We start from the raw sequence: 72,089 nt of genomic DNA on the forward strand, positions 1-72,089 counted from the left end.
TGAGAGAGAGATTAATAGAACTACATACTGGTGTAGGAGGTTTTTCTGTTCATGTGTTGCTTTCATTGGTTAATGAATAAAGAAACTGCTTTGGGCCTGACAGGGAAGAACTTAGGAAGGCAGAGAAGACAGAACTGAATGTTGGGAAGAAGGGCAGAGTGAAAAAAGCCATGGATCTTCTGCCTGAGATGGACGCCGGTTAGAATCTCCAGTAAGCCACTGGCATGTGGTGATACACAGATTAATGGAGATGGGTTAAACTAATATGGAAGAGTTAGCCAAAAAGAAGTTAGAGCTAATGGCCAAGCAGTGTTTTAATTAATAAAGTTTCTGTATGGTTATTTTGGGTGTAAGCTATCCGGGCGGCTGGGACAAACAAGGGCCCCCCTCCACTTGTAACAACATACAAATACAAATATGTGTGCACACAAACGTTGGTGAAATCTGAATGAGATCAGAGAGGTTTAACAACTGTAATGACCACATTTTGGAATGTCCTATACATTTGGAATGTATATGTCATATACATAAAACAGTATCAGGTGAAATTGGGTGATGTTCATAAAGGAATTTTACACAGTACTTTTGCAACTTCCTCTGAGTCTTTATTTCAAAGTATAAAGTATATATTAAAAGTAAAAATTGACAACATGATTTTTAAACACTTTGGAAGCTGTTAAGAGTTCTTAAACTTTAGTAGACTGTTGAGAGTTCTTTGGCACTGTAATGGCAATGTAATAATCAAGAACCACTGCTTTCCTTCATCTCTGTTCTTCCCAACCCCGACTCATCCCAGAATCAGTCCAGAAGGCTCTGAGGAATAAGTGAGGGGAGAGCCAAGATTGTTCAGTCAGTTCACACTCGGGCAGGGTCCTGGCTTCTAGTGCTGTCTTGAAAGTGGTGAGGATTTCTTCAGGCAGTGCAAGCAACCAGACACATCAGCTGCTATTGCATTCTGCCCTTGTGGAAGGAGAGGTTTGGCCTTTTACACTGGCTCCTCTTTCTTATTATTTCCATTTTATTTACTTTCATTTCTTTGAGAAGATGTGGAGGGTGGGAAAAGAGAAGAAGGAAAAAGAGAAATAATACCCTATATCTGCCTCTTACCAGAACTTCATACCCATGTCAGAATTGTCATGTTGTAACCCACAGGCCAGTTTATATTGATGGTCTTGAAATAATACATTTAATTAAATGGTATAGTTTTGTCTTTATTCCTAGTGGAGAAGATTTGGCAGCTGATGACTCCTGAGGGACAGGGTAGATTGCCTGTGACTAACCCTACATGCATGTGCATGAGGGCAGCACTGATGGGCTCAGGGGTTATTGATTATTAATATCAGGTTTTTGGATTTTAAGAACATGAAATTGGGAAAAAGACATGGTGGGAGGCACTAGGGTAGCTGGAGGGAGAGGATGCTGGATGAACATGATTAACATTATAAAATGTAACTGTCCTTTAGACTGAACATTGTACAAGAATGACCAGTTGTGGCTTCTGCTATCAAATGTCTTATATTTAGGAGATGGTAGTAGCAAAAATTCTATAACATCAATAGAAAGTAAGGGGTTCTGTGAATAGCATGCTTGTTGAACAAGCATAAGTACCTATGTTTACATCCCAAGATATCACATGAAAAGTCTGATGTGGCAACACATACCTGTAATCCCAGAGCTGGGAGGCAGAGACAGGATTGGGGAGCTGACTGGCCAGTCAACCAGAGAGCTTCTGTAATACAAATTCTGATTATTCTAAATAATAAAACTTGGAGTCAGCTATCAGGAGTGAAAGCTGAAGGATTAGAGAAGCAGATCAGCCAACCACTAGAGAGTTCTTACCTCTACCAATGCTCAGACTAAAGGGGTGATTCTGTCTCTACCAATTATCAGACTACATGCTCAAACTGAATTCTCAGACTGCATGCTATCTCCTGTCTCCTTCCACCTAATATTCCTCTCTCCACCAAGCCATATCACTCCTGTCTTTACCTCCCTAGTACTGGGATTAAAGGCATGTGGTCCCAAGTGCTGGGATCACCTTTGTGTGAGCTCTATTTCTCTTTTAGACAGATTCAGTCTCATGTAGTGGTATGGGAGGTCCCTCTGTCCTTGTCTGGCCTCCGTAAACAATATAGCCCAGGGTAGCTTTGAATGCACAGAAATCTGTCTGCCTCTGTCTTCCAAGTTCTGGGATTAAAGGTGTGTGCCACCACTGCCTGGTCTCTATGGCTAGCTAGTGGCTTAGTTCTCTACTCTGATCTTCTGGCAAGCTTCATTTGTAAGATTACAAATAAAATATCATTACATTTCCCCTTCTTGTGTAAAATAAAAAAAAAAGAAGGCTGAAACTAATAAAAGAAAAACTATATACAATAAGTACAATTAATACATCTAGTTCATTTGCATTTGACAAGTTCAGAAAAATACTCTGTTATCTATCCTACCTTGGTAAGTACAAAATCTTGTACCTAGTTCATTTTCTATCATAACTTGCACTACCATTCAACAATATCTTTTGATATCTCTCAAATTTACATACTTTACACATCTTAGTGAGTTTCTTTTATGAGTCTGGCAAACAAGGGAAATTATAACTATAACTGTCCAGTCTTCAACTCCCTCAGAGACCCAAGAAGGAAATAATATTAACTAAATAATCAAGATATGCAAGTAAGAGACTTCCAAAAAAATGTGAGAAATGACCTAAACAACTGGCTGCCTGGACAGTCACCCAAAATTCCTCTGCAATATTGGTGAATCCATATTCAACAGGCCTAGAATATTCAACAGACTTTTCTATGAAGTCGGTCCTGTTTTTTCTGGGCAAGGTTTGGTGGTCATTCCCTTTTGGGTCTTGCTTATTCAATTTGGACAGTATACTGTCAGCAATCAAGGCAAGAGCACTTTCTTGCCCAAAGATTTATTTTTGACCCCATGTGGAGATTCTTTGATGCCCATTATCTACTCTGAAATAGATCGATGCTGCCAGGAGCAGACATGTCTCAGTGTTATAAGAAAAGAAATTATGTTATTAAAATAGCTTACATGCCATATTCTATAGATCTCTGAAGTGTTTGAAGATGACTAGCCTACCTAAAATATATTTCTGTTTGGCATTGAAAATGTACCTAATATTATGACAAGTTTGATTATAATGACTAACTACTAACTTACATTCCTTTATTTTCTAGAAATTTATATTACATTGTTAAATGAGCTGTATAGGTACAATACCTTGAACAAGATTAGAACTGTATGTATAGTTTGGTCTAACAAAATTAATTTCAATTTTTTATCAATATAAAAAGATCCTTATCAATGTAAAATATTTAAAGCAAATAATTGCTTTTTCAATTAAGAGTAGATTTTTAAAAATCTATGCTTATATCTTATCATATTAATATACACCTTGTTTCTTTTCAAAACAAGAGCCCTGAATCTAATCTCTGTTTTTCAGGTTTTTTTCTTGACTATTACCAACAACAACTTGTAACCAGCCCCCTTACACAATGACAGATATCCATAACCCAATGAGAGACCAAAAACTACCCACCCCACTTCCTGGGAATGTGAGCATCATGTGCTTAAATTTACTTCCTGCTGTCTGGGAATGATGCTATCATTGAGGAATCTTGAAAGGAAAAATTAGCATTAATTGTCAAGTCCTGGGAGAGGTAGCTGTATCATTTGTTGTCCAGTCTCTGCATAATGGGAAAGTGTAGGGCTTGTCTCAAGTCCTGGCTAGAGTAATCTGTGAGGCTGAACCATCTTAGCTAGCTATCTTGAAACTGTCCTGAGCAGTTTGTAATCCAAAACCAATCTTTAGGTAATATTTATCAGCTTAATGTTATAATCATAGTCCTGGAGAAATCATCATTGTGGGGCCCCATCCTTTTTTTTAGAGACTTCAAAGACCTCTGTTAGGCATGGTCATAGTTCACTATAGAAAACTGATAGAGACTCAAACCTGAAATCATGTACAGGAAGGTAGATGAAAGCTTTTTCTAGAATTAGTTCGTACTCCATATGACCATTAATATCTTGACAAAAGTTTTATATGTATATATATATGTATATATCTTATAAATTTTGAGATTATACCTTAAGAAAAGCTTTAAAGAGTCAAAATAAAACCAAAGGATTATGAGATTAGTGGCAATAAAATGGTCCCTTACCTTTGGTTTTTCTTCTACCCAATATCATGTGACTCTGCTGAAATGAGACAGAGATTCAGATTTTGTTTTAACAAGCATGCTTGGGTGTAGAGTAGAAGAAAGCCACACTCCAACTCCAAAGACAGCTTTAATCTTTAATGGGACTGGGACTACAAAAAGACCATTTGCATTATATGTCTGTAGGGAACAGCAGAAACCAAACATTTGGGAAAACTTTTTAAATCTTATCCTATTGGAAATCTGATATATCAATAGGTCAATTTAATTTTTCTTGGAACTTTTGTTTCTGATGTTTTTTTTTCTTCAGATATCTTTTGTTATCTCTTCTATATCTGTTCTATCATCCAGAGCAGTATGGTTTCTTACAATAGGCATCAAGTTCTTCAATTGCTTGGGAAAAGAGTTTCCTCCATGATTATAGGAAATTACTGAACAAAATTTGGCATGGGGGACTTCAAGAGACCACTGATGGCAAAAGGTTACCTTGACAGTCACTTGTTGATCTACATTCATTAGTTCAGTCTCTGCCTTTGACACACCTTCTATATAATCCAGAAGGGAGGGGCATTCTGTTTGGATTATGCTTAGAATAAATATTACTTCTAGGAACACCCTGTTCACAGTCCCTTTTCAATTGACCTTTTCCACTACAATTGAAACACTTGACATTTCAATTTTTCTTCAAATCTCTGGAAATCACCTCTCCTATCCAAGCATCATCATGGTCATGACATTCAATATGGATTTTATCTCGAATCCATTCATCCAAGGGTGACTTTAAAGGCTAGTTATTCTTTTGCATTGAGAATAAGCATTTTTAAATGTCAGAGATTCAATTATTATTTGTTAACTTCTGAATTTGGTATCATTCAATTTACTGTTGAAGTCATTCTTTGTAGGAATCCAGTTAAGGTTTCTTTCAGGCACTGCATGACTTTAGTAAATGACTCGATCATCTTTCCCATTTCTTCAACTTTGTTCCAAGCATTCTAAGTTGCCATATGGTATAAAACCAGGGTGTGGTCATTATAGTGATTGCTTTTCTATATAAGCATGATCTCCTTCTCCAGTAAGTTGATTTTGGAAGATTTCCATATCAGTAGTTCTACATCATTGGTCAATGGTCTTAGCCTCTTTCCACCAGGTCCTCCATTGTAATTGTAGACTACATTCCAAGTCTGCTGTAACCAAGTCTCTCCAGTCTTAAGGGATAATCCTGTTACAAGGTGACTGTAAATTTAACATCGGCTTCACAAATAGTGAGTACATGTCATATGAGACTATCAATCCCTTGAATATCCTTAAATCCAATATTTGCACAGAGGTCCATTCGGCTCTTACAGTGTCAACTAGCCTTCGAAAACGCAAATGCTGCATGCAAAGCTGCATTAAGGGGAAAAATGAGGGACATTGATGTTTCTGGTATGATTAAAGTGTGTAATGATGTAGATACTTTTGGCCATCAGCTATCAAAGTCAATCAGCCTGGCCATTGGCGCAGTATTTCAGGGACAAAGGGGACACTCTCGCCCCCAATGGAAGACATGTTTCATCTGTGGTCAATTGGGACATTTTGCAAGGGAATGCCCCTCTCGACAAATGGTTGGGAATAATCGAAATGGTCCTGGGAATAGAAGGGGTGATCCCCCGAGACCCTGCCCCCGATGCAAGCGAGGTGTACATTGGGCAAGTGAGTGCAAATCCAAGGCTGATGTATTGGGCAACCCCCTAATCCCTGCCTCCACTACTGCGGTTCAGGGAAACGGGAAAGGGGCCCCGATTGGGAGCCCTTACTCACCAACTTTGTACCAGCCAGCTCAAACCCTGATACCCAATATAAGGGAGATGACCCAACGTCAAAACCCCTTTTCCGGGCCACCCCAGGGAGTGCAGGATTGGATTTGTGTCCCTCCTCCACCCGGATTATAACCCCCGAGGATGGAACCACAATTATAGAGACGGGTCTATTTGGCCCCCCCTCCTCCTGGCATGTTTTATCTCATTATAGGGCGAGCTTCATGCTCTCTAAAGGGGCTTTCTGTTATCCCCTCTGTAGTTGATGCTGATTATGAAGGAGAAATTAAATTACTTGCCACTGCTACCGAGGGCCCCCTAACTCTGAGAGCTGGACATCGCATAGCACAAGCCCTGCCATTGCCTATGATAGGACAATTCCCCTGCCAAGGAAACGAGCGTGGTGCCTCGAGCCCCGGCTCTTCTGATATATATTGGGTGCAACAGCTTTCTGATACTCGACCTATGATGACATTATGGTTAGATAATAAACAATTTCAAGGCCTTTTGGATACGGGTGCGGATGCCACTGTTCTATCATCTAGATATTGGCCTAAGGCCTGGCCTGTGGATTCCACCGCCACCCACTTACAAGGTATAGGACAAACCCAGAGTACTCTGCAAAGCGCCAAGTTGTTAACCTGGAAGGATAAAGATGGCAATTCAGGCACCATTCAGCCTTTTATAGTCCCAGGCCTCCCGGTTAACCTCTGGGGAAAGGACATCTTAAAACAAATGGGAGTTATTATGCTTAGCCCTAATGAAGTTGTCACTAAACAGATGCTTAATATGGAATTCCTTCCTGGTAAAGGATTAGGGAAGGAAGAACAGGGGCCTACAGGCCCTATCGCTGTTAAACAACGCCCAGATCGCTTAGGCTTCGGTGCGGACCTTTTTTCATAAAGACCACTGATCCTCCTGCACTCCAGGCTGATAGGATATCTTGGAGAACTAATGACCCAGTTTGGATTGATCAGTGGTCTATGCCTCAGGAAAAGGTTCAGGCTGCCCTGCAGTTAGTGCAGGAACAACTAGAGCAGGGACATCTTGAGCCTTCCACATCCCCATGGAACACCCCCATTTTTGTTATTAGAAAGAAAAATGGAGACTGGAGACTGTTACAGAACTTAAGGGAGGTTAATAAGACCATAATGCCCATGGGAGCTTTACAACCAGGCCTGCCGTCACCGGTTGCTATTCCCAAAGGATTTCATAAAATTGTTATTGATATCAAAAATTGCTTTTTTTCTATCCCTTTGCATCCCGCTGATTGTAAACAATTTGCGTTCTCTATTCCAATTATCAATCATGCTGGCCCAAATCCACGATTTCAATGGCGAGTCCTGCCCCAGGGCATGGCTAACTCGCCCACCCCGTGTCAGCGTTTTGTAGCTCAATCTGTGAACCCCATAAGATTGCTATATCCTACTGCTTATATTCTTCATTATACAGATGATGTATTGATAGCTGCTGATAAGATTGAGGTAGTAAATCAAATAGCTCAGGATTTAGTTCTAGCCTTACAAGATAGAGGTTTTATTATACCTCCAGAGAAAATTCAAACTTGTTATCCCTTTTTATTTCTGGGATTTCAATTGGACCCAACCTTGATTCATACACAAAAGATTCATATTAAAAGAACCAAATTAAGTTGTTTAAATGATTTTCAAAAACTCTTAGGCGATATTAATTGGCTACGCCCTTATCTCCAACTCACAACAGGAGATTTAAAACCATTGTTTAACATATTACAAGGGGACCCCTATCCCAGCTCTCCCAGGAGTCTCACACCAGAGGCAGAAGCTTCACTCGTAAAAGTAGAGGAAGCTATATCTCAGCAAGGCATAGGATACTTTGTTCCTGCAAAAATTCTCTATTTGTTGGTATTTAACACTGACTATATGCCTTCAGGACTTCTGTGGCAAGAGGAGCAACCACTTTTATGGGTTCACGCACCTGCTACCTCATCCAAAGTTTTACCCCCCTATCTCTTTTTGGTAAACCAAATCCTGTTTTCAGGAATTAAGACTGCAGTTCGCTGTTTTGGCCGCAACCCTGACATTATCGTCACCCCATATTCGGGACAATAAATTGCCTGGCTACAGCAGAGGCTCGATGAATGCGCTGTGTTACTTGCTGGATTCCACGGAAAGCTTGACACTCAACATGCCAGGGAACAAGCTTATCCAATTTCTTAATATCGCATCTTTTACATTTTTAAAGAACACATGCCTGCGGCCCATCCCAAATGCCTTGCTTGGTTTTATAGATGGTTCGAAAAATGGGAAAGCCTCATATGTTATTAATGATAAGGCCTACTCTATTGATACCCCATATAGATCTGCCCAGATGGTAGAATTGTATGCAGCATTCACCATATTCCAATTGATCTGCCACCAGGAATTTAATTTGTTCTCTGATAGCCAATATGTTGTTAGGGCCCTTCAGGTCCTCGAAATGGTCCCTACCATTCAGCCTTCAACACCTACATTTCAATTATTTTCCAAAATCTAAAGATTAATTAGAGACTGCTCATATTTATTTTTTGTGGGCCATATTCGAGCACATTCGGGTTTGCCTGGACCTTTAACACGGGGAAATGAATTGGCAGACAAGAGCACTCATTTAGTAGCCTCGGTATCTGTACAGGATCCTGTGAAGGAGACCCAGGCTGCCCACTTGCTTCATCATCTTAATGCCTCAACCTTGCGTCTTAGATTTGGTGTAACTAGAGAACAAGCCAGACAAATTGTTAAAAACTGCAAGAATTGTGTGACCCTTTTGCCTGAACCCCATTGGGGAGTCAATCCTCGGGGCCTGATCCCAGGGGAACTATGGCAAATGGATGTTACTCATATCCCTTCCTTTGGTAAACTTAACTATATTCATGTTACTATTGATACTTATAGTGGCTTCCGGTATGCGTCTGCTCAGATGGGGGAAGCCACTAAACAGGTTATTGCCCATTTGTTTCTTACATTTTCTGTAATGGGACAACCCAAAATACTTAAAACTGACAATGGACCTGGATATACTAGCCAGAAATTTAAACAATTTTGTGCCCAGTTAAATATAAAACATTGTACTGGTATTCCCTACAATCCACAAGGCCAGGGCATTGTTGAACGTGCCAATCAGACACTTAAGCATACCATCTTTAAATTAATGGCACAAGAGACACTTTACCCCATAAAAGGTAATGCTAAGATAATCTTGGCCCATGCTCTCTTTGTGCTCAATTTCCTAACATTGGATAATCAGGGGAGGTCTGCTGTAGACAGACTATGGCACCCCTCTACCCAATCTACCTATGCACAAGCCCTTTGGAAGGACCCCTTGTCGGGTGCCTGGGCTGGCCCCGACCCTGTGCTTATTTGGGGAAAAGGCCATGCATGTATTTATGATACCAAGGCTCAAGACGCCAGATGGCTCCCTGAGAGTCTGATAAAAATTGTATAATCCATCCAGGGACAATAAGCCCTGAGAAAATTTCCCTTGTGTTTTATTTCAGATGCTGACAAAAATTTTGACACCACCTTGGCTATGGGTCCTCCTAATTTGGGCCCGTCATCTTGGAGGAGCAGCACCCCCGTATCAATTTTTCAATTTTACCTGGCAAGTCATAAATGAAGCAGGTGACATCACTAACTCCTCCTCCACTATAGCCGCAACTCCTGATTGGGGCCCTTTAGAAGTAGATCTCTGAAAATTGGCTTTGGGAGGCCATTCAGATTGGGGAATACATGATAAGTTTCTCCCTTTAACACAGGCTCCAGAAATTCCATTCGATTTCACGAAGGAGCCTGGCTGTACCACCAGATTTAGCAGGCGCGTCCTCGCTCTTACACCATATGTTTGCCCCGGAGCCTCCCACAGAGATCGCTCCCTGGCCTCCAAATGTGGATTTAGTCCTGATTATTTCTGTGCCTCATGTGGCTGTGAAACTACTGGGGATACATATTGGGATCCCTCTTCTTCCTGGGATTATATTCAAGTTAAGAGAAAAGGCCCAAAGCAAAGCTTAGCTGCTCGATGTGTACCTCACAGATGGTTTAACCCCTTAGTAATCACCTTTACAGAAGCAGGAAAAAGGTTTGATTGGGTCAGTTCTAGAGGAGTAGAATGGGGGCTCCATCTCTATAGGAGCGGAAGAGACTTTGGGGTGACTTTTAAAATAAAGTTACTAAAAACAGTCCCCCAATCCACTGTTACTGCGGTAGGCCCCAATAAGGCATTGCATTTTTTGACCAGCGAACAACTTAGTCGTCCTTCAACTGACAAAGAAACTCTGACCAATAGATTCTCTGTATCGGCCCCTCCCTTTCAACCCACCTTGCCCCAAGGACTTTCCTCTTCTGCTGATCTTATTCTATCTATGGTCAATGCTTCTATAGTTGCTTTACATGCTATTAATAATTCCCTATATGAGGAATGCTGGGTTTGCTTTTCACCAAAGCCCCCCTTTTATGAAGGTGTGGCTGCTTTTGGCTCCCCCAATTTAACTAATGATACAAAGCACTTAAGGTGGCATCCTGTTAATGGTGAAGGTCTTACGATAAGCCAGGTCTCTGGCATAGGGCTATGCCTTAGGGGACCAGCCTTGCGCTTCCCTCAACCATTGCAGCATACCTGCAATCAGACACTTATTGTCAATATTTCTTTTTCTTATATCTCTGCCTGTTCCTTGGGCCTCACCACTTATATAGTTACCAGTAACTTTTTGATCAATGAGGATTATTGTGTGCTAGTGTGGTTGGTACCTCGTCTGATGTTACGGGAGGTCCTCCCACTCCTCCAGCCTATCGCCGCTGAGATACCAACCCATTGGGGAGTGGTCTCTCTCCCTTTAAAAAAGCGGCGACTTCCCTCTCCTCTCTCTCTTCAGTTCCTGCTCCTCCGGCGACTAGACTCCCTTCCTGGTTGCGTAGAGGGCTGACGGTGATCTGTAAGTATTTTCCCCTTTAAATAAATACCACCCTATTAATCATAATTCCAAACTGGTGTGGCATTGTTTATGACTTACGCCTTCAGTTGGCACCCAACGTTTGGTTTTAGAACCCCTCCTTTCCCCGCTCGGCTGCCGGCCGCGAGTTCGGCCTGGCGTGAGCCCTCCCTTCCTCAGGCACCGCCTGTGCCTTGCAGCGGCGGCTTTGGCCTCCCCACATGGATTTAAACTCCACAGGCCCGTGTAGTCTCTGCTGCATGGTTTTCTCTTTTCTGAGTCGCTTTTAAATCTCCCTTGCAAGCACAGCTCTTAAGTGGCACGAACCAGAGCACGCGGTTGCTGAAAGCTGCAGTCCCTCAGGGTGACTCTGTCACGTGGAGGCATAAGCGGCTTCCAGGTTGCTCTTCTCTACCACTGGATTCTGGGTTTCTGGTTCCGTCTCTGGAATTGATTTAATTACATTTACTTTGTTGAGCAACTTACATTTTCCAGTTTTTAACAAATACTAGGCAGACTCTGAAACAGGACCCTGTTTTCGTCGTGACTTGGCAACAGCGCCACCTGCTGGATAATAGGTAACATGGCAGTTTTCGTTTCCAACGCGAATTTTACTGTTCTGGTTACCAATACAATGGGTTATATCATGCAAGGTTTATATGACTATGGGGATAACTTAATTTACTGGTTACTAGGTTTCAGTATTCTTTTGCATATTCAATCATTTAGGAAGATCATGGCACTCCTAAGAACCATACAATCTTTACTAGAAACTCATGGAGGTCAGGAGATTCAGGATTCAAAAGAGACAATAATAAAGACAACAATAAAAAGACTTGAAATGATTGAAGAAAGATTGGAGCTGGTGAACAGAGTAATAAGGCACAAGGACAGGATACAATGCCAACACCAGCTATTAGAACTGGCTTACCAAAGGTTTTAGCAGCATAACCTATACTTAATTCTGACAAAGCGACAACTTCTAAAGGCTCAAAGGGAGTCAGAGAAGCTTGATGGACGCCAATAGCAATGAATGATCTAAAAGAAATTAAGCAAGCTATTGTTAATTTTGGCTTGCACTCTGCATATGTAAAGGAAATGATAAGGACTTGGGCTTCTAATGCTAGAGCTACCCCCCATGATTTCCATCAGTTAGTGTCTGCAGTTTTAGACCTTCCTTGATGTTTGTAATTTATTTCAGAGAAGAATCCAAACATATGGAACAGCAAGGAAGAGCAAAAGGTGTCGAGGTTTCCCAAGATCAAATTCTTGGTGCAAGAGAATATGCTGATCCACAGGTCCAAGCTCTTTATGATGATGTACTGTGTCTATGTCACCAAGCAGCTTTAAATGCTTGGAATAGGATACAAGATCCAGCAGAAAGGGTTGAATCATATACCAGAATTAGGCAGGGACCGAGAGAACCCTTTATTGACTTTTTGCAAAGATTAATTAAGGCTCTGGACATAGGGGTAACAGACCCAGAAGCTAGACGAATACTTCTTGAATCTCTAGCTTTTGAGAATGCAAACATAGAATGCAAAAAGATAATTGGGCCTTTAAAGTCTAGATCAGCACCTATGGATGAATGGATTCAGCATATGATGAATGTTGAGACGCTTAGCTATAACGATGAACCTTGGGTAGGAGAAGCGATTTCCACAGCAATGAGGAGACATCAAACTGCCAGGTGTTTTAATTGTGGTAAATTAGGACATCTGAAAAGGGATTGCAGGCACAGAATTTCTAGGAATATTATCTCCTCTGGGAATGACAAAAATAGGAGACCTAGGCCTTCAGGTATATGTAGGAGATGCGGTAAAGGCCGACATTGGTCCAATGAATGCAGGTCAACAACAGACAAACAAAGCAACCCGATACCATCGGAAAACTCCTTGAGGGGCCTCTCGCAGGCCCCCAAGCCAACAGTGGCCCAGTCATTCCCAGTCACAGTGGAGAACGTGCCTCACCAAGAAAATTAAAAGCTCCAATTTCTGCTGTAAAAAGTAATACTGGTCTAAATGATGAAATACGTGTGGAGGATGAGTCAAAAAACCCAGTAGGACAGAGTAAACGTATATTTTGGCAGACTTCTATTAATGATCAAAGACCAAAGCTAAGAGTCTGTATAAATGGCACTATTATTGAAAGCTTATTAGACACAGGTGCGGATGTAAGTATCATTACCCCACAATCTTGGCATTCGAATTGGCCTCTTAAAGAGGTGGATGTTCAGTTCCTGGGAATTGGAACCCTATCTCGTGTAAAACAAAGCACAAGATGGGTTGAATGCATAGGGCCCGAAGGGCAAATAGGAAGACCAAGGCCATATATAGCCAATATTGCCATAAATTTATGGGGCAGTAACCTGCTACAGCAATGGAATACCCAGATTAACATTCCTTTAGTTCCAGGAACTCATAATTCTGGGAAGGATATGATGAGGTATTATGGAAAAAGGTCACCAGCCATTCAGGCTGTACAAGAACATACAGCAAATACCAAACCTTTAGAGGTACCAACAGCCCTACCTTTAAAATGGCTAACTGAGAAGCCAATATGGATCAAACAGTGGCCTCTAGCTGAAGATAAACTACAGGCATTGGAACAGCTGGTGCAAGAGCACCTAGATGCTCACCATATTGAAGAATCAACCAGCCCTTGGAATTCTCCTGTGTTTGTTCTAAAAAAGAAATCTGGTAAATGGAGAATGGTGACAGATCTAAGAGCTGTCAACAAAGTAATTCAACCTATGGGCCCACTACAATCTGGAATTCCTTTGCCTTCTCTGTTACCAAAAGGATGGCCTCTTATAGTTATTGCTTTGAAAGACTGTTTTTTCACTATACCGTTACAAGAAAAGGATAGAGAAAAATTTGCCCTCACAGTGCCTAATTATAATAATTCTCAGCCTAATAGGAGATATCAATGGACTGTCCTCCCACAGAGTATGCTCAATAGTCCTACATTGTGCCAATATTTTGTAAGTAAGCCATTGGAAATAATTCGTAAACAATTCCGCAAGTCCATAATTTCTCGTTACATGGATGACATCTTGTTATCTGATTCAAATAAAGATACTTTAGAAAGGATGTTTGAAGAAGTAAAGAAAGTCTTGCCTAGGTGGGGATTACAAATTGCCCCTGAAAAGATTCACAGAGGAAATTCTATTAATTACCTAGGTTACAGAATAGGGTTAGAGAAAATTAAAACACAAAAGGCACAAATTAGGAGAGACTGGTTAAAGACTCTTAATGACTTCCAAAGATTGTTAGGAGACATTTCCAGTCTACGACCAGCTGTTGGGATAACACCTGATCTAATAATTCATTTAAACAAAACCTTAGATGGTGATAAAGATTTGAATAGTCCAAGAAAACTGACAGCTGAAGCAGAAAAGGAACTGACAATGATTGAGGAAAAATTACAGGAGGCACATGTGGATAGGGTGAACCCAAATCTTAGCTGCATCCTAGTCGTATTGCCTTCCAGAATTTCTCCTACAGGGATTCTAATGCAGAGGGAAGAAATTATTTTAGAGTGGATATTTATACCTAATAAACCAAGTAAAAAATTAAAAACTTATGTGGAAAAAGTCTCTGAATTAATTATAAAAGGTAAGCTGAGACTTCGTCAACTAGCAGGTATAGACCCAGCAGAAATTATAGTGCCTTTTACTACTGAAGAAATAAAAAAGTTATGGGAAGACAATGAACTGTGGCAAAGAACTTGTGCTAATTTTTTGGGAGAAATTAATAGCAACTATCCCAAAAGTGGTAGACTTAACCTCATAAAATGAACTTCTTGGATTCTTCCTAGAATTGTATGTGATGCTCCAATAACTGGAGGCCGTACGTTCTATACTGATGCAAATAAATCAGGGAAAGCAGGTTACAAGTCAGATGAATTGAGTAAGGTGGAACAAAGCCCTTATAATTCTGTCCAGAAGGCAGAATTATATGCCATTCTTATGGTGCTAAGGGATTTTAAAGAACCTCTTAATATAGTTACAGATTCACAATATGCAGAAAGAGTTATCTTGCATATTGAAACCACTGAATTTATACCAGATGACACAGAGTTGACTTCATTGTTTATCCAGGTACAAGACATAATCAGGATCAGGCTTTGTCCGATGTACATAACACACATCTGGTCCCATACAGGTCTGCCTGGTCCTCTACCCCAAGGCAATGCTGAGATTGATCAATTATTGATTGGAAATGTGTTGCAGGCCTCAGAATTTCATAAGAAGAATCATGTCAATAGTAAAGGCCTAAAGAAAGAATTTTCCATTACTTGGCAACAAGCTAAGGACATTATAAAGAGATGTCCTACTTGTTCTTTCTATAATCAAACAGCGTTGCCTGCAGGGAGTAACCCAAAGGGTACTAAGAGAAATGAAATCTGGCAGATGGATATGTTCCACTTTATGGAATTTGGTAAATTAAAATATGTACACCACACCATAGAAACGTATTCAGGTTTTCAATGGGCTACTGCCCTGAGCTCAGAAAATGCTGATTCAGTAATCACACATTTATCGGAAGTTATGGCCATCATGGGTATATCTGCGCAAATAAAGACAGATAATGGTCCAGCATATGTATCTAAGAAAATGAAACACTTTTTTGATTATTATAATATAAAACACATTACAGGTATACCAAATAATCCTACAGGTCAGGCAGTTATAGGAAGATCAAATCGTACTATAAAGGATATGCTGAACAAACAGAAAGGGACTGAAAATACCCCCAGAAATAGATTACATAATGCGTTATTAACCTTGAATTTTCTTAACACTAATGAGAAAGGAACAACAGCAGCAGAAAGACATTGGATAATGGAAAAGTCTGCTGAACTAAATCAACCGATTTATTTCATGATGTGCTGACCTCTCAGTGGAAGCCAGGAGATGTGCTACGTTGGGGAAGGGGTTTTGCTCTTGTTTCCACAGGAGAAGAAAAATTGTGGATACCATCAAAATTAATAAAGTTTTGATTTGAAGAGGAGAAACCTCTTGGAAAGGAGAAATGACAACTCATCCACAATGATGATATTCATACAGGTGGTAAGAAAAACATATAGAATGGGGGCAGGGTTCTGTTCTTATCTCCACAGGAAAACACTCATCTTTGAGAAATTCAAGGGACCCTGGATGTTTGGATACTGACAGATGGAAAAATACCTGCCCAATAGGAAATATCATGAAAACTGAATGGGTTGTGTAAGTAAAATTAAACCATATTTCTAAATTTATAAAGCTGGTTTTGAAGTTGGACTCTGGCTCAGTCCCTCTCCAATTCCAAGCCTGTTAGTAAGAGAAAAACCCAGAGTTTCTGGAGTTTCTGTCTCATGTCAAGAGCCATGATATGGGACAGAAAGAAATATGAGTTTAGAAAACATCTTTGCTTTTCTTCATATCTATCATACTTTTCATTGAATATATCTATCATGTCTTTCATTGAATAGATATATATATATGTCTATATGATTAATGTTTAAGTTTTTCATAATGAACAATGAGTTTTTCCTGAAGTGACATTTGAAGTTTCCAGGAAGAAGATGGGGCCCCATAACAACAACTCCACCTGGTTGATATGATGTCATGATACTGATAGCGCTACTACAAGACCTGCTTTGGGTACCAGCTGCATAAGACAGTTCCAACTTGATTAGCTGAAATGGTGCACATCTTATACAACATTTTGGCCAGACCTGCACAAAATACTCAGAGACTATTGGCAATTTTAAAAGACATTGATCTTGAAATTTAACCACCATTTTACTTTCACAGGATCCCCCAGAAAGAACGTCGCCCCCATGACAGCTGGAAGTAATTCTAGAGGACGACGTCCCCTCTCCCAGTAAAGTTTGCCCTTGGGTTTAGGGACATCATTTAGGGGTTGATTATAATTAGTATACGATTGAGGGTTGGGGGAGGAATTTTATAAGCTCAGGGATCATTTTGAAAAAAAAAAAAGAGGGATGATGGGATAATAGATTTGTAATTGTGAGTTACTGTTTTTAGACAAATATATTGGTATAGATTCTTGTATATTGATACAAAGTTAAATTATATTGACTATTGTATGAATGCATGTTTCTACCTCTGTTTAAAACATTTTTATGTATTGACATATATTGTATTGATATATATATATATATAGTATATATTTACCATATTGCAGTGTACATTTCTACCTCTGATTAAGATACTTATATAATGTTTGTGTATTGATATATATTTACCTACTGCAATGTATATTTGTACATTGTTTATATTTGGAGGCCATTGTCCTCATTTTTTCACAGTCGTTTATTGTCTTAGTCTTTAAGTTAGATAGATATTGAGAATTATATAGACTAATAGTCATCTAAGTTTGTCATTTATAATTAGACTAATTTGGTTCTTTAGATATATAGAGATTATACTCAGTATAGATAATCTTCAACTTCTTCAAAGAGCTGTAGAAAATGGCCTTTAATCTAACTCAGAGTTTTGTGGTAGTGAGACACAATTGCCCCTGGCAACACCACTCTATTCCCGAGAGAATGTTGAGCACCAAAGACACTCCACCTGGAGCCTTTCTTTTTGGCAGAACTGGCCTTGGGGCAAAGAAATGCCCATACCTCAACCACTGACAAAGATACAGAGCGTGCATCAATGGATAAAACAGGGCTGTCATATCCTGCCAAGACAGGGTAAGATAGTTTTGAAAAGTTGCTTGCCTTTGAAAATGGTATGTCAGTTATGTTAGGCCTTAGCCAAAGTTGGTTGCTTCAACGCTGCTAATGTGATGTTGGGTGATAGCCTAGGTAGCTAGTTGTCTCTGTGATTTGTTGCATGTTTTGGAAGTTGTTTTACTGAAATTCCTAATTACCCAGGTAACATTATTTCCCTTCTCAGACCTTCGATGGGGTTGAAGACTATATAAATGTAGTTACTTTCTCTCATGACGTGGCCAAGTTATTCATTATACAAGACCTAAGCTAGTTAGAATAGGATATTTGTACTCATTGTATATAATTTCATAGTAGGTTTAGACCTCTCTTATTTAAACAAAAGCGGGAGGTGTTACGGGAGGTCCTCCCACTCCTCCATCCTATCGCTGCTGAGATACCAGCCCATTGGGGCGTGGTCTCTCTCCCTTTAAAAAGTGGCCACTTCCCTCGCCTCTCTCTCTTCACTTCCTGCTCCACCAGCGACTAGACTCCCTTCCTGGTTGCGCAGAGGGCTGATGGTGATCTGTAAGTTTTTTCCCCTTTAAATAAATACAACCCTATTAATCATAATTCCAAACTGGTGTGGCATTGTTTATGACTTACGCCTTCAGTCTGACGATACATGAGTCAGAGAATCTCCTCCACTTTTGGGAACAGGGCGCTATAATGCCCCGATACAAGAGGGAACCTATTTCAGCCATTACCTTGGCTGTTGTTTTGGGATTAGGAGCCACAGGTGCAGGAACAAGGATTGCCTCTCTTATCACCTCCCAACAGCAATATGCTCAACTTAGTCTGGCAGTAGACAGAGACATCCAGGAATTACAAAAGGATCTGGAAAACCTAAAAGATTCATTAGTCTCTTTGTCAGAGGTGGTTCTGCAGAATAGACGAGACCTTGACCTGGTTTTTCTTAATGAAGGGGGACTTTGTGTTGCCCTTAAAGAAGAATGTTGCTTTTATTCAGATAAAACAGGCTTAGTACAGGATAGCATACAGAAGGTAAAAAATAGTTTAGAAGAAAGAAAAAGAAACAGAGAAAAGCAGGAGTCTTGGTATCAAAACTCCAGGGGTTCTCCACTTCCCCCTGGCTGTCCACACTTTTGCCTAGTTTATTGGGCCCTCTTATGGGACTATTACTACTATTATCCTTTGGCCCTTGGGCCTTTAAAAAACTAACCTGCTTTATTAAGACCCAGATTGATGAAATAACAAAGGATTCCATAGCTGTTCATTACCATCACCTGAATACTCGAGGCTCCATGGAGGACCTCAGAACTCCAGAGACAGAGAAACCTGCAGCTGCTCTCCAATTTTCCACCCTTGCTACACATCCCAAACCCTTTAGGTCCTGGAATCCCTGGAAAAAAAATATTTGGTAGGCAGCACTTGTAATCTTATTGTGAAGTAGGCATTTAGGAAGGAGGATGTACCTTAGGCCAGATTAAAAGGTGAATACTGGGTTTGGAAAACGTCCTTTCTTCTTGTCTGGAAGATGGAGTTATTGGTGCCCAAAATTATGTCATTATATTTTGTTTGAGGAGCTCCTCACAGCCTTTTCATTAATGATAGATGCAGGGGCCCAATGACGGGAGATATTGTGGAGCCCTCGCCTGAACAGCACACCATACAGAGGTTGTAGAAACCAACTCAAAATGGCATGGTACCAGGCATGAGGGGTGCACTCCACATGGCCTAAGACAGGGTGCCATGTGATCTGCTTACTTTAAATTTCGCTAGATACCTTTTATTTGAAGAGCTCCAAGGACGGGTGACTTGTGGCAGGACATCCCCCAACCTAAGACAGGATACTGGGAATCCTAGGATGGGTAAGGGGGAAAAAAGACCTGGTCCCCACTCGACCTAAGAATCATAAGGCACCCCTCTGTTCCCAGGAGAGGTAAATTGCTTCACCATTCGAGAGGAGGGTCTCTCCTTGTCCCAGTCCCTTCTCCTTTAGATCTGACACCATGGTTGGACTCTGACCTGATGCCCTCCACTTAATAGCTGCCTGTCTTTATAAAAGAAAGGGGGATCTGTCAGGAGCCAATTTCCTTCTAAAATCATTACAGGAACCATCACCCTGGGGAGTCTTCAGAGAACCCCACACCCCTAATTGTGTTAGGAATCGTTCTATTGACAGAGCCTACCCCACACCCAAATTGGCTGTTAATGGAGAGCTGTCTGTTAGCGGAACACATCCCACATTCCAAACTATCTAAAGATCTAGGTGTGTCAACTCGTGACTTCCTGGTCTAGGTGACCTGACCGAAGGTAACCTCCTGGCTACGTGACCAACACGGACCATGTGACCAACGTGAACCACGCGACAAGAGCCCAGGCCCCTGTGCCCATCCCCCAACTCTTTACCCTATATAAGCTGAACCCCGCTTAGCCTCCTTCCTCTTTCTTAGCCCATTTATCTTCCAGATAGTGCCTCTCTGTGACCCTGGAATAACTGAACTGCAAGGCCGGTTACTAACCCTAGACTAAGTAACCCGCCAAGGCAATCAACATCTATCATTTGGCAATTCCTGTAAAGTTATTGTATATTTTAAGGTTGGTTGTTTGAAAATCTTAGACTGTTCTTCTCTAACCTTATAATGCAATACTGAAATTTGTTTTCCTTTAAATTCCTCTGTCTGGATTCAAATATCTCTGCGATCTTTTTTGTTAAGTTTTTTTAAGGCCTGTATTTTGGCACTCATACCAAACATTTTTAGAGATTAACCAAAAATTATCCAGATGATGCCTAACATTATATAAATCTGCACTGATTATCCCCTCATTTAATTGTTCCATTTTTAAATTGTGCATTGTGTAATCATACAGAGAACCAACTCTCTCTATCAAAATTGTGTTTCTCATTTTTTTTATCATGGGAAAAACTCTTTTCTATCTTATCCCTTTAAGTATTCCCAATTTTCTCACCAAATCTGATGTCAATGATGATGAAAATGTGAGATTGACTGCTGCTGTGTAGAACAATAGAAGCCTGATTAGATTTCAAGGCAGCTGTCTAGTTTGACAGCAGCCTGAGCAGAGGCCTACCAGTAGAGAAAAAAGGAAAACCTAGCTAGTGGGGCAGTGATGTCTGCCACATGTAGCTCCAGCCTATGCTGGAGACTGTAGAGCCACAGGCAAATAGCTTTCTCATGAATTCATACACCAAAAGTTAGACACCAAATATATCATGAATTCTAAATTTCTAAATAATAAAAACTAACAGTCATATGTCAGAAATGAAAGTTGAAAGGTCTGAGAAGGAGATCAGCCAACCACTAGAGAGTTCTTACCTTTACCAATATTCAAACTGAAGGGGCACTCCTGTCTGTACAAATTCTAAGACTGAATGCTGTCTCTATTAAACCTCAGATGACTTTATGCTATTCCATATCTCCTCCCACCTCATATTCCTTTATTTGCCCAGCTTTATCACTACTGCCCCACCTCTCTAGTGCTGGGACTAAATGCCTGTGTGCTGGGATCACCCTTGTGTGAGCTCTATTTCTCTTTTAGACAGATTTAATCTTGTGTAGCCCAGGATGGGTGACCTTGAACTCACAAAGATCCATATTCTTTCCTGAGTGCTAGGGTTAAAGGTATGTGCCACCACTGCCTGGCCTCTATGCCTAACCAGTGACTTAACTCTGCATTCTGATCTTCACATGAGCTTTATTTTTTTAGGTTACAGACAAAATATCACTACAAACTTTTAGAAGGATACCTATTGTCAATCTCTGGCTTCCACATGGGCATGCTCAACTACACCACACACACACACACACAAGTGTAAGTATACATATACACACATACCACAAACAAATAGAAAATAAATGGTACAAAGTGACTGTAAGGAAATACAGGAGAGTGAGGAGTACAAAATCACTCTTGAATGCTCAGTAAAGATGTCTGATATCTTAATTGAGATATCATCTAAAGTAAGATCTATTACACACATAGGAAATAAAATATCCCCAGAGGAGCAAGAAATAGCAAAATACAGGCTACATAAAAATTCTTAAATGACTATTTCCTATTGTTTTTATTATAACATTTAAAATATTGATAGCACATTTGTTCTGGAGTATTATTAAAAGCATATGTATCAATTCTCGACATACAGAAGACTTGGAATGTAAGAGACAACATTGCATATGAAGAAAAGATTCAAGGAGAGACTGAAATATTTTTTCCTAGGAAGAGAGATTATTAATTTCAAAGAGGCTGAAGCAGAAGCATGTTCATCCTGAGGAAGAAGCAGTAGAAAGAGAAGACACTGCAGTAATGGCTCAGGATTAAACTGGGAAGGACTCCAGGCAACACAAAGAACTTTATGGTAAATTAGAAAGTCATAATAGGGTGTTGGGTAGAGTTTCTCTCTAAGCCAATTGGATTTAAGAGGCTCATTGTGACATCTGTTTTGACAGTAGAGTTGAGGCTTAGGATAAGAGAAGAATTTAAAGAGCAGCCATCACCAAGAGACAATGGTGGCTTTGTCTGAATTGGAAGGGAAGAAGTAGTTGTAGTCTAGCTCAGTGGTTCTCATCTTGTGGATCACAACATTTTTGGGGTGGGTCAAGTGACCCTTGGAAAACACAGATATTTACATGATGATTACTAGTAGCAAAATTACAGTTATGAAGTAGCAATGATAATAATTCTATAGTTGGGGTGTCTATAGTAAAGGGTAGAACATTAAGAAGGCTGAGAACAAACTAACTGTTTTAGAAATATTTTGAAAAGAAACCACTGGTGGGATTTTCCAGTTTAGGCATGGGATATTCAAGCAGAATGCTGACTGTTTGCATCATTTGCCATCTATAATTCTCAAAGTAGGACCATTTTATAGAAGAAGAATCTACAAGAAGGGTGTACCATAGGACTTATCAGATCACTGTAAGTAATTACCAAATCTAAAAATAGAAACCCCCAGGTAGAAGGGATTCTGAAGCCACATGGCTTGGTAAACTATAAGCACATGCATATATCAGAAAACAACAACAACAACAGAGAAGAGCCTCAAACATTAAATTTATTCTTGCTCTTGTCCTTGTGAGCAACAAAACCACCTTGGTTAGAATCACAGTTTCTACTCATTAAGATTCAAGATATAAATCCATATATAAAAACAGCATTTCTGGGGATAATTGAGTTAATGGCCTTTTTAAAAATAATATTTATTTATTCTGTATACAATATTCTCTCTGTATGTCTGCAGCCCAGAAGAGGGCACCAGACCTCATTACAGTTGGTTGTGAGCTACCATGTGGTTGCCAGGAATTGAACACAGGACCTTTGGAAGAGCAGGCAATGCTCTTAACCACTGAGCCATCTCTCCAGCCCAGTTTATGGCCTTTTAAAATGAGACTTAAAGAATTTTTTTTGTCGGAGGAGTCCTAAATGTTTTCCCAACTCCCATTACTGGTCATGATGACTTTAGGCCATGATTTCAGTTCTCAGACTCTATCCCCCATAGTAACACCTGAAACCCCAATTCACAGAAAACTTTAAGCATCATTTTTGAAGATTTGGGCATGAACCTTTAGTGTCTGAGGGAAGAATGGCACCATACCACTAATGTTCCATTCAATTTGCCTAAATATGTCAAAATACTTGCGGCTGGATGCACTTGTAAAGAGTTTTGCCTTGTTTCTGGACATCAAAAATCAAGAAGTTCCTTTGGATGAGTTCACGTCTTACTGGCACAGTTCCAAATATCATAGGATACAGCAAGCTCATATGTGATGACTCTCCTCTTACAAAGCCATCAGCACTCCACTCTAAAGACCTCATCTCATTTCTTAATACCCCCCAAGAGCTCCCCTCTTAACATCATCGCTGAAATAAGCTTTTTTTTTCTGATGTGGGATTCCTCTCTCCATGTTGTGAATACCATTGGTTAATAAAGTAACTGGCCTGATCTGATAGGGTAGAACAGAGCTAGGTAGGGAAAACTAACCTGAATGTTGGGAGAAGGAAGGCAGAGTCAAAGGGAGAAGCCATGTAGCCCCACTGGAGACAGATGCTGGAACTTTAGCCAGTAAGCCACAGCCTTGGGGCAATACACAGATTAATAGAAATGGGTTAAATTAATATATAAGAGTTAGCCAATAAGAAGCTAGAGCTAATGAGCCAAGCAGTGATTTAATTAATAGAGTTTCTGTGTGATTATTTTGGGGCTGACTAACTGGGAACAATTGGCCCTCCTTACAACAAATTGACACCAACGAGGCAAACTAAAATCCACTTAAAACCTGAGAGTGCTTAAAAAGGAATTCTAGATGCGAAAATACAGAGTTTAACACAGCTCCTTTAAGAGAGATTTTCCTGACTCAGCAGTAGCAGAGGTAGCAAAAAAAAAAAGCTGAACAGATTTGAAATGCTGGCTTTCTGGGCCATGCTGCCAGTGCAACCTCTTTTTCAGGAGGCCAAGCATTTAAAAGGGGTTTGTAAGCAGCATGTTACAAACTGTTTAATAGCTAGACATAGACCTGCTGCATACTTGGAACTGGGGTGGTGTGCGTGGCTCAAAGGCAGTGAATGGACCTCTTCTGCCATGTTGGACTGGGCAAAGCAAGCAGGCAAGGCCATACATACCCTAGCAATGCTGTAGCTTAGATTCTTAAGAAGAGCTTATCATTTCAAGAAGAGCTTCTGGTTAGAAAATAATTACAGATATGCAATAAAGACAGATCCTGATGGAAAAGAACTCTAAATGGGTCACAGTGTTGGGTAAATGTACGTAAGCTTGGGAGAGAGAAGAAAAAGAATATAGACAGTTATAAAAAGAAATAAATGGTATTGAAAAAAGGTAAAGTCTTTAAAGAGACAGAGTACAGACTAAAAGGAGTAAAAAATAATAAGCAACATAAATATGGAAAATATACAGAGTCTGAATTATGTATATTATTGTGTTTTTTGACTGAGAAGGAGTTAAGTATAGAGAGGCATTTCATTGTATAGCCTGCTAAGCTAAACCAGAATGTATATTATAGGGGTATCATGACTTCAGAATTTGGTTCTAAGGATATGCCACTTTGGAAAAGAGGTTTTTCTTTTGTTTTCACAGAGAATGAGAACCTGTGGATTCATTTTAGGCTAATGTGGTTTGATGGACCAAGATCCCCTGAAAGGTTGCAATAAATATCCCCCAAAATTACTTAACCTAAAAAAAGCAGGAAGCAGTATAGAGAGAGCGATGTCCATATTCCCAAATATTGTTTATAAATGTTTGTTTACATTTAAAGGGGATATACTATAGAGATTTGCATTGGTATGGATCTTGATTTATTGATACAAATTTAAGGTCAATTTTATTATATGTGTATTTCTGCTCTTGATTAATGTATGGTGTTTGTGCAACTCATTTAAAATGTAATATATAATTAAGAAATATAGGTAAATAGAGAGTCATATATAATAGTCAAGCTTGTAGTCATGCTAGTTAGATTTTCTAGATATACAGAGATGTGTTTCAGATGGATAGGGATTCTTCAAATCTTTCAAAGACTACAGAATACAGCATTTAAAGGGTTTTAAGAATTTAGGACTTTTCAGGATGGTGAGACACATCTGAAACCAATCTTACTTCAAGAGAAAGATGGGCATTGAAGAGGCCTCTTATGGAGTTGGTTAGCCATTTGGGTAAAAAAACTTATCTTCCCTGGACTGCTTGATGGTATGTTGGGTGAACTGGACACCACTGCTGGTTCAGGAGCCACAGGAGAAAGCTGTGGATGGGACTGAGCTCACAGGGACATTCCTCATCAATCTATACGGTTGTGAGTCTTCGTATAAAGTCACTGTAGTTCCAACTGCCAAAGAAAAGTGTCCTTGATATTGGCAGTACACCGCTGAGACTGCAGATACTCTCTGTCCTTGGTGTGCAGAGGTCATTGGTGCAAAATAACATTCTGATGTTAACAGTTCCCTGAGAAAGAACCTTCCTCAGTGCTGACTGTGGGTGAATGATTACAACCCTAGAATGAAATCCAAGGTTTAGGTAAGAAGTGGAAGAGTAAATGGTAAAAGAGAAAGATGGGGGTAAAAGAATATTAAAAGAAGTATTTCTTGTAACTAAAAGATATATATATATATATATATATATACATACATACACATACAAACATACATGGAAATACATATATGAAGGCATACATGTATACAGAGCAGACAGATACACACTCTCACACTCATGATGGACTTCTTCAGAGTCAGGTACTGAATATGGTTACTTTCAGTGTGGCCAAACAGAAATGTTTTATATTTTATTGAAACTTTTTTGACTAAGTATTTAAGTTCTATAATTTCTGAAAATAAAGGCGTTCTGAGAATCCCCCCCCCCCCAAGAAAAAGAAAAGTGACTGCTGAACTTCCCTAAAGGTGAAATGATCCTTTGGGGTTCCTGCTTCATCAAAGTGTCTAAAAGACATTCTTCAGAATGCAGAAGAAAGTGACTGACAAACTGCCAATGTAGCCAGAACTGTTTTTGAAATTTCCTGCTTCATGGAAAAGTCTGCTGGATACTATGGGTCTGTGGGCTGAAGATCAGATGCCCCAACAGTACAGAAGGACTTTGGGTGACTGATCAGGCAATGAGATGCCTCTGTCAAATCTAGAGTTTTGAAAGTTGCTTATAATCTACTTCCTGTTTACTTAGGAAATATTATATCATTCTGGAATCTCTGATGGAGTTGAGGAGTAGATAGTAATAATATATCTTTCATTAGTTATGATAAAAGATAAACTAGATATAAATATTGTAACTTTAATTCTTGCTTGATAACTGTTTTATGTAATTTTACTATGTTAAAGTTAAAACCTTCCTTTTTATTTAAACAGAAAGGGGGAGGTGATGTGGGATTCCCCTCTCCATGCTGTGAATACCATTGGTTAATAAAGAATCAGGCTTGACCTAATAGGGTAGAACAGAGCTAGGTAGGGAAAACTAAATTGAATGTTGGGAGAAGGAAGGCAGAGTCAAAGGGAGAAGCCATGTAGCCCCACCAGAAACAGATGCCAGAACATTAGCCGGTAAGCCACAGTCTTGTTGTGATACACAGATTAATAGAATTAATATGTAAGAGTTAGCCAATAAGAAGCTGGGCTAATGGGCCAAGCAGTGATTTAATTAATAGAGTTTCTGTGTGATTATTTCAGGGCTGATGACCCAGGAACCAACAAATGACCTCCCAACAATGTTCTTCCTCTAGATAGCTCACAATGTAGATTACATGAGTTCTAGTGTAAAATACTCAAATCTTATTGAAATTAACACAAAGATCAAAGCTGTTTTGCTAGGGCATCATTTACTCAAAGAGAGTACAAACATATTATAGCAAATTGAATAAATCCCTGTATACTTAGCTTTTGACATACTATAGGAAGAGATGACAGTTTTCATAAATATTAAAATAAATGACTTTACTAGGAAGACAACTGTTCCCAGGGAATCCTCTTTTGATACCAATTTCTAAAAAAATTTCTTGGTCAACTCTGGCTCTTCTGTTTTTTCTATAACACTGTCTCCCATCAACTTCAGCATCATAGTCATAAAAGTAAAAGAGAAAATAAAGTTATGTATTTGAAAACACTGCCACAATCACTTTCACCTTGAGGACACATACGCCTCATAGCATTAACTATACAACTAAAGTGGCATTTTTATGAATATATAATATTTTAATCATACTTACTCTGTAAACACTTATCCCTTATCCCTCTTTTCTCTTCCACATATTTTATTTTTATAGCTTTATTTTCCCCAGTCTCCAGATATGATAGAAAACAGGAGATGTTTGTCTTTGTGAGACTTGCTTATTTCATTTAACACAATAATCTCTAGTTCCACACAATTTCCTGCAGGAGACAATCTTTGATCTCTTTAAGTTTAAACATAACTTCACTGAGTATACCACATTGTATTTATTCATTCATTTGCTGATTGTGTACAGTTTGTGTTAGGAGGAGAAATTGTTATTTTTTATTTTAGTCAAGTAAAAAGAAACAAACTAGGCTCTCAAGTGTTTAAAGTCCTCATGGGACAAATAGATCCAGTTTGAAGCATGTCCGAGTATATATTCTATATATCAAACTATATAGTTAAATGAAAAGTCATCTTCTTGACCACTCACAAATATATGTGCACAGTGGATGAAATATTTTCATGAGATAAACACACAAGCAGTGGGAAAACAGCCAAAGATATTCTTAGGGAAGAAATAAAGTTCTTAGGGAAGAGATGAAGTGACTCGGAGAGAAATTACAGACAGGAGTAACTGGTTTCCACAGCCATAATTCCACAGCCTTTCCAGGTTGGGGCTATCTATCAGAGAACCACTCATCTGGTAAGTAAGCCTATTGAACACTAGTTATCACCTGCTGTTTGTCTCATTGCCCCTGACACATTTGTATATACATATATATTCCCAAGTATTACTTGTGGAGTCCATAAAATGTTACTTACATTTATGTTTTTGTATATGACAGTTTAGCACCAGGCAACCAAGTAGTGCTCTTTCCTAGAAAGGGCCACCTCTCCTGCTCCTAACTTTCCTCAGTTGCCTGAAATTCCTTGTGTAGGGTTGAGGCCTCAAGGACAATTCCCCATGTACTTTGACATGTTCATTGGTGTCATCCTTGTTCAGCTCATATTTGGATGGTCATGTTGGTAAGACTTTATGGGTGCAGCTTCTGATGTTACTAGAAGGCAAAAGTCTTACAGAAAATTCCCTGGCTCTTACAATCTTTCTGCCTTCTCTTCCCCAATGTTCCCTAAGTCTCAGGTGTGGGAGTGTTTTGAAGATGTATCCATTAGAATTAGGTTCTATAACTCTGCCTTTTAACTGGTGCTAATTTTCTTTAGTGGTCTCCATCTGTTGCAGAGAAGCATTTCTTTGTTGAGGGGTAAATATTACACTTATCTGTGGTATAAGGACAAATGTTTATCATTATTGCTAGGGATTATGCTGGTATAATGGATTATTGGTTCTACATTATTGTTGTTCAATAACAATGACTCTACTGGCACTGGTTAGGTAGCTAGGTTTTCAGCACTAGACATGGCACCCCTCTCATTGAATATGTCTTATCCATGCCACTAGTATTGTGCCATGCTGACAGTTTGTGTGGTTCATAGCTTTAAAGAAATATTGGTTACTTCCCTGTGGAGACCCAAAAATATGGGCCTATTTTCACCTTGTCTGACAACCAGAGTGTTTGGAGGTTGCTCAAATTATGAACAAATAATCAAAAAGCATACTTGCATGTCCCAACTCAGGATGTGATTGCTTGATTTTTTTTAACTGTGAGGTCTCCTGGGGAAGAATGGCCTTCAGGATGTGTAATCTACAGCAGCTTCACTACCTAGATAACAGAATGCTAATGATTTGATGTCTCAGAGTGATAATGCCATTGACTTTGTGAGTTATTCCTTGTATCACATTAATAATGTTTTTATTTTACCCCCCCCCATTTATATTAGGTATAAAAGCTGTGGAAAATAAATGCAGGTGATTTCAATAATCACTGGAATGCTCTCCTGGTATTATTCTATGGTTTTTGTCTTATTATTTTTATGCATCTTCATATTCTTTACTTAAATTTCTAAAATTCCCATGCCCCTACCCTGGTAAGAGATAATTTTTGTAGAGGCCAATCCTCTACATATGGTGCCAAAATGTGGGGCTGACCAGTGAACCCTGAAATGCACACAGTGAGGCCAGGCGTGAGAAACCCTGCAAGAAAATCGCATCAAAGGTGGAGATGTGAGGAATGAGCACTTAGATATAATTAATAGATAATAGAAAAGAAAGATAAAGGTGGGGCAAAAAAGTAGGAGTAAAACTTGTAAGTAATAACTGTAGTTATAGCACAGGGAAAAAGTAATCAAATGTCTATACAGTTGATTGGAGATACATAAAAGGACAGGGGAGCCTGAGTACAGCAAGGGATTCTTGTTGCCCCTGCAGTCATTGATGCTGCTTTTGAAGGAGAAATCAAGGTTATGACTCACTCATTTAATGGAGTTTCTGTGGTAAAGACAGGTCAGAGGCTTGGATGATTAATTTTACTTCTCGCTGTGCAAACCAAAAATCAAATTAAGAGAGATAAGAGAGGAAAGGCTGGATTTGGTTCTTTTAATGCATATTGGCCACAAGCCATAGGTCCTCAGCAGCCAGAACTCACTTTGTTTATAGATGGAAAAGTTTTTTCTGGTCTTCTAAATACTGGTGCAGGTATTTCCGTTATAACTGCCAGTCAATGGCCTTCTAAGTGGCCCAAAACAGACTGTTACACAGCTACTAGGGATTGGTCAGACTTGAAATCCTGAACAAAGTAGTAATGAGCTTTACTGGAAGGATGATGAAGGCCATGAAGGAACTTTTAAACCATATATTGTTCCTCATTAACCCATAAATTTATGGGACTGAGATATTATGATCAGAATGGGAGTATATTTATATTCCACCAACACAGTTGTTGCTAATCAAATGTTTCAGCAAGGATTATTACCTAATCAAAGTCTAGGCCAAAAAAAAATAAGGGAAGAACTGATCCTATCATACCTAACAAAAGGCCTCCCAGGGCAGAATTAGGGTATTTTTTTTAGGAAAGGTCATTGAAAAACCTGCACTTCATGAAGATTCAACAGTCTTGAAATGTGACAAGCCTGCATGGCGAAGTCAGTGGCCTCTAACAAGAAAAATTACAAGATGCCCTGGAGTTAGTGCAGGAACAGTTGGATAATGGATACATTACACCATCTAATTCACCATGGAATTCTCCAATTTCTGTTAGTAACAATGAGGACACTAAGAGAGACATAGATCTAATACACATGGGAAGTAGAAAAAGACAAGATCTCCTTAGTAAATTTGGAGCATGGGGACCTTGGGAGAGGGTTAAAGAGGAAGGGGAGAGGCAGGGAGGGTATCAGAGAAAAAATGTAGATCTCAATAAAAATCAATAAAAAATTAAAATCAGAAATTTAAAAATGGAAATCAGGGAAGTGGAGATTAGTTCAGGACTTAAATGAGACCATGCAGCTAATAGAATCATTACAAGCTGGGCTACCTTCTCCTACAGCTTTATCAAAAGGCACCCATAAAATTATTTTAGACTTATAAGATTGTTTTTATATCATCCCTTTGGCATCACAAGATTGCCAAAGTTTTGCTTTTTGTTTTCCCTCAGTAAATTTTAGAGAATCAAAGAAAAGATATCAATGTAGTATCTTACCTCAAGGTATGGCAAATAGTGCCACCTATGCCAGAAGTTTGTAGCTCAGGCTATACAAAACATTACAGATCAATTTCTACAAGTTTATATTGGCCATTATATTGATGACATCCTGCATACCCATAGAAATGAAGAAGCTTTACTTGAGACATATGGATTACTACAATAGAGCCTTAGCTACGCAGGGTTAATTATTGCTTTCCAGTATTTAGGTCATATGTTATATCCTAAAGAAATTAAACTTCAAAAATTAGAGATTAGGAAGGATAGTTTAAATAATATAAGTTATTTTCAAAAGTTGTTGGGAAACATCCAATGGCTAAGACCTTATTTAAAATTTCCTACAGGAGACCTTGAGCCACTAAGTGAAATTCTTAAAGGGAACAGAGATCCAAATTCCTGTAGACAGCTTACAGAAACTGTCAGACAGGTACTTTCCCGGGTAGAGTATGCTATACATAAACAAAAATTACATTATGTTAATTCTTATCAGCCTTGGCAAGCATGTATATTACCTACAAAAGTTAATTTTACAGTAGTTTTATGGCAAAATGGTTTGCTTCTATTGCTGCACCTTCCCATTGTACCAGTTAAGCTATTAAAACCTTATTTTGAAGCAGTAGCTTGCTTAGAACAGAAGAGCAGGATGGAATCTAGGAGACATTTTGGCAGAGAACATACCATGGTCAATGTTTCTTATACTAAGCAACAGATTAATTGGTTGTGTCAAAATAGTGATTCTTGGATAATTGCATTTGCTCATTTGAAGGACAGATTAATAATCTTTTCCCAACTGATCCATTGCTGAAATTCATGCAATTGCATTTCTTTTTTCCCTTAAAGTTGTAGCAAAAGAACCATTAAAGAATGGTCTGTTAATTTTTTTGGATGGTTCTTCTAATGGGAGGGCTGCATATGTGGTTAATGGTGAAGGACATGTCATACAAACAGAACCAGCTTCAATTCAAAGAGTTGAACTGCAGGATGTGGGTATAGTGCTTGAACTTTTTGGCAATAAGTCATTTAATCTTTATACTGACATCTGATATATATATTTAATGTTCTTCAAGTCCTAGAAACCGTCCTGTATATTGGACTAGCAATAAGCAAGTTAAGATGCTGTTCCAGCAGTTTCAAAATGCCATAAAACAAAGAAAGTTGACATGCTTTGTGGGGCATATCAGAACACATTCAAATCTTCCCAGTCCATTATCATAAGGTAATGCTTTAGCTGATAAACTTACCAAAGTAATTGCTTTATCTCAGGTTGAGCTTGCTCAGTGAACACATGCTCTTCATTAAAATAGTTCATGTTTTCAAAAAAAATTTATATTAGCAAGGGAAGCTGCTCACCAAATTGTTAAGCAATGTGAAGTATGCCCAAAATATCTACCTCTATCTCATCTGGGGGTAAATCCCTGAGGACTGCTTTCTAATCATGTATGACAAATGGATTTTACTCATATGACTGAGTTTGGAAAACTAAGATACATGCTGTAAAGTTTTCTAGCCCCATAAGTCTCTCTGCTGACACAATAATCCAAATCAGACAAAATCAAACCAAATTTTAAAAAGCCCAGGTTTAATGGATGTCAGCACTCATGGGAAGCCCTCCTGGAAAACATGGAGTGGGGGAAGGAGAACCAGAAAGATCATGTGTTAATTCTTGGGGGGGGGCAGTTTAAATAGCCTGTGGAAGTGATCCTGACCCTCTCTTCTGTTTGGCGGGCTTTCTCAGAGGTAGAGTCTGGACTGCAGCAACTCCCAGGGAAGGGAGTTTGGGGTGGAAAGTTCCAACCAAACATCCCAGACTCCTTGGATAAAAGGATGCCAGGAGGCTGGGGTGACACTTTCAACCAAACATCCCAGACTTTTTGGATAAGGATGTTAGGGGCTGAGGTGATGCTTCCAACCAAACAACCCAGACTCCTTGGATATAGGGGGTGCCAGCTCAAGTCCGGCTACTTCCTGTGAGTATGGGGAGATGTGGGAGAGGGGAGAGTTAGGAGTTGGTGGGCTCATGCCCAGCGAGAGGTGTGGCTGGAGAGACATCCAGTTTACTACCATCTTGGAGACCTCAGACAGCTGTTCTTTCAGGGAGATGAGAAGGCGGGTGGCTAGGTAAAAATATATATTGTTATTATTGGCTCTATGAATGAGACTAACCATGAGAAGGGTCATTAACTTCCAGAAAAAAATGGGACAGAAACTGTCTTGGTTGTACAGGAGAGGCGCAGGTGAATAAGTGAGACACGAGAACAGATATACCTTGTAAAACCAGATATTAGTTGGTAGGTGTCCTTTGTCTAGGAGAGTTGGTACAAATAGTGAAGTCCCAGGAGCTGGTACAGGTGCTGGCATTATCTGGAGAGCCCTTTGTAAGTTGGTCTTGGCCCAGACAGCAGGAGTGACCTCTAAAATATGCTTGAAAATGGGTGGGGTTAAAATAGGCTCTGGAGACCGTTATGTTTTTTTCCCAGACCTGATTTTTGATACAGCAGTAGAACTTTCCCCAGGAACCTACAGGTATCTGTAAGACAACTGGAACAGGACCATTTTAGAAGACAGTTGAAGAAAACTGTGAACTCTGGATCTTTTAAGATATGTCTGAAACCTGTTAACCCTGGAGTATGAAGCCTGTGAAAGAGGCACACATGTCTGTATTTTAGCAGGAAACTTGACAAATGAAGTAATAAGTTATCAGTTCCCTAAGTCATCAAATGCCATTAGACAGATCTAGGAAGAATAAATGAGCAGAAATGAGACAGCTTTTTTAGCTACTTAGGCAATCCTATGTCTCTCTGTAGTTTATGGAGAACACCAGCCTTAGAAGCAGTATTTGCTGTTAGTTGCTAAGTCCAAGAGGCCTGAAGATTTTCCTGTTGGGGGGAAGATTTATTCTACCTGTCTTGACAGGATGAGATGATCAATCCCCCAGTATAACATCTAAGAAGCTGATGAGGTGAAAGGCTGCTTTTTGCTGTGTGGGTGACTTTGTCATACCTAAAGGAAGGCCTCCGGACAGAAGGTCTTTTGTACCCTTGTATCTTTGTGTAGGAGCTATAGGCTACTGCAGGAACTGGTATGTGTGTTAGAAGCTCTTTCATTAAATGCTATACTCTTAGATCTGTAAGGCACTTGAGAATTAGAGTACCAGTCCCTGTTAGTTATATTTAAAGTAGAAATATGAGTTAAATTTAGATATATATTTTACCCAATTAGTTACAGTTTATCAATGCTAGTAGAGGCAAGAAGATTGATTAGAAGGAATATTTTAATAAGTCAAAGAATATTGTAGGCTGAATGTCTCCTTGGTAGGTCCAGCGCACATGGGTATTCTTACACAAGATGCTGCTGAGGTCAAAATGGGGGCTACCAATGTATTTTATTTTTCTAGAGCTGTTGTAATCTGGAGTTACTAGTTTTACATATTGTAAAACATGCACACATACATACAGAGAAATAAGACCAGCATACTATGGAAACAAACATACAAACACACATAGACATAAAAGAAGCATGTGTGGCTATATTATTTTAACAGACAGTCAAATAAAATTTTTTTAGGAACCCATGTAGGCTGATTGGCAGAAGCCAGGGAAGCACACAGGTGATCCCATCAAGGACTAGATTAGTGGATGTTGCAAAAACATTAGGATGGAACACCTGTATAGTTTCAGAGTGGAAGGACAGGTGGGAAAGGGATCCATTGTAACAAACAAACAGTGAGACAAATGGGGAGAGGGGCTGGGGAGGGGGAAACAGGAGTACAACATGAGAGTGAGACAAATAGCAAACAGCTAGAGAAGTGGGGAAGGGGAGAAGGAGCACAGCATTCAGAAACCAAAGGCATATGGGGGCTTGTTTGTTTTTACATTAGGCACTAAGGGAGTAGGGTGTCAGATAGCCTCGATTTAAAAGGATTTTTATAAAAGGCAGTCCAAGGCATTTTGAGATTAGGCCTCAAATTGCAAGTACCCAATTTTACAAGTCTATGCCAAGTCTTGGGACTCAAAGCCTACCACAATGCATCCACTGTGATAAGACTCATGAATCAAAAAACAGAGGGGTGTGAGAATTCCTTGAAAGGGTGTGAAGGTGAAGACTTGCCTTGCCCCTTTTAGTCAGGTTGGTGGTCTGACATGGCCCATGACTTCAGCAGACTTCCTGACAAATGAATAGGCTCTGGGCCCTAATGGCAGGTACTCAGAAAAGGGGAGCCCACCCAGAGGAAGCCAATCTTAACCTGGCAGAGAGCACAGGTAAGAAGGGTGTTTACCAACACATGCTCTGTGCCAGTGGGAAAAAACAACCCATCTCGGTTGCACCAAGGCAACCTTTGCTAAAGCAAAGTAGAAAGACCCTTGTACTAGAATATGGAAGGGACTAGATCTTATGTTAATATAGGGTCAAGGGCATGTCTGTGTTTTTTTCACAGGATGAGAATCAAGCAAAATGGCTTCTAGAATGTCTGGTTCAATGCACCCAGCAGAAGGGTGCCAGTCCTGATGACATTGTATCTGATTGGTGTAGGAGGATCTTCTTTCTATGTGTTGCTTTCATTGGTTAAATAAAGGGACTGCCCTGGCCTTTTGATAGGGCAGAACTTAGATAGGCAGGGAAGACAGAACTGAATGCTGGGAGGAAGAAGGCATTGTGGCAGACGCCATGCTTCTCCTACCGAAGACAGTGGTTAGACTCATGCCAGTAAGCCACAGTCAAGTGGTGATACACATTAATAGAAATGGGTTAATCAAGATCTGAGGGTTAGCCAGTAGGAGGCTAGAGCTAATCGGCCAAGCAGCAATTTAATTAATACATACAGATTTCCATGTGGTTATTTCTGGGGCGGCAGGAGCCGGGTGGCAGGACACAGCCCACTGCTCTTATTACAACAGAGTGGCTGCCCAACATGGTCTACTAACTCTATGTAAAACCTGAGACGCTTAAAAAGGAGAGAGAGAGAGAGAGAGAGAGAGAGAGAGAGAGAGAGAGAGCTTAACACAGCATTTTGATGTTTGTGGTTGGTGTGCTGAAGGGAGATTTCCTGACACAGCAGCTGTACAAAAACAAAGCCTCACAGTTTTAAAATGCGACTTCCTGGACCCTGCCGCAAACTCCAGCTATGGTGCATTTGTGGGCCTGAGTGCTTGTGTGTCCGTTCGGGATCTGGAGGAAAGTAACTGAGGCCATGCCCGTGGCTCAGCTCTTCCTGCCTAGGCAGATGGTGGAATCAGGCTTGAGCAGGTGGGAGAGCATGGTAGATTCCTGCCACCATACAGAGAGATGTTTCCAGGCTGCGCAGTGGTCTGCCTGGCAGACTAGGCTGTAAGTCAGATAAAAAGCTCATTCTCAGAGTTAAAGTGCTGAGTGTGGCTCCTACCTGGAGGCAGAAAAAAAGCCGCGCAGTTTTAAAATGCCTGCTTTCTGGGCTATGCTCCTACCGCGACCTGTCTCTTGCGGGAGACAGAGAATTTGGATGGGGTTTTGTGAGTAAAGTGCTATGGCTTGCTAGATGGCAATGTGGACTGCTGTGTGCTTGGAACTGCGTGCAGCTCAGGGGCACCAAATGGCTCTGAGGCAGGAGTGGGTCCTCCTCGCTAAACTGTGCTGATCTCAGGCAGTGACTATGTAATTATCATAATAGCAGCATAGTTAAGGTTTAGACTGGGCAGGAAACAGGTGGTACTGTATTACCTCTACATGGTGCAACTTAAATTTTTAAGACGTGCTCCTGGATAGTAAAGAATTACAGATTCACAATAGGACGAATTCAGACGTAAAAGACCCCTAAATGGGTCATAGTGTTAGATAGACATATGTAGGTTTGGGAGAGAGAAGAAAAGGGATATATAGAATAAAGTTAATGCCTAAAAAAAGGTAAAGTCTTTAAAGAGACAGAGTATAGATAGTTATAGATTAAAAGAAGTAAAAAAAATAAGCCACGTAAAAAATGGAAAATTCACAAATAATCTGGATTATGTATTTTATTGTGTTTTTCTTTGAATTTTTTGACATTAAAGGAGCTAAGTACAAAGAGACATTTCATTGTATGGGCTACGATAAACCAGGATTTATATTATAATTGTATCTTGACTTCAAAATTTGGGTCTAAGGATATGATGCTTTGGAAAAGAGGTTCTTCTTTTGTTTTCACAGAAGAGACCCTGTGGATTCCTTCTAGACCAATATGGTATGATAGACCATGCCCTCCTGAAAGATTGCTGTGAACACCCTCAAAAAATTACTTCACTCAACTGTCGACTGAGATGAACCTAGCATACAGGTTATACCATGAAAGATCTTAATAACAGCACCCCCATACAGCAAGAAGCAGTTTGGAGAGAAATAACTGTGCCCATATTCACAAATATTGTTTATAAATGTTCTTTTACATTTAAAGGGGGACAGGATATAGATATGAATAATTTACATTGGTATAAATTTTGCCTTATTGATAGAAATTTAAGGTCAATTTTGTTATATGTATATGTATTTCTGATCTTGATTAAGGTATTGAGATTGTGTAGTTCATTTAAAAATGTAAAGTATAATTAGGAAATATAAGTTGTTAATGGATAATCATCAATAATAGTCAAGCTTGTAGTCATGTTAGTTAGATTTTCTAAATATAGAGAGATATATTTCAGTTAGATAGGCATTCTTCATATCTTTCAAAGACTACAGAATATGGCATTTGATGTTTTAATGAGCTTTTCATGACAATGAGACACATCTGCTCCTGGCAGCACAAATCTACTTCAAGAGGAAGATGGGCATCAAAGAGGCTCCTTATGGAGTTGGTTAGCCATTTGGGCAAGAAACTACTGTTGCCTTTACTGTTGCATAAACTGGACATGAAGAACCTGCAGAGAGAGGACTGCTGAATTTGCCTAAAGGTGAGATGTTCCTTCGGGGTTCCTTATTCATGAAAGAGTCTGCGAGACATTCTGCAGGATACAAAAGAAAGTGACTGAACTCTATTTAAAAGTTCCTGCTTCATGGAAATATCTGCTGGATAATAAGGGCCTGAAGGCTGAAGATGGATACCCCAATGCTACAAAAGAACTTTGGGTGACTATACAGGCAGTGAGATGTCTCTGTGATTTCTAGAGTTTTGGAAATTGCTTACTTCTTGTTTATTTAGGTAATATTATATCCTTCTGGAGTCTTTGATGGAATTGAAGAATAGATAGATACAGCTTTCCTTAGTTATGATAAAAGATAAAATAGATATTAAATATTGTAACTGTAATTCTTGCTTGATAACTGTTTTGTTGTATGTAATTTTCCTATTTTAAAGTTAAAGCCTTCCTTTCTGTTTAAACAGAAAAGGAGGAAATGGTGTAGAAGGGTCTTCTTTCTATGTGTTGCTTTCATTGGTTAAATAAAGAGACTGCTTGGCCTTTTGATAGGGCAGAACTTAGGCGATTTCAGTAATCACTGGAATACTGTCCCAGTATTATTCTATGGGTTTCTGTCTTATTATCTTTATGTGTCTTCCCATTCTTTACTTAAATTTCTAAAATTTCATTGCCCCTACCCTGATAAGAGTTGATTTTGCTGAGACAGCTGCTTGACACTTCCCTCCTTTGGAAGCTTCCATGGCACCTTCTAGTACTATGAAAGCTAGTCCTCAGGAAGTGGGCACTCAAGTCAGTTTCAGTTCAAGGTTCTTTGAACTCTATTTCTGAAGTATGTGGTGTCTTCATCAAAAGAGATTTACCTTCCACCTTTGGGTGGTAGCCAGGAACAACAATAATAGGTTGTATGTTTTTGGTGGGGTCTCTTGACAACCCTGCCAAAATCAAAAGATGGCTTAGTTTTTATTAGGTAGTCTTTGGTTTTTGAAGGAAGCATTATTAACTAAGATGAGAAAAATTCATTAAAACTTATATAGTTTTTTGTATTGTTTATATAGTTTTTGTATATTGTTCACTGAATTGCATGTATTAGAGGTTTGACTACTTTTATTGCTATTATTTTGCTGTTTTTGTTTCTATTTTGGGTTGTAAATAAACAAATAAACAAATTTAATAGTATGACTCCTTTCAGTTTTTCTCACCCATCCATATTGTTATTTTGCCTACCTCCCTTATTTTCCTATATTTACCCTCATTTTCTCTATTGGGTCACTTGTATCCTGCCATTCTTCTTTACCTTGTGTGTATGTCCTTCTTCTCCTCCCTAAAAAGCCCCTGTTCCCATTTCTCTTATCACATCACTTCTGCCCTGACATTCTCTTCTGTATTGCTTCAAATATCCCTATCCTGGCAATGGTCCTTTATTGCTTTCTGTAGTTACAACAAGCTGTGTATTTACATCTGAAGATTTGGAGCTAGTAGTCTTATAAGATAAGAGAGAATATGTGGGTTTTGTCTTTCTGGATTTGGTATATATCACTCAATATCCATTCTAGTTCCATACATTTACCTACAAAGTTTATGATTTCATTTTTCTTTAGAACTGAATAGTATCATACAGTTTATATTACCATAGTTTCATTATCCATTCATTAGGTGATGAACATATGGGCTGTTTCATTTCCTAGCCATTGTAAGTATAGCAGCAAGAACATATTTGAGTGTCAGGAGCATTTATCATCAGCTATTGTGGGTCATGATGCAGTTACAGCTTATAGAAATTGATAATTCATGTGTCATCCCACCATAGAAATTATTCTTAGACAGAGGAACCCTGCTTGGCAGGGCTTGCAGGATCACTGACTATAAAAATTGCTGGTTTAATCTGTAATTTTTCTTGTGTAATAGCAACTATGGTATTATCCCATTAGCATGCATTTTCATGTAATGTGTACAAGCAATCTCATGATTATAACTCAATCATATATATATATATATATATATATCTGTGGGTGTTCAGAAAAATGACTTTTTACTTAGGTATATAATTTTGATATATAGAAAATACACTAGGATAAGCTTTATAACTAGATCTATTTGTCCCATTGTGACTATAGACTCTTAAAACATTTCTTATTCCTTTTGTTCAGACTAACTGCCCACAATTAGTTCATTTTCACCTCAAAACAAGTTCAAACTAGTTTAGTCTTTTTGTAGATAGATCATAAGTTTAAAACTTATGATCATAAGTTCATTTTAACCTCAAAACAAATTCAAACTAGTTTAGACTTTTTGTAGATAGATCATAAGTTTAAAACTTTATAGATGTGCACAAGGTCAAAGTTGCTGGTGCTCAACCAAGGTTGCTACACAAAGCACACTAAGAAAAACATGCCATTTCTTTGCTTAACAAGTCTGCTAACAATAGGCCTATGTCTCAAAGTTTTTCACTGGGTACTGTATCCCCCATCTGGTCACAGTCTTACTCCTGTAACCTTGGACCCTTGTGTTGCCATAGCAATGACTTAGCAACTAAGGTCACTTACCCTAGGAATGTGCTTTTGATCAATGAGAGGTAACTCATAATTTTTTATTATTTCAAGGCTCCATAATAAAAAAAAGATTTTTAGGCTGGAGGAGAAGAAGCTAGGAGGAATTAGAGGTAGGACAGGAGAACTAGAATAGAAGCAGAACAATAAAGAGACTGATTTGGAAAAGCACACGTGAAAGTGATCAATAATTCTCCCTCAGATACCCAAAGAAAAATAGTCCCCTTTCACCTGCTGTTGAATTTAATATGAACCCTGGAGAGAGTCTTGGGGCTGGACCCAAATGTTCTCTATATCTGTCAGTCAGGCCAGGGTAAAGTGAAATCTCAAAAGTTGTTTTGAATTGTATTTCCCTAATTGATAGGGATGGTAGATATATTTTTATTTCTTAGCCATTCTTTTCTCTTCTTTTAAGGTTTCACACATTTTTAAAAGTGTAATTTTCTACTGTTTTTCTAAACTTCTTTGTATATTCTGAATATTAAACAGATGTCCAGCTAGCAAAGATTCCCTCCCATCCTGTGGGTTTCTTCTTCACCAAGCTGTTTGTTTCCTTAGGCATGTAGAAGCTTTTTAGATTTATTCAGTCCCACTTGTCAATTGTCAGCTTAATTCTTGGGCAGATGGATCCCATTCAGGAAGTCTTATTTGGAAGAAAAGGTCTTTTCGAGTATACCTTATGAATAACATAGCTGAAAATTTTGAGATGAAATTGACATGGTTACTGTGTTGGTATGTCATAAATACAGTAACAAATGTCCTCATGAGACTGTAAAGATGGGATTTTGGCAAAGAAATTAATCCTGGAGGAAGAGACTGAAGTTTATAGTAAAGAAATGCTAGCCAGCTATCAACTGCTGGAAAGTGTGGCAGTAGATGGTTCCTTAGAGTCCAGAGGGACTGTGGCTCTGCTGGAAATGCTCTTCTAGATATCTGATCTCCATACAATATAGTGCTGTTGTTCCAGATGCTTGGTTTATTACCATTTAACACAACAGTCAAAGAAAGCTAATATAAGCAATAGTAGATTCAATAATTATGACCAATTTCCTGCTCTTTGCATATAAAATTCCCCCAAACAACAAATCCAATTAAATTTCAAGGCAGATAACATAAACAAAGCTAATTCATTTTTCATTCTTGTGCTTGTTAAAGGGTTTAAAAAGGAAGAGTAAAGTGATATGGTTTTTTTTCCAACAGATTGCCAAAGAGTAAGATAAAAATAGCCAGTATAATTAATAATAGGAGTTAAAAAAACAATTATTAGCAAAGTGGGAGACAAACTATCTTTCAAACATATCATTTCTAGGGATGTCCTGGCAAATTATTCCTCAAACATTATGTATTCATTCATGTACATATTACTTACCATGTGCATACAATTACAGTTTTCTAAAATCAAAAGGCTAGTGAGAACATAAAAATACATAAACAGTGAAAAGAATAAGCAAAGTATGCTACATCCATTGTTGATCTATATGCAGCCTTTTCAAAAAGTAAAAGAGCTGGTCATACATGGTGCTACATGCCTTTAATTCTAGCACTGAGGAGGCACAGGCAGGTGCATCTTTGAGCTTTATTACCACTTGTCAGCTTGATACATGAAAATGAAAACTGTTTCATCAAGTTAAAACTGTAAGTATATGTGGAAGAACGTTTAACATTTCAACCAGTACAGAAGGAATTTAGTGTAGGATGTAGTATATTGGGATAAATGCAAGAGAATGGAAAAAGTATTGTTCCTCAGGGAACAGCACATCAATTGGTTGTCCAAAACAAATGGTCAATCCTGAAAACACACATAAAACTATATTATAGAGTCTGAGTTGGTTGTATTTATGTGTTATTGTATATATATGTGTATATTAATGAAAATGAAACCATGCATTTGAAAGAGAACAAGGAGGAGTATATAGGAATGTGATGAGGGAGGAAAGAAAAGAGAGAAACTATGAAATTATATTATAGTCTCAAAAATAAAAAAAAGTCAAGAGCTTTGTTGGAAGCCAAAATTTCCTCTTTTATTTATTTACTCATAATATCCACACTGGCAATTGTATTTGTCTCTCAAGCCTGACTCTTAGAACCTAGCCAGGAAAGAGGCAGAACAGCTACTCCTTATAGTCAAACACAGCATCTCCTAGTTGCAACTTGAACCTATTTAGAAATCAACTTGTTGATATAAAATCAAAACAGAACAAAATCAAACCATGATTATTAGTATGAGAAATGTCTCCAATAAGCTTATACATTCAAACACTTGGTGGTCAGGCATGTCAGCAAGTGCTTTTATCTGCTGAGCCATTTTGCTTCCCCATGTCCTTTCTTGGTGGATCTAATTTGCCACCCTTTAGGGTATCCTAATTTATTCTTTGCGTCTTTCCAGTTGCTGCTTTTTTTTCACTGTAATGTGATGTGGTGTGTCTTTCTGCATATGTGTTGCCTTTATTGGTTAATGAATAAAGCTGCTTTGGCCTATGGCAGGGCAGGATAGTGCTAGGTGGGAAAACTAAATGGAATTTTGGGAGGAAGAAAGTAGAGTCAAAGAGATTCCACGTACCTGCCAAGGAGACAGGCACCCAGGAAATTTACCACCATTAGACCACAAGCTTTGAGGCAAAGCAGAAAATAATGAAAATGGGTTAATTTAAGATATAAGATGTAGCTAGCAATATGCATAAGAAATTGGTCAAGCAGTGTTATAATTAATATAATTTCTGTGTGATTATTTTGTATTTGGACTGCTGGGAATAAACAAACAGCCTCTGTCCATAGAATGACACCCAACAAATGTTTGGTGCTGATGCCTGCCACCCACTTTGGATCCAATACTTGTGTACCCACTTGGGTTTGGGAGGAAGTAGCCAAGACCATGCCCACAGCTCAGTGCTCCCCACCTGGGTAGGTGACTGGATCGGGTCTTTTAGGCATGCACAGGCAGGAGAGCATGACAGATTCCCATCACCATCACAGATATTTCCAGGCTGTGCACTGCACTGCATGGCAGATTTAGCTTTTACTGGAATAAAAGAGGTTCATATACTGCACAGTTCTACCCAGGGTTGAGGTGGTGAGGATGACTCCTACCTGGCAGTCTCAGAGGCAGTGAACATGCCTCTGCTATGTTTGACTGGGCAAAGCCAACAGGCATGGTAGGAAAGTTGGTCCTAGCCATGCTGGCTTAGCATTGGGGGGGAAAGTACTCCTTGTGAGAAAATATTTACAGATATGCAATAAAGGCAAATTCAGATGGAAAATACCTATAAATAGGCCACAGTGTTGAACAAATGTATGCAGCCTTGAGAGAAAGAGGAAAATGGGTATAGACAGTTATAAAAGAGTACAGGCAGTCATAGATTAAAGGAGTAAAGAATAAAATGAATATTAAACTTGTAGAAAACGTAACAGAGTAAGAAAAATAAGCCACGTAAAGATGAAAAATACACAGAGAGTCTGGATTATCTATATTATTGTGTTTTCTTTAAAGTTTTTGATGGTAAATGAGCTAAGTACAGAGAGATATTTCATTTTATGGGTTGATAAGCTAAACCAACATGTATATTTTAAAGGCATCTTGACTTCAAAATTTGGGTCTAAGAATATATTGCTTTGGAAAAGAGGTTCTGATCTTATTTCCACAGAAGATGAGAACCCAGACTAATGTGGTTTGATGGACCAAGAACCCCCCCCCCCAAAATCTCTGTGAACCCAAAAGTTACTTCACCCAACAAAAGTTACTTCACCCAACAAAAGCAGTAAGCACCTAAATTCAGCTTGTGTGCACTATCACGTCATCTGCAAATAGCTTGATTTTTTTTCCCCCAAATTGTACCCCTGGTCCACTTTAGTTGCCTTATTGCTCTACATAAGATTTCAAGTACTATATATAAATACGTATGAATAGAGTTAACAACCTTCTCTTCTTCCTGATTTTAATGGAATTGCATTGAATTCCCCTCTCTTTAGTTTAATGTTGACTGTGGCCTTGCTGTAAATCACCTTTATTACGTCGAAGTATTTCCTTTGCAGCCCTAGTTTCTCAAGGACTTTTATCATGAGGGACTGTTACATTATGTCAAAACTCCTCTCTGCATCTAATGAGGTGAATACGTGGGTTTTGTTTTTCAGTTTGTTCATGTTGTGGATTGTATTTATTGATTTACATATAGTGAGCCATTTCTGTGGTTGATGACCTTTTTAATATGTTCTTGGATTCAGTTTGTAGAATTTTATTGAGCATTTTTGCATCTATGTTCATAAGGGAAATTGGTCAATACTTCTTGTTGTTGGATAGTTTTCTAGTTTAGCTACCAGGGTGATTATGGTCTCATAAAATGAATCGGGCAATGTTTCTTCTGTTTCTGTTTTGTGGAATGATTTGAGAAGTACTGGTGTGAACTCTTTTTTGAAAGTCTGATATAATTCTGCACTAAAACCATCTGGCCCTGAGCCATGAGCTCTTTTTTTTCTGGTTGGAAGACTTTTAATGACTATTTCTATTTCATTTCACAGAGGGTTATGAGTCTATGTATCTGTTTAACTTTTAGGTGATATATATCAAGGAAATTAAATTATCCATTTCCTTTAATGTAGGGTGAAAAAGGCCAAGGAAAGACACCCTGACCTTGACTTGACCTTAGGACCAGGGCTTGAAATCACACGCCAATTCCTGAGCTTGCCACAGAGTTAGACTGCAGAATCTGACCAATCCCTGAGGTCCCTGTGCTTGAAATGTTACCAATCCTTGAACACAACGTGCCACCAACCCCTGAGCTGCCCCCCAAATCAAACCACCCAAATCCATCAATCCCAAGCCACCCTGGAAAGCTCTGCTTACTTCCCCCCACTGAAAGAAATCCTATTTAATATATGTACCCTGTTCAGTTTGCTGCAGTTTCTCATCCGATGCAGTCAGCCTCCTGGATTCTTCCTTCCCAATAAATCTCTTGCGTGAGACTTGTATGGTGTGACATTTTCACCAGTGCAGCCCAGCTGTAACAATTCTTCCTGGAGCTGAGTGGTGCAGCTCAGAGCAGAACTGTAACAATTTCACAGGGGAAATCCTCTCCTACCAGAGCAGAGCTGTTGCATTGGGGAGACTTTTTCCTGGAGCAGCTCTGTAAGCTGCTGTACTTAGTGACTTTGTGGTCTTCTTGGCTGCCAACTGCCAGTTTGTTGGAGCGCAGGTATGTTCTTATGAGTATGTTCTTATGGTTCTCTGGATTTCCTCAGTATCTGCTGTTTCATCTCAAATTTTGTTAATTTGCCCCTTCTCTCTCTGCCATAGGGAATTTGGCTAAGGGTTTGTCTAGTGGATTTTCTGCAAAGAACCAACTCTTCATCTTATTGATTCTTTGTATTGTTCTTTTGTTTGTATTTTATTGATTTCAACACTGAATTTGACATATCATTCTGTCTATTCCTTTAGGGCATTATATCTTTTTGTTGTTCTAGAGCTTTTGTTGGGTCAAAATTATCTCAGGGCCTGTACCTCGAGGCCTATAGGACAGAAGAAAGCCTGGCTTGAGTACTTAGAGGCCTATAGGACAGAGAAAAGCCTGGCTTGAGTACTTAGAGGCCTGTAGGACAGAGAAAAGCCTGGCTTGAGTACTTAGAGGCCTGTAGGACAGAGAAAAGCCTGGCTTGAGTACTTAGAGGCCTGTAGGACAGAGAAAAGCCTGGCTCATGTTTGAGTGATGATGAGACAGCAAAAAATTAGATAGCCGTCCCTGCAGGCAGAGGGTGGGTTTGGCTGTCTTGGATAGAGGTACCCCATGTCACACCATGTCCCTTAAGCTATATAAGCTGATGCTCAAGTAATAAACTAAGTTACTGCTTGACTGATTCCCTATCATGTCTGCCTCTGATTGTCCTGTGCTGTGGAATGGGCACTCACCTTTCCCTGGGGAATAAGGAGACATAGCAACGACTAGGCAAATACAGGGGCTTAAGAAGCCTAGCAAATGAAGGCTCAAAGGTCTGCTGATAAGTTGCTGGTGTTATATCTTTTTAATAATTTTATGAAGGCACTTAGTGCTATGAACTTACGTCTTAAAACCACCTTCTCTCACAAGAGCTGGACCTCTTTCCAAGCCGGCACTCCATAAGGGCGTTCAGCTCAAGCACCAAGACTGTAAAGATCAATGGCAAGATGAGTTGGAGTCTGGCATCTCTCAGGCGCTTCTAGAGCTGGAGAAGAACTCGGATATCAAGGCGCAGCTGCGGGAGATCACGGCCGAGGAAACTGAAGTTGGTGGTGGCTGGAAAGCCATCATAATTTTTGTACCAGTTCCTCAGCTCAAATCTTTCCAGAAAATCCAAGTCCGGCTGGTTCGTGAATTGGAGAAAGTTTAGTGGGCAGCACGTAGTCTTCATTGCTCAGAGGAGGCTTCTGCCCAAGCCAACTCGGAAAAGCCGTACGAAAAATAAGCAAAATCGCCCTGGAAGCAGCACCCTCACCGCAGTGATGATATCATCCTTAAGGACTTGGTCATCCCAAGTGAAACTGTGGGAAAGGGGATCCATGTAAAACTGGATGGCAGTCGGCTCATAAGGGTTCATTTAGACAAAGCACAGCAGAACAAGGTCGAAACTTTTTCTGGTGTTTATGAGAAGCTTATGGGCAAGGATGTTAACTTTGAATTCCCAGAGTTTCAACTGTAAAGAAAATGACTGAATAAAGTGTAATTCATAGTAAAAAAAATAAATAAAATAAAAATAAAAATTAAAAACCCCACTTTCATGGTGTTCCATTAGTTTGGGTATGCTGTTTTTACTTCCACTCAACGTTAGAATTGAATTTCTTTCCTAATGTCTCTTGACTCATTTTTTTATTCAGTAGATATGTGTTCAGTTTCCATGAGTTTGTTATTGTTGCTATCCAAATTTAATCCATGGTGGTCAGATAGAACAGAGGATATTATTTCAATTTTGTTGTATCTGTTGAGATTTGCTTTGTGCCCAAGTATGTAGTCAACTTTGGAGAAAGTTCCACAGCTTCTGAGAAGATATATTCTTTTGTGTTTGGATGAAATGTTCTGTAAATAACTGTTAGATTCATTTTATTTATGACATCATATAGCCCAGCATTTCTCTATTTATTTTTGTCTGTATGACCTATCTATCATTGGGAGTAGGGTATTAAACTCACCCACTATTACTGAGTGAGGGTAATATGTGATTTAACAATAGTGATGTTCCTTCTATGAACTTGGGTGCCCTTCTGTTTGTAAATATATGTTTAGAACTGCAATATCTTCTTGATGGATTTTTTTTCCTTTGACGAGAATTTAGTGTCCTCCCTTGTCTCTCCAGATTAGTTTTGGTTTGAAGCCTTTTTGTCAGATACTGAAATGACTACACTGGCTTACTTCTTGGGTCCATTTACCTGGAATAGCTTTGCCCATCCTTTTACCCTGCGGTGTTGTTTATCTTGGATGTCAAGGTATATTTCTTGGGTGCAGCAAAAGGATAGATTCTTTTATTTGAATCCAGTCTATTTTTCTGTATTCGGGTGGGGGGATGACACCATTGATGTTGAGAGTTTTCAAAGAGCAGTGTTTGTTGATTTCTGGTTTTTTCTTTGTTTGCTTGCTTGCTTGCTTGTTTTTGTGGTGGTGTGAGGTTTTGTCCTCTCTTTTGCTTTTCTGGTCTGAGATTACTTTTTCCTTTTGTTTATTGAGTATAGTTAATCTTTTCAGGTTGAAAATTTCCTTCTAGTGCTTTTTGTTTAGCTGGATTTGTAGATATTGCTTAAATTTGGTTTTATTGTGGAATGTCTTTCTTTTTCCATCTATTGTGATTGAAAGTTCACTGGGAATAGAAGTCTGGGCTGGTATCTGTTGTCTCTAGAGCATGCAGGACATCTGTCCAGGCCCTTCTAGCTCATAAAGTCTCTATTGAGAAGTCAGAAATGATTCTGATAGGTCTGTATTTATAGTTTACTTGATCTCTTTCCCTTGCAGTTTCTAATATTCTTTCTTTGTTCCATACATTTACTATTTTGATTTTTATGTGCCATGGGTAATTTCCTTCTGGTGCAGTTTATTTGGTATTCTTGCACCTTGATACCCACCTCCTTCTTTAGGTTGGGGAAATTTTCTTCTGTGATTTTGTTGAAAGTATTATCCTGTGAATTTGACCTGGGTTTCTTCTCCTTTCTCTATTTTTATGATTTGTAAATTTGGTCTTTTCATTGTGTCCTAGATTTTCTGGGTGTTATGTGCCTTGATTATTTTTTAGATTTATTGTTTTCTTTGACTGATGTATCCATTTCTTCTATCTTGTCTTCCATGCTTGAGATTCTCTCTTTTACCTCTGAGGTTTTTGTTTTACTTCCTAAGTTTTCCTTTCCAGTTAGTTTGTGCTTTCTTTAGTTATTCTATTTATGCTTTAATGTCTTAAACAGATTTCTTCATTTCAATCCACTATTTATGGTTTCATTGATTACAATAATGGTTTTATTTGCATTCTCTTTAAAGTCCTTGAACACCTTCATAATAAATAACTACTTTGAAGCTCATATCCTTTGCCTTGGCTATATTGCATTTATCAGGGCCTACTGTTGTAGAATTGCTAGTTTTTGTAGGAGACATGGTCATGGGTGTTAACGATTGTGTTTGATGTTGGTATCTTCTGGGTATTGATGTCTAGTCTTGTCTTTGTTGGTGTTCCAGGTTCTATTTTCTCTTGCCCTCCCTGCATCTTAAGACAGTGTGGTGGCTGTGGGTTTCCTGGTAGGCACTCAACAAAGATTGCTTCTGAGATTCTGCTTGGTGTGGACAGGGTTGACCCTGTAGAACACATTTCTAGGTGTTGAGAGGTGACAGGAAGGAATGGCGATGAGCTGCACAGGTGCAGCTGAGAATGTGCACAGGAGGGAGGAAAGATGGTTATGCCTTGAGGATCTGCAGAGTACTCAAGGAATGAAGACAGAACCAACTCTTTGTCTCATTGATTCTTTTTATTGTTTTCTTTGTTTCTATTTTGTTGGATTCAGCTCTCAGTTTGATTATTTTCTGCCATCTAGTTCTCTTAGATGAGTTTGCTTCTTTTTGTTTTAAAGTTTTCAAATGTTCTGTTAATGCACTACTGTGGGATTTTTCCAGCTTCCTGTAGGCATTTAGTGCTATGAATTTTCCTCTTAACACTGCTTTTATTGTGTCCCATAAATTTGGTTATGTTGTGTGGTCATTTTCATTGAATTTTAGGAAGTCTTTAATTTCTCCCTTTATTTCTTCCTTGACTCATTAATGATTCAGGTGAGAATTGTTTAATTTCCATGTGTTTGTGGGTTTTATGAAATTAGTATTGCTTTTGACTTCTAGTTTTAATCTTTAGATCTGATAAGGTACATTGGGTTATTCTAATTTTTTGTATTTGTTGAGGTTTGTTTTATTATTGAGTATGTTATCAATTTTTGAGAAGGTTCCATGAGGTGCTGAGAAGAAGGTATATTCTTTCCTGTTTGGATGGAATATTCTATAGATATATGTTAAATCAGTTTGAGTTATAACCTCTGTTAGCTCCCTTAATTTCCTGTTCATTTTTTGTCTGGCTGACCTGTCCAGTGTTGGAAGGGGAGTGTTGAAGTCTCCCAGTATTACTGTGTGGGGTTTAATATATGATTTAAGCTTTAGAAGTGTTTCTTCATATATGAGGGTGCCCTTGTATTTGGAGCATAGATGCTAAGTATTGAGATTTTCTCTTGATGGATTTTTCCTGTGATTAATATGAAATACCTTCTTTGTCTCTTTTGATTGATTTTAGCTTGAAGTCTATTTGTTAGATATTAGGATAACTACACCTGCTTGTTTCTTAGGTCCATTTGATTGAAATATTTTTCCCAAGCCTTTACTCTGAGACAATGTCTGTCTTTGAGGTTAAGATGTGTTTCTTGTATGCAGAAGAAGAATGGATTCTGTTTTTATATCCAATCTGTTAGCCTGTGCCTTTTTATAGGTAAGTTTAGTCCATTTATATTAAGGGATATTAATGACCAGTGATTGCTATCTCCTGTTAATTTAGTTTTCATTGTTGGTGATGTTAATTTGTGCATTTCCCCCTTCTTTGTGATTTGCTGCTATGAGACCATCAATTGTCTGTGTTTTCCTTCTAGTATTTTGTGTAGGGCTGGGTTTGTGGCTAGGTATTGGTGAAATCTAGTTTTGTCATGGAATATCTTGTTTTGTCTTTCTATGGTGATTGAAAGTTTTGCTGGGTACAGTAGTCTGGGCTGGCATCTGTGGTCTCTTAATGTCTGCATATAATGCTTGACCATGATTTTCTGGCTTTCATTGTCTTCAATGAGAAGTCAGGAGTAATTCTGATAGGTCTACCTTTATATGTGACTTGACCTTTTCCCTTTGCAGCTCTTGATATTCTTTTTTTTTTTACTCTGTATGTTTAGTGTTTTGATTATAATGTGGCAAAGGGACTTTTTTGGATCCAGTCTATTTGTTGTTCTGTAAGCTTCTTGTATCTTCATAGGCATATCTTTCTTTAGATTGGGCAAGTTTTCTTTTATGATTTTTTTTAAATATATTTGAGTTGAACTTTTTCTCTTTCTTCTATACCTATTATTCATAGATTTAGCTTTTTTATGGAGTCTCATATTTCCTGGATATTTTGGGTTAAGCTTTTGTTAGATTTAATGATTTCTTTAACTGATGAGTCTATTTCCTCTATTGTATCTTCAGGACTTGAGATTCTCTCTTCCATCTCTTGTATTCTGTTGTTCATGTTTGCATTTGTGGTTCCTGATCATTTTCTCATTATTTCTGTTTCTGTAATTCCCTCAGCTTATGTTTTCTTTATTGTCTCTATTTCAGTTTTCAAGTCTTGAATATTTTCTTTCATATGTTTTGATTGTTTTTTCTTGGTTTTCATTAAGGGGTTCCCTAATGTCTTCAAATTTTTTGTTTGTTTCTTCCTTTCTTTGTAGGAATTTCTCATTTTCTCTTTAAGGGTTTCACACATTCTCTTAAAGTTATTTTTGGCTCTTTTTCTTCTGTTTCATCTATATTTAGTTATTCAAGTCATGAAGTTGTAGGATCTTTAGATTTTACTAGTATTGTATTGCTCTTTGTGGTGTTGCATGTGTTCTTACCTTTTCTACTCATCTTTTCCATTAATGGGTGTGGTTGGGGCTGTCTGAGATTCTGTTGATTAATCTTTAGGTGCCAATAAATCCAAAGCTCAGATAGTTGCTCCTCATGGTACAGTAGTGGCACATTTCTAGTTATCCCTTTGTTTACTCTGTGTACCTGGAGATAGCCCAGTGCTCCTGCTTTGCTCTACTCCCTTGGATTTTGTTGTCTCAGGCCTACTTTGTCCTAGGTTACCAACTTTGACCTGTTTCTGTAAATTCTGGTCTGGATCCACTCCTGCAGAGATCCCTAGCTTAGAGTTGGTCCTGCAAAGGTCTCTGGTTCTGGTCTGCTGCCTCATAGTTCCCAGGCTCGAGTGCACCCAGAACCACAGAGGTCCTGGCTCAGGCCTACTCCCTCAGAGGTCCTAGACTCATGCTCAGATCTGCAGAGGTTTTGGGTTGCTGCCTATTCCCTTTGATGTCCCAGACCAACACCCAGACCCATAGAGGACCTGGCTCAGGCCTACTTCCTCTGAGGTCCCAGACTCATGCCTGGCCCCACAGAGATCTCTAGTCCCTGCCTACTCCCTTGAAGGTCCCAGATTCATGTCCAGACCCTCAGCAGTCTCTGGCTCTGGCTCACTCGCTCAGTAGTTTCTCCCCTGTACCTGTTCAGGTGGAGTTTGTTGTCTCTTTTCTGCTCTGGACCAGGTCACTGGCTCAATCCTGATCCACCAGTGTCCCAGGACTGGATTGACACCCAGCTCTGCTCTGTGAAGCTTGCTTCCCCAGGCCCACTCTGGCCTAGGTAGCTGGTTCAGTCCCATTCCTGTAAAATTTGTTGACTCAATCCTGCTCTGGCCCAAGGTGGAGTTTGTTGCCTCAGGTCTGCAAAGGTTATTGGCTTTTCTTTTAGTAATTTTTAAAAAAAATTCATCTTATGGTTTATTCTCTATAACACTAAATGAAGACCTGGAAAGAGTGAGTGACAAGAATGACAAGAACACCTGTTCAGCAATAAATTAAATTAACTCAAAAATCCAAAGTTACATTAAAAAAAAAAAAAAACATAAGAACTCGCCATGCTCATTCTGAGCTCTCTGAAACTTCTGAGAACTGTCCTAAGTGCTTAGGACAGAGCAATGAGTAAACCCTGGCCCTCCCATTCACAGAGCACACAATCTGGAGATGGGGTGCCGACACATACACAAATATCTCTGCAAGAAAGACTATACTGAATAAGAGAAGGTACATAGGCTTCAAGAAAAGGATAAGATTATTTGTAGAGAAGGAGAAAGAGAGATTGTCACTTCAGATTCTAACGTGCCCACACCTGATCTTCAGATCTCCAACAAGTGCATTTTACCTGCCACTTTCCAACCTCAACTGATGACTACTCATCCTTTCAGTGACTCAGGCAAACACATGTTTTAATCATTAGAAAAGACTAGGAGTTCTGTTTCCAAGTTATGTCTGGAATTTACCCACCTTTCAGCAAGGTTAGTACTACCACAGTGTTCCAAATTCCTATCATAGCTTGCCAGGATTAGGGTAATATCTTCATACTTAATCTCTCTGGCTCTACTCTTAATGTTCTGAATTAGAATTCTACAAAGAGAGAGAAACAACACAGTATTTATATGTATATATGGGTGTGTATGAGCTAAAAGGGAGATCTATTAGGATAATTAGCTTGAATGATGATAGAAACTGACGAGTTCTTTGGACTACTGTCTTGGTTGAAGACTATGGAATGTTGATTCTAGTGTATAAGCCTCCAACACAGAAAGATGATGATGTAACCCTCAGTCTGATGTAGAACTGTAAAACCCTAGGGGTTGTTCTTTGCTTGTTCAGGTCTTGGAGTCCTGGAGTTTTGACAGCTAATGGGAAAGGAGTATGTTCCAGTACTAAGACAAAGAAGGTGCTATATTTTCTTTGTTACTTCTCTGTATCTGGGACCCTAGGCAATTGGATAATGTCCATCCACAGTGAGAGTCAGATCTTCGTAACTCAGACACCCAACTCACAAGCTAATCTTTGCTGAAAGCAGCTTCAGATGCAATGCTCTACCAGCTCTCTGGTCCTTAATCCAATCACTTTAAAATCAAACATTACACATATGACTGTTTCTAAGCACAGCAGCCAAATTATCTTTTTAACATATAAAATATGTCATGTAATTCCTATAGTCAAAATGCTTTTAAGTCCTTACCAGGGCCTTGAATAATAGTCCTTCTTGATTCCTCTCTGAATCACTACCATAGCATGTTTGTCCCTTAATGTCTATGAGATAAGCAAGACACATAAGACACATACCACAGGTGAATCTAAGAGTTAATACCACAGAAACAAAGTATAGCATGCCATTTCTAGGGACTGAGAGAATAATACATTGGAAATATATTGTCAAAGGATGCAAAATTTCAGTGATGTGGGACGAAAATATTCTTGAGAACCATTGGATCGATGATATGGTGAGCTCCTCATAGGTGTTTGCCTTGCCCCATCTTGGCCTTTTGGTGTATGCCAGACATCTCAGTTCAAAGGTAGCTAACTATCTGCTCCATTCCCTAACTCCAACATCTGAGGGTTGCCTTGGCAATGACTGCCATTTTCAGCCACCAAATATCACAAATATGTCCTGGAGAGATATTATATTTTCTTATCTTTCTTTCTTCTTTTCTTTCTTTCTTTCTTTCTCTCTCTCTTTCTTTTCTTTCTCCTTTCTATACTTTTTGAAACAGGGTTTTTCTGTGTAGCTTTGGAACCTGCCCTGCCACTCACTCTATAGGCCATGGTGGTCTCAAACTCACAGAGATCTGCCTGCCTCTGCCTCCCGAGTCCTGGGATTAAAGACCTGTGCCACCACCCCAGCAAGATATCATATTTTTAAGTACAAGATAGTCCTTCTCCCATAACTTAATATGACACAGCTTTATAGATCTACACAGTAACACAATGTCAACAGATAAAAATAAAACTAATATGACAAAGCTACCTGCAGTACAAAAGAATGCACAGACGCTTGTCCTGAATTCTTCTTAGTAGTAAATTTCCAAATAATTTCACCTTTGAAGGCTTTCCTCTGCAACACAAATTATCATGAACTTTAAAGGCATTTCAGAGACCACAAACAAGCTGCTTTGCTCTCCCAAGGCCATAAATTCCATGGATTTCACTCAAAAAAGTTCAAGTTTCCCCTTAAGTGTTAGCATAATAACTTTCTTTTAATCAATGGTCCCAAGAGCTTTACTGTACTCAGATCTTTCACTTTCTTCAGTGTGCCACATGATCATATTGCTATGTTCATGTTCCATAATTTATTTATTTTTATTTTTTTAGTGAGAAAAGGAGAAAAAAAAAACAAGTTTCCACCTCCTCCCAGCCTCCCATTTCCCTCCCCCTCCTCCCACCCTTCTCCTCCTCCTCCCACCCTTCTCCCCCTCCCCCCACTCCTTTCCCACTCCCTCTCCAGTCCAAAGAGCAGTCAGGGTTTTCTGCCCTGTGGTAAGTCCTAGGTCCTCCCCCCTCCATCCATATCTAGGAAAGTGAACATCCAAACTGGCTAGGCTCCCACCAAGCCAGCACATTAAGCAGGATCAAAACCCCGTGCCATTGTCCTTTGCGTCTCATCAACCCTCATTGTTCGCCATGTTCAGAGAGTCCAGTTTTATCCCATGCTTTTTCAGTCACAGTCCATCTGGCCTTGGTGAGCTCCCAACAGGAACTTTCTCGTTTTCTCTTGAAAGTTATTTCTGTATGATGTCTACACATTAGGGGAGGTAGTTTAGATAAATTACCTGGTAGATAATTCAAAACAAGAACACAGCATTAAATATTTTCAATGATGATGGATGTCAGTCTTGCCACCAAGCCTGTGCACCATGTCTCTGCTTTAACATTGGATGGAGTAAGGTAGATGGGCAGCTAATAATGTATCATTTAGTAATCAACGTACAAGTACAATGTACTGAAACAGCGCCATCAGGATTACAAACTACAAGCTATGATAACACTGCACATGGAGATCTCCATACATGATAGTCATTTGGAATCTCAAAATGCAGTACATGCTATATGAAACCCTTCAATAATGTGTTCTTCAAAACAATAGCTATTTACAATAATATGTCACACCTAACAAGATAATATTATCTAGAAAAAAATTTAAATGCAAAATAAAATATTCCTATGTAAGTAGATGAAGTTCAGAAGCCAACTTATTTAATATAGTTTTATGTTACACCAGTTTACTTTATAAAGTTAAATACATAATGAAAATTTTAATCCACAGCATGCAAAAATGAACTATGCCCAAAGTATCTTCCTGAAAGAAGTTACCTCTAAGATGGACAGTGTGCCCTGAGCTTGTAGATTGGGGTTTCTGGGTATATTATTGGGATATCAGAGGGCTGAGGATAATTATGGCAGCTTAATACTTTGGATTGTGGTCTCTGTTTGAAATGTCAATTTTTCCAATCTCAATCAACTTATTGTACCCAGTCTGTTCCCTCTCTGTCCCAAACACCCTTGGTAATCAATGTGCCTTTCCCATTTGGAGGACAATTTTTCTTCGTTTACTCTTTCTGGCAAAGCACTGCACATTTCAAGGTAAATTACAATTGCCTGAGCAAATAGTATTAAGTGCTAAATTTATCTGAATAATCTAAAGTAATCAGCAGAAAATATGCATTCCTAAGCTCTTAAGAGATGGAGTCTCAAGACCTCAACAAAACATTTTAAATACAATGAAAAGGATCCACAGAAGTGATAACAAGATACATATCACTGTAGCCTTGGCATTTATTCTATACTAATAGAATTTTACTTCAATTAAGCAAGCGATGAAAATAACAAAAAGCTAATATATTAAATATGATCACTAAATGCCCTCAAATTTATTTCTTACCTTTAATAAATTAGCATCATGATACTTTAATGGATTAGATTGGCCACCAGGAAGCTGGAGGGAGTCCCAACTCATGCAGAAGTCCTCTGTCCTCATCCAAGGTGGCCATATCTGCCTAAGAATATAACCACAGCCAGCTTCCCTCAGTTCGTGACACCAGAGGAGAATGAATCCACTAATGCCATCTTGGAGATTCCCTTGCATGGCCACATATAGACCCATGAGCCTCTGGGGCTTCTGTTTTGTTTTTCTGTGTATGGGTGTTTTGTCTGCATGTATGTCTGTGGAAGCAAGAAGAAGGTATCAGATCTCTGGAAACTGGACTTACAGTCAAATGTGAGCTACTATTTGAGTTTTGGGAATAAAACCCAGGTCCTCTGGAAGAGCAACCTGTATTATAAATAGTTGAACCATCTTTCCATCCCCCTCTTGGGCTTTTACTCAGAAACTATTGATATTTTTCCTTTGTCTTTTGGATGGATATGTTAAACCCTTAATGTAAGATTTCACACTCCACTTCCCTTGAAACTTGAAGAATAAGAAATACACACAGTTTATTAGAAATATATCTAATATAAAACAATTCCTGTGAGACTTCTTTGTAGGAGGAGGGCCCACTTGTTTGTCCCAGCCTCCCGGCTAGCTTAGCCCTAAAATAACCACACAGAAACTGTATTAATTAGATCACTGCTTGGCCCATTACCTCTAACTTCTTATTGGCTAACTCTTACATATTAGGTTAACCCATCTCTATTTATCTGTATATCACCACGAGTTTGTGGCCTACCAGCAAAGTCTCAGGACGTCTATCTGTGGTGGTGGGTCTATGGCGTCTCTCTGACTCTGCTTTCTTCCTCCCAGAACTGAATTCTCTCTGCCTACCTAAGTTCTGCTCTATCAGGCCAGAGCAGTTTCTTTATTCATTAACCAATGCAAGCAACACACAGAGGGGACTCCCACATTACTTGTTCAATTTCAAGCCTCTATCTTAAAGGGAGATTCTAACTCAGTATTTCTGCATGAATGTTTACAGATCCAAAGGGCAGGTCCGCGTGTACCTTTCTCTGAATGTATTGGACTCACTCGGCAGAGTGCTAATAGGATACTGACTGGACACCTAGATCCTAGAGTCAAGCTACCTGGCAAAAAGGATAACTACATTGTTTGCTGTGTAATCTTTGGACAAGACAAGGGAACCTGTGCTTCCTCAGTAGGAAAATAGGGAAGGCACCAATAGTAGTATCTCTGCTATCTCAAAGTACTGTTAGAAAGATGGAATTACATCTAAGCAAAATTTTGATTACACTGCCAATGATGAATATAAAACAAATGCTTGATACACATGATGAGTAAGCAACACATTAGCAATTAGCATTTTAACTAAATATTTTCAAAGATCTGAATCGGGTTAACTGATCTTTGTAAATGAACTAGGCTGATATTCAAGCTATGCCTTAAAGCATGCTAAATGACTAATAATATTTCCAAGTCTTCTCTAGATTCTGCTTTGAAAAGGGTAGCCTGATTTCCATTCCCCTTATCTTCATTGAGTTTACTCGCATAGACACAGGGGTGATCTGCTCTTCCCTACTTGTGGTTTTCTCATTTTCTTGGTTCTGTGATGCATCATGTATCAGTAAAATAACCCATGTGAGTAACACTGACACATGAGCTCTTGTCTTTACTTTGTGTCACTTCCGAACTCAGAGCACTGCATTAAATATTAACACTTATTAACTATTACAAAATGTTTTTGACTCTTAAATAAAATTAAATTCTCATTTTGAAACATTTTAAGGCCATAAACACTGGTTTTTAGGGGTATTATCCATTTTAACAGTTTGATTACTTTTCCTTACTAAATGTAGCCTCAAATGCTGATGTTCTTGTTTTAGTATCTACATCAACTGCCTTTTTTGGTATTGCTATTTTCTGATTTTTAAAACTATTTTCTAAGTTGCTTATACATTTATTGCTTTAAGAGACAATCTTAACTATATTTCTCAACATCTGATAAAATGAAGGGATTATCCTGTGGGGAGTTCCAACCTGTTTAAGTTGTTTCCAGTATATTAGATCCTAAGGATTTTTTTCTTCTTTTTAAAATTTTCCTGTTGTTGTTACTGGCATATACATATATACATATACGGACATTCACATTCTTCTCTATATATTTTAAGCATAAAACTAATATGGAAAACTTAGAGGTCAATTTAAATTATTTTTAGTTTTAATCTTTTGAAAATAAAAATAGTAGGAACAAAAGGGACTCTTGATGGTTCATTGTAAGAGCAAATTTTATTAATTCCCAGTTTCAGAACTGCAAACCATATTATATGGGTTTTACTCAATTTTCTTCAACATTGGCAAGTGAATATCAATCCTTGTGGGCCTTGATTTTTGTTGCTTCCTGTAAGAAGATGTTAATGAAAAATAAACAAACAAATGAGCTGTGAGTTTTTGCTCAGCTGCAAAGTTTGCCTTATACTGAACACATGCCTAAGAATATAACCATTTATATTTTGGAGTTATCTATTTTTTAAAAAATAAAATGTTTGAGAACTATACCTCCATACAGAAAAATTCTTCTGCCTTAAGATAAAATCACTTAAATATCCTCTTTTATATAACCTTTTATATGGTTGCTATTTTAGGATACAATTAAATACTTAAACCTTAATGACTTTTTAAATCTCTTAATGAGGACATGAATTTTGTAATATATTAAATTTGAATCTAATGTCTATATTTCCTTATACACCAAATGAAAAATTTGCTGTACCTAATTTGCTCCTTAGCTGAGTTTTGTTCTCCTAGAATTTCTCCCTGTAATTTCTGAATAGTGCCCCTGTCCCATCTGCTCATGCCTTTGAAGAAGAATGCCTAAGCACCAGAGTAGCTGCCTCTCTCCCAGGTCCCAAAACATTGGAGGTGCTGAGTAGCACAAGAGCTTGTAACCACAGTTGTTAACTTTCAATCCAGCCTGCTCCCTCATTGCCCTGTGGCAGGACTGACTGAAGGGAGCAGCTTCTCTTTCACCTGAAGTGGGAAGAAACAGCCTCTTCATTTAGGAAAACTGTTTTTTTAAAACTTAAGAGTTTCTATTATTAGGGAAGATGAAAACCATTCATGAATAACTTTGTTCTATTGTTTCCATTGTTTCGTTGTTTTATTTAAACATAAAACTCATTTATTTTATTAAAGCATTATTTATAGCATCTTCTTTCATTGTGTTTCATTTGTTTGTTTGTTTTGAGACAGGGTTTTTCTGTGTAACAGCCTTAACTGTCCTGGAATTTGCTTTGTAGATAGCTGCTCTTGAACTCACAGAGATCTGCCTGGCTTTGCCTTCCAAGTGTTGGGGTTAGCCACAACACCTAACTGACTACATTATAGATATTTTGAAAATATAGACAAAGTTGTTTACACACCCATCCTCCCAAAGAAGCTTCAGGAATGTGGTCAGTTGTCAGGTCTGACCCAACAGGTCTATATGTCCCAAAGGAAGGGGGTGTGAATTGAGGAAAGAAATAGATAAGAGATAACAGATAGAATTGGGAGGGCATCCGGTGAATACTGTGATCTGCCTCAAGTTTATTATTCAAAGTTCTTATATACCCCAGTTCAAATAGTGGGGAAGGCAAAAGACTTGCCATGATACAAAGAACAAAGTAATTTCCTTCAAACATCTCCAAACATCAAATAATCACACCCTATATCAAAATATCCTTTTTTCTAGGCAAAACATCCTATAGATGCCCCTTAAGTCAAGCATCCTGTCATATAACCTTTAATGGAGCAAGCATAGGTCTAAACTGCCTCACCTTTAGTCAAAGTAGAATTTATTCTTTCTGTGGACCCCAACAGTCATTTTCCCTCATAAACAAGTGAAAAACATATTTTCAGCATTTTATCCTCCACTTGGAGCTCTAAACCAGAATCAAGATCCCCATAGATGTTCCACCTCAAAGACTAGAAAGATGAGTTAGCAGTTTAGAGCACTGAATGCTCATCTAGAGGACCTGGATTCAGTTCCCCTCACTCACATAGTGGTTCACAGCCATCTGTAACCCCAGTTTCCATAGGTATACACACAGTGTGAAGATATAACATGCAAAAAAAAATCTATGTACTTGAAAATAAGTTTAAGAAAAAGATGCTTCTCTCCCTTAGAGTATTCAAATTAAAGCAAGAAGAGAAGAAGTTGTCCCAATTACCTTAATTCTGATAACAATAATAACAATCTTTTAAATCCTGCTTATAGTAGAGTGACTAGATTTTCCCAAGAAATGTGGTATACAATTAAAAGTAAACTTTGTGGCCCACAACTCACACCCTGACCTGGAGAGGACAAAATAACCTAAAGGGGGCTGCTTAGCAAAAGGACAAGCATCCAGGTAAAACAGCCAGACCCACAACTGCTCCCTGCCTGGCTGTACCCTGCAAGGAGCCCAGATTATGTCCATGACACATGTTCTCTGCTGCAACCTGCTGGAAGGATAAAGGACATATTGATGTGAGTGGCCACTGCTGAGGGTGTAGTCATCCTACAACAGCCTGGCTCTACGTTGGTGTTCATGGCCCAAGTTACCACTGAAGGCCATGCAGAAGTCCATGATCTGTGCTGAAGTCTGAAGCTATGCCCATGTTTATAGACCATACTGCCGCCAGGGCAGTGTTCTGACTGACCTGTGCCAGCACCTGAGGCCATAGTGATATCCAGGCCCAGGCTTCCTCTGAGGGCTATGTTAAGTCCATGGCCCTATTGCAGCCAGTCTGTGTTGATGTCCATGGTCTGTGTGGCCACCAAAAGGAAAGTGGACATCCATGGTCTATGGTGCAACCTAAGGCCAGGTTGATGTCTGTTATCCGGGTCACCCACAAGGGCCTTGTCCAGGTTCGTGGTCCTACTGCAGTTAAGGGGCATGCTCATGGTCTGTGCTGTCATCAGAAACCATGATCCCTGCCCCCACTGACTGTTAAGAGCAAGGAAGCTACTTTGGCAGTTATATCAATGGCTGCAGATACACATTTGAGAACAAGGAATGTGGAAAGCCTCTGTAACAACCCTGATTCCCCCAACTCCACCACAAAAGTAACGACCTATCAAAGAGAACTATCAAAGTGTGATGCTGAAGTGTACCTCTGCACAATTGATGGCTTTTGGCAGGGATGCAGAAGGGGAAGGTCTCTGATTTATTTAAGGGGCAGGCCACTGAGAATTTGAACATGATCCAGTGAGTATATAGATAACACAAATTGGACTTGTATTTTGTTTTTGTTTTGTTTTGTTGTTGCTGTTTTGTTGTGCAGATATCACAAGGGTGGGGAACAGACATGGAAGGACTGGGAAGCAAGTGCAATTGGGTGCATAATGTGAAATTCTCAAAGAATAAAAAAATATTATAAATATGTATATATGTGTAAATATATACATATATAGTAAACCTTTATGTATTACTTAATACAGAAGCACTGAACAGTGCAGAGAGTATCAGTAGAGTGTTCAGCCATACATAGGACCTGTTTCATTCTCCTCCCCACAAAGCTTAGGGACCAATGGAGGTATTGTGAGACTCAGAAGTTGGGAGGATTGGAGCAAAACAGTATCTTCTAGACATATCAAGATCAAGCCAGTCAACATTCTTTCATGGAGGGAAAAGGGTCTCATGAGACACCACCCTAACTGAGAAGCTACAGACACATGGCCTCTGGGGAAGGGAGAGTAAGTTTCATTTAAGGATGTGATGCCTGGTTGTTGTGGGATCTGCAGGCCTCTTCCTACAGCCTGGCTCCTGGCCGCCTGGCTAGCTTATGTCCTGAAATAACAACACACAAACTGTATTCATTTAAATACTGCTTGGCCCATTATATCTAGCATCTTCTCAGCTAACTCTCACACCTGGACTAGCCCATTTCTAATAATGTGTGTAGCACCCCAAGGTGCACTTACCAGGAAGATTCTAGCCTACGTCCATCCTGGGTCGGAGCTTCATCGCGTCTGCCCGGGAGAGGGGAGCATGGTGTCTGTCTGAGATGTCTTACCTCACTTCCTCTTCCTCTCAGCATTCTGTTCTGTTTACTCCACCCACCTATGTTCTAACCTATGAGGGCCAAGCAGTTTCTTCATTTTTTAACCAATGACCTTCCTCCATCACCTGGTGGGCCTACTTGCTGCGTTGCTGGGCCACACACTCAGGGCTATATGGGCAGTACAGTTTATTTTAAAGGAAAAAGGAGGACACAACATTGTAAAGAGTTAGATCTGCATGGAGTTATGGGAGAGTAGGACCAAAATACATTGGATGACAATCTCAAAGAACTAATAAAGATATTTTTTAAGGAATGTCACTATGAGATCATGAACACTCACCTCCCTCTATAGTAGGGGTTCTCAACCCTCCTAAAGCTGCAAGCTTTTGATACAATTCTTAGTGTTATGGTGACCCCAACCACAAATTATTTTTACTACTTCATAATTGTAATTTGCTACTGTTATGAATTTTAATATAAATATGTGATAAGTAGGATATCTAGTATGCAACTCCCCCAGATGGGTTGTGACCCACAGGTTGAGAACCACTACTCTACAGCACTGTGGTGGTACATCCTTCAGTTTTAGAATGCACTAAGTGAACAAACCAACAGACAGTGGAGTGTCCTAGCTATTAGCATTTCCCAGAAGTCCTATTAAAACAGATTTCACAGTCCCACCCTCAGAATTTCTGGTTTTGCTTGTTTGTATTTTTAAGCAATCCTGGGACTGTTGTTTCAGGGACCACACTTTGAGAAACACTGCCCTGTGTTTGGCAGTAACCTCAGAAGGATGTGCCTTTTCTAGTGTTCTTTTTAAAATTTTTTCTTGCTCCTTCTTTCTTTATCTCTTTCATTTGTATGGAGGGAAGGGATGTTCTGAGTATGTGTGCTTGAGTAGTGTATGTGTGTGTGTGTGTGTGTGTGTGTGTGTGTGTGTGAAGAAGGATGCTTAAAAACATTCCCACACTAACTCAGAATTGAGAAATAGATGATTATGTATTTATGGGGTAGACTTGAATGGAGATCAGAAACCAAAATCTGCAACCAGAACAGAGAAGCTGGAAAAGAGGCCAGATGCATACTCTACATTAGCTTATATAGTTTAAGAGGTCAAGCCCCAGGAGAGGGTAACCATTGGCTATAAGACTTCCTACAGCATGTGTGTGTGTGTTTACTTGTACACAAGTGTGTGCAGGGAACAACCTTAGGTGTTGGCCCTCAGGCATGACCCACTTTCTTTTTCATACAAGATCTGTAATTGGTCTTACTTTTACCAAGTAGGCTGTTAGATGGTAAGTGAACACCAGGTATCTAGCAATTTCCATATGCCCTAGCCTTGAGATTACAAATTCATGCTACCTTGACTAGCATTTTTAACAAGGGCTCTGAAAATTGAACCCATGCCCTTGTGTGCTGAGCCATCGTCTTAGCATCAAGCTTGCTTGCTTTGCAGTGCTGAGAATTCAACACCAGGCCTTGCCCACACACATTTCACAGAACTACATCCTCAACTCACCTTTTCTACATTCTTGCTTCTGAATTTTCTAATCCATTGTCACCAGATGACCAATTGTCCCTTCTCTTACCAACTCCACATTGTTTATTTGCCTGTATGTAATGAACAATCTAATTCTACAAATATCTTTAATTCCTTCTAAACTTATCTAATTATCTGTAACTAGAAGATATAAGTATTTAAGATTATTAGAACCATCTTTAAATTCAATTGACTTATTCATTTGTTCATGTTTTCATACAATGAGCATATGAGAGTTTTCCTGCATCTATGTCCTCTAACAAATCAGGTACTTTGTTTGTTTTGTTTTCTGCCTCCCAGATGGGCTTCAAAATAACAGATGTGAGGGAGCAAGAAATTACCCTAACAGTTGCATAGAGAATGTGTAGTCAAACACACACACGTATAATTAAATAAATCAGAATGTTATCACCATGGAGCTACTGATATGGAAGAGACATTACTAGGAAATTGAAGAAAGGGCATTAATTAATAAAGCTCAAACTGTTTTGTCATCCTAGCTATTTTATGAAATAATGCATTATCCACAGTTTTCTCATCTGCAATTCTATCTCCATCCTCTAGTGTTTGGAGAGGCTGCTTGTTCATTCTCAGCTGCCCAGAACCAAAATAACTACACAGAACTCTGTATTAATTGCAATACTTTTTGGCCAATAGCTTAAGCATACTTCTGACTAATTCTTATATTTTAAATTAACCCATTTCTATTAATCTGTGGATCACTACAAGGCTGTGGGTTACCAGCAAGGTGCCAGTGCATATCTCCTGCAGGTAGCTACATGGCTTCTTCTCTGACTTTGCCCTCTCTCTCTCTCTCTCTCTCTCTCTCTCTCTCTCTCTCTTTCTCTCTCTCTCTCTCTCTCTCTCTCTCTCTCTCTCTCTATATATATATATATATATATATATATATATATATATATATATATATATCTTCCAGCCTGGCTATATTCTGTTAAGACATTGGCCTAAAGCAGCTTCTTTATTGACCAATGGCAATAAAACATTCATAGCATACAAAGGGGAATCCCGCATCACCTCCCCTTTTCTGTTTAAATAAAAAGGAAGTTTTAACATAGTAAAATTATATAAAACAAAACAGTTATTAAGCAAGAATTATAGTTACAATATTTATATCTACTTTATCTTTTATCATAACTAAGAAAAATTATAATTATAACTGATGTAGGAGGGTCTTCTATCTATCTGTTGCTTTTATTGGTTAAGTAATAAAGAAAACTGTTTGGCCAGATACGTCAGAACATAGGTAGGTGAGGAAGACAGAACAGAATTGTGGGAGGAAGAAAGCAGGGACTGGCAGATGCCATGAAACTCTGGTCCAAGACGGACATAGGTTAGAATCTTCCCAGTAAGCCACCACCTCATGATGTTACACAAATTATTAGAAATGGGTTAATCAAGATGTGAGAATTAGCCAATAAGAGGAAGAAACTAATGGGCCAGGCAGTGTTTAAATGAATACAGTTTCCATTTAATTATTTCCAGTAAAACTAGCTAGGTAGCCAGGACCAAAAGCAGCCCACTCCCCTATTACAACATTGTGGCACCCAACATGGTAACTCAAAGCCTGGAAACATCTCTTTGTATGGCAGCAGATATCCACTCCACCATGCTTTCCATCTGCCTAAGCCTTATCCCTCCTGAAAGGTTGCTGTGAACACCCTCAAAAAATTACTTCACCCAACTGATGACTGAGATGAACCTAGCACACAGGTTATACTGTGAACGACCTAATTAACAGCGCCCCCATACAGCAGGAAAAAGTTTGGAGAGAAATAACTGTGCCCATATTTCCAAACATTGTTTATAAATGTTCTTTTACATATAACTATCGATTCTTCAACTCCATCAAAGACCCCAGAAGGATATAATATTACTTAAGTTAACAAGAAGTGCGTTGTACACAACTTCCAAAAATCTAGACTTGACAGAGACATTTCACTGCCTGAACAGTCACCCAAAGTTCTTCTGTAACACTGGAGCATCTGTTGTGGTCTGGTACTAGCCCAGACCTAAATTATTTCTCAGACCAGTGATGGAGGAAGGTCATTGGCTAATAAAGGAAATGCCTTGGCCCATTTTATTGGTTAGAAGATAGGTGGGAGGAGTAAACAGAACAGAACGCTGGGAGGAAGAGGAAGTGAGCTCAGACTCCACAGCTCTCCTCTCGGGAGCAGACGCCTCAGAGAGACTCCATGCAACCAGCTCCCAGGCAGACACACGCCATGAAGCTCCGACCCAGGATGGACATAGGCTAGAATCTTCCCGGTAAGCGCACCTAGGGGCGCTACACAGATGATTAGAAATGGGCTAAATTAAGATGTGAGAATTAGCCTAGAAGAGGCTAGATAGAAATGGGCCAAGCAGCAATTAAATGAATACAGTTTGTGTGTTGTTATTTCGGAGCATAAGCTAGCCGAGCAGGTGGCCGGGGTGCTGGGAACGCAGCCCCGCCACCCCTATTACTACAATCCAGTGGGGAGGCATTGGAATAATTGAGGTATGACTCACATGACTTTATCAGGCATTTTTAAGATACTTCATAAAGTCCTGGATTTATATCCTGAAAATCACCCATGTTTATTCTCCAAACAGCTTTTATACCAAAATGTAAACTGAGGGGGAAATTCATTATCATTCTGTTTCCTAGGTAGCTGGGAGAATAACTGTGGTCACATCCACACCTTTCTATGCCCATTTTGACATGTCTTCCTATCTATCTTTCTGCTCTGTATGCCTGCTCTGTCATGTAGACTGAATTAACACCTCTTTCCCAGGTGACCTCCCAAAATTACAGAGAATGAGGAGAGCAACACTAGCATATCCTGACCCTTTGTTTAGGATGGCTTCAGTTTGTCTCACAAGGCTAGGTGACCACCTCCTGTGTGGCAGGTGCAAACTGTGGCCTGAAATTCTGGCCACCATACAATGTAGAAATATGGACCTGTATAATATGGCCCTACGAGCATCCATGTTCAGCCTACACACCCATAGTATCCAGCAGACTTTTCCATGAATCAAGAAATTTCAAAGACAGTTTCACCTATATCGGCAGTTTGTCAGTCACTTTCTTCTGTGTACTGCAGAATACCTGGCAGACTCTTCCATGAAGCAGGAACCCAAAGGATTGTCTCACCTTCTTTAGGCAGCTTCAGCAATCATTTTTCTTTGTATCTTGCACGTACAGTCAAGCAGTTCAGGCAAGAGCAGTTTCTTGCCCAAATAGATAACAAACTCCACGAGGAACCTCTTTGATATTTATCATTCTCTTAAAGTAGATTGGTGCTGCCAGGAGCAGATGTGTCTCATTATCATGAAAAGTCTTAAGTTTTTAAAACATTTTAAATGCCATACTCTGTAGTCTTTGAAAGATCTGAAGAATATTAATCCATCTGAAATGCATCTCTGTACATCTAGAAAACCTAAGTAGCATGACTTTAAGCTTGACAATTATACATGACTCTCTATTGATATACATTTCTTAATTATATATTAAATTTTTAAATGAGCTACACAAACACAATATCTTAATCAAGAGCTAAAATATACATATAACAAAATTGACCTTCAATTTGCATTAATAAACCAAGATACATACCAATACAAATCTATAACATTTCCCCCTTTAAATTTAAACAAACATTTAAAAAAAATAAAATAATATTTGGGATACAAAGACAAATATCCATAATCCAATTATGGGAATATGGGTATAGTTTTCTAGGCTACTTCCTGCTGGTTGGCAGGGATGGTGATCTTATAGGGAATCTAAAGAAAATTCAGGATTATGGTCAAGTCCTGACTGGATTATTCTGTGAGGCTTAATCATCTCAGCCAATTGTCTTGAGGCTGTTCTGGATCTAGAACTCAGCGGAAACTCTAACAGAAGTCTTCTGAAATGTTGGAGTGTCTGGGCCATCTGCTCTTATCCAAGATTTTTCAAGAGGTCTTGGTCCATCAAACCACATTAGTCTGGAAGGAATCCACAGATTCTCATTTTCTGTGAAAACAAAAGTAGAATTTCTTTTCTAAAGCAACATAGCCTTAGACCCAAATTTTTGAAGTCAAGATATTTTTAAAATATATATGTTGGTTTAGCTTAGTGGCCTATACAATGAAATGTCTCTCTGCAGTCAAAAAATTCAAAGAAAACAATAATACACATAATCCAGACTTTCTGTGTATTTTCTATCTTTATGTGGCTTATTTTCTTAACTCCTTTTATCTATGACTGTGTGTACACTGTCTTTTTAAAGACTTTGTTTTAATTTTATCACCATTTTTTCATTTTATAACTCCCTATACTCTTTTTCTTCTCTCTCCCAAGCCTACATACATTTGTCCAATTTATCTCTGCTTTCTACCAGCAGACAGAGCAAGTAGCTACTTTAAACTCTTTGTGTGTGTGTGTGTAAAATTTCTTTTCAAGCTCTCTCAGGTTTTTAAATGGATTTAATTAACCACTTTGGTGTCAATTAAATGGAGGACCTTGTTATTCCCAGCTTCCCAGAACAGAAATAACCACATAGAAATCTGTATTAATTGCAATTCTGTTTGACCAATAGCTTAAGTGTATTTCTGGCTAAGTCTTAAATCTTAAATTAACCAATTTCTATTAATCTGTGGATTACCACGTGGCTGTGGCTTACCGGAAAGTGTATGTGTCTCCTGCAGACACCTATATGGCTTCTTCTCTGACTCTGCCTACTCTCTCTATATATATCTCTTCCAGCCTGGCTATATTCTGTTATGTCATTGGCCTAGAGCAGCTTCTTTATTAACCAATGGCAATAAAACATTCATAGCATACAGAAAGGAATCCCACATCACTCTAGTCCACTCATTATATGCTGTTCAGAGTCTTTCATATATAACTGAGATTTTACTAGAACTAAGATGAGACTGGCTCAACTAGATGGTAGTAGATTTCACTTACTCTTCAAATCTGCCATTTGTGAATGACCTATCTTCAATTATCGGAAAGCTGTGTGATTGTTGATTCCTGTCTTATTTAGGGTTTCTGTTGCTCTGGCAAAACACCATGGCCAAAAGCAAATTGGGGAGAAAAGGGTTTATTTTGCTTATACTTCCCTATCACAGGGAAAGAAGGGCAGGAATTAAAGGCAGGAGCTGGAGCAGAGCTCATGAATGAACACTACTTATTGATTTGTTCCTCATGACATGCTCAGCCTGCTTTCTTATAGAAGCCAGGACCACTAGCCTAGGGGTGCCTCTGGCCACCATGAGCTATTTCTTCCCACATCAATTATCAATCAAGAAAATATACCACAAGTTTGCCTACAGGCTAATCCAGTGGGGGCATTTTTCTCAACTGAGGCTCTTTTTCCAATATGACTAGCTTGTGTCAAGTTGACACAAAAACTAGCTGACACAACTGACCATTTGTCATCTTAATACAAAAACACATTACTATTAAACCATCACCTTTTCTTTCTTTTTCACCCTTGAAGATCTTATGTTAATATTAATATTACAATATAAATCCCTCCATTTTTTTCAAAGTCCTATATAGCCTGTACAAATTCAAACAACTACAAAATGTTTAGTCTCTTTAAAACATCTAAAATCTTCTTCAAGGTTCAGAATTTCTCTAAAATATAAAATCTCTTCAATGCCTCTCAATTGTGGGCTCTTGTAACATCAAAATAAGTTAAATCCTTTCTTACTCCAAGAAATAAGAACAAGGACACAGCCATACTCTAAGCAAAACAATATTCCAACAGTGGAAATAACTCATGTTTGGGGCATTGTTCTATTCCTGTGCAGAGACACCACAGACAAGGCAACTCTTATAAAAGAAATGATTTAATTGGGGACTTTCAAACAGTTTCTGAGACTTAGTCCATCATGGTGGGAAGTATGGAAGTAAACATGGTGGGCATGGTACTATAGAAGTAGATGAGAGCTATATCTTTTTTAAACAAAATAAAATACAATAAGATAAAAATGAAAGCCATCATATTGAAGTTGGACAAGACAAACCAATAGAAAAAACTGCAAGAGAAGGCACAAGAATCCTGCTCATTTACACATTCAGGAGTCCCATAAAAGTACTAACTGAAAGCTTTAGAATATATACAGTGAACCTGGTGCAGACCTGTGTAGAGCCTGTGATTGCAGCTTTAGAGAGAGCTACGTCTTAATTTGAGACAGAGGGAAAGATTTGGGGTGGGCTTTTGAAACCTCAAAGCCCACCCTCAGTGACACACTTTCTCCAACAACACCTCCAAACCCTTTCAAATAGTGACACTTTTTGGTGACTAAGCATTCAGATATATGAGCCTGTAGGGGGTATTCTTATTCAAACCTCCACAAAGACTCACTCATGATCCTATGGGCTCCAAGGGGTCTTGAAAAGTCATATTACTCTGGTTCTGTGCACGACAGTATATGCAGCTTATCCTGTAGAGCCAAGATGGCTCTACTCACAACTGTTGCAGTCCTTGATGGTAGTCTCATTATAATGGCATCTCTAAAAGGCTGTAGTCCCTGCTTCTATTGGGCTGCACCTTCACCAATAGACTCTTCTAGACTCTCTTCTGGGACTCTGATACTGTCACATGGTGCTAAACCTTAGCCTTTCTCCATTACCCCTTCAGTCCTCAGGTTTCCCACTAAAGCTGCGTATTCACCAAAGGCCTGTCCTGGCCTCTCATGGTGACTGCTCTCCATGACCCCTTTATAACTTTGAAACCAGTACCACCTGTGAGACCCTTAAACTAGTTTGGCCTGTCAGCATGAGATACAGACTCAACCACCACTGGACCAGAGCTTCTGTGTACTGACACCAAGGAAACACTTTCCAAAAGATTTTGTTTGTCCCAACAAAAGGAAGTTTTTGTTTTAGCGGTTTTGGTCTCTTCCACTTGACTCTTCAGCTCAAACTGACCCGAACCACAGGTTCTTAAGTCAAGATGTCATGTTAACAGCTCTGATATAGCCATTATTTTCTCTAAAACTTCATAAGCCAGGTTGCCATTGTATACAGTGCTCAGAATTTTTGTCTTCCAAACTCCCACAAAAACATCTCATTTGAGCTGAGTGCTGAGTACTCAACAGTTTTCTAGCCCAAAGCTCAAATACTACCACAATCTTCCCCCAAAACCATATAGTTTGATCTAAAGAACAATGAAACACTTCTGGTACCAATTTCTGTCTCAAGGTTTCAATTTGGATAACTAAAAAGGTGCACCTTTTTACAATGTTCTGGCAAGAACTCTAAATATGAATCTCAGAAAAACCCTATCGAATACTCAGAGACTATTTGCAATTATACCAGACAGTGATCTTGAAACTTAATCATCATTTTACTTTCACAAGATCCCATAGAAAGAATATCACCCCCATGGCAGCTAGAAGTAATTTTAGAAGATGACATCCCCTCTCACAACAATGTTTGTCCTCAGGGTTAGGTACATCAATTAGGGGTTGATTATAACTGGTATAGAGTCGGGGGTTGGGGTGTAAATTATGTAGGCTCAGGGATCTCTTTGAAAAAAAGAGGGAAATTGGATGGGATAATAAGTACATTAGTGTGAACTTACTCACACTAATAATAATAGTGAGTAACAGAGTGGATACTTGTGAGTTATTATTTATAGGCAATTTATATTGGTATAGATTCTTGTATATTGATACAAATTCAAATTATATTGAATATGCTCCTATTTATGTTTACAATATCTGTACACCTAGGCAAAGTTATTTTGTCATATTTATGCATGCATGTTTCTACCTCTGTTTAAGACATTTTGTATATTGATACAATTTTAGGATATATTTATCACATTATACTATACATTTGTAGTGAGCCGGACAGGATCGCCATTACAAGATGGCACCGACATCCTGTCTTGTTGGTTATAAACAACTCCATATTTGGCTATGGCTTTGAGAGCTGCGTGTCCCCGCTTCCCGCATGCGCGGTGGATGAGGATCCTTGAGCCTATCCCGATGCGGTCTGGTGTCAGCTGTTGGTGGCAGCCAATCACAGGGCGACCCATATGCCAATTCCCTATTTAAGTGGCTGCCTAAGTGCACCCAGTCCCTTCGCTTCCTGCTGCCTCTCCCCTCGCTCCCTGCCCCTCCGCTCCCTGTTCCTCGTTTTCCCGCCCTCTCGTTCCATGCTCCCCATCAATCAAGGGCACTCCAGTAAAAGCGTGATCTGAATGGAAACCTGATGT

The 72,089-nt window shown here is 39.1% G+C and overlaps 1 pseudogene; it reads left to right on the forward strand.

Annotated features, from left to right (window-relative positions):
- Window positions 1–5,792: 5,792 nt before the first annotated feature.
- LOC121455693 lies at window positions 5,793–46,956 on the forward strand (annotated as a pseudogene).
- Window positions 46,957–72,089: the final 25,133 nt, after the last annotated feature.

The sequence above is a fragment of the Microtus oregoni genome, unplaced genomic scaffold, assembly GCF_018167655.1.
Source record: "Microtus oregoni isolate MIOR12 unplaced genomic scaffold, Mior012 000014F_ref0000157, whole genome shotgun sequence".
Taxonomy (NCBI): domain Eukaryota; kingdom Metazoa; phylum Chordata; class Mammalia; order Rodentia; family Cricetidae; genus Microtus; species Microtus oregoni.